Source organism: Sceloporus occidentalis, unplaced genomic scaffold (genome assembly GCF_023333645.1).
Source record: "Sceloporus occidentalis isolate IW3139 unplaced genomic scaffold, rSceOcc1.0.p SCAF_3, whole genome shotgun sequence".
Taxonomy (NCBI): Eukaryota; Metazoa; Chordata; class Lepidosauria; order Squamata; family Phrynosomatidae; genus Sceloporus; species Sceloporus occidentalis.
In genome coordinates, this window is record NW_028316983.1 from 68335654 (window position 1) to 68396601 (window position 60948).

General features: G+C 42.3%; 1 protein-coding gene across 3 annotated transcripts; it reads left to right on the forward strand.

Moving 5' to 3' along the window:
* The first annotated feature begins 31583 nt into the window (after positions 1 to 31583).
* On the forward strand, positions 31584 to 60661 carry CSF1 (colony stimulating factor 1). 3 transcript variants are annotated; one of them, XM_089514866.1, is made up of 9 exons: positions 31584 to 31659; positions 38505 to 38636; positions 45789 to 45851; positions 47577 to 47741; positions 50283 to 50451; positions 52126 to 53252; positions 55370 to 55431; positions 55729 to 55784; positions 57402 to 60661. In XM_089514866.1, the coding sequence occupies exons 2-8, from the start codon at positions 38511 to 38513 to the stop codon at positions 55781 to 55783; spliced, it is 1767 nt and encodes a 588-aa protein (XP_089370992.1). In that variant the 5' UTR covers positions 31584 to 31659; positions 38505 to 38510; the 3' UTR covers position 55784; positions 57402 to 60661. The 3 variants fall into 3 exon arrangements, with proteins under 3 accessions (XP_089370992.1, XP_089370993.1, XP_089370994.1); XM_089514867.1 differs by lacking the exon at positions 55729 to 55784; XM_089514868.1 differs by lacking the exon at positions 47577 to 47741.
* The last annotated feature ends 287 nt before the right edge of the window (positions 60662 to 60948 follow it).

Sequence of the window (60948 nt, forward strand, 5' to 3'; positions counted from 1 at the left end):
TTTAGAAATATTTGCTGGAGAGCTTTAGTGATATAGTTTTGAGAACTGTCTAGCAGAGAATTCCAATTACTGCACCAAACCACTAATCCCAGGATTCCATAGGATGGAGCCACGGCAGCTCCACAGCATCAAACGGCTATAATTGTGCATTGACCTACACTTTATCTTTCCATCATAGTTACACATAACAAAGCTGGTTTGAGAAGCAACTCGCTGTAACAGGAGCAAGGGGAACTCTTCTGGTCTTACTCATTACCCCAGGACATCCTGAAGGGCTGCCCTAAAACTTCTGCTTTTTGCAGGATGTGCATAGGTCATTTAGCATGACCTAATGAGACTACTACCAGGGATTCTCTTAGAAGACAGGGAAGTTTCCTGGAGAGCACACAACTGTTTCCATTTGCACTGTCCTGACAGTCTTCTTCTGACACATAGTCATGTTCCTCCTTTTATACATTTTCCACACTCTGTGTGACCTTTTCACCTTACCCATATTAATAATAGGGCTAAAGGCTAATAGAGTAAATATGAAATACAGTATACATTAATACTTGCTATTTCTAAAATTTAATTATTTATATGCATTATTATTTAGTAAATAATACTGTTAGAATACCAAGACTAAACACTATATAACAGTCGTGGTGAACCTATGGCACGAGTGCCAGAGGTGGCACTCAGAACCCTCTCTGTGGGCACACACGCCATCACCTCACCACAGAGTTTGCCAGAGTTTGTTACTAGAAAGTCAGAGGGACATGGCACTTTGCGATAAATAAGTGGGTTTTGGGTTGCAGTTTGGGCACTCAGTCTCTAAAATGTTTGCCATCACTGCTATATAATAGTCTTTAGTATACTAAATAACAGTTCTTGGCTGATTAAGCCACTAAATAAGGCAGTTGAAAAGATTAATAAATCAGTTAAAAATAAACAGTAATTTAAAATAATAATAATAATAATAATAATAATAATAATAATAATAATAATAAAATTTTATAAGGTCTACAGGCAGCGGATGATATCTTAGAAGAAACAGTATTTTTCTTTCTCTTATCAGTCTTACAATAGCCTGCCCCAGTCTGGTGCTCTTCATATGTGTCAGAGTATAATCCCTCTCACCCCAAAGCCAGTTTCTGTGATTGGTAGCCTTTAAAAATCTGACCCAAATCTCACTCTCTCTTATCTCCCATCAGGTTCCATTGCCTTGCAGAGTGCAACCAGTCATACATATTTACTAGGGTGGAAAAGAATTTCCTTAGATGTAATAGTCTCAATGAAAGTAGTATTACTCTATTTCTTAAGATTTGTTCTGAAAAGAGGTACCCCTTGTATCAAGAATTTGCATATTTGTGAGGCTTGCAGCATATCTTCCAACATTTCACTTGCGAAAATGAGAACATGTTGAGCCAAGGAATATCAAGAGTGTAGTCTAGATGGCAAAGGTTATTCATGTGAGGGAAAAGACAAGCTAGGCACTTTGAACTCAGTTTGGAGTAACAGAAGTAAACTGAGGACAACAGGGGGAATGGGAGGAGGAGAGAGAAACATAGGGCCCATACAGACAGGCCAAAACAAAGCTGCTTCGGGTCACTTTGGAGGTATGCTGTTTAAATGATGCATGCGTCCTAAGAGTCCGAAAGCCACGCCAAAGCCATGCTCCAGTCCTTAGGACTGCAGTGTGGCTTTGGCAGCACTTCTGGACTCTTAGGATGCATGCATCATTTAAACAGCATACCTCCAAAGTGACCTGAAGCAGCTTTATTTTGGCCTGTCTGTATGGGGCCCAACATTTTTAAAGCATCAGAAAACGTTGGACAGCAGAGGACTAATCAGGATTGTCAAGACTGTCCCTGTCAGTCTAATCAGGATTGTCCCTGTCAAACTGGTACAGTTGAGCTTATGTTAGAGGGTGACTAGAGAGATAAAGCTTGAACAAAACAATAGGTACTTTGTAAAATGCTAATGGAAAAATGCATCAAATTGGAAAAGTATACAGAAACATGCTTTAGTCAATGTGAGAAACTGTTTATCTTAAACAAATGCAAAAATAAATATGCACTTTATAAAAATGCATTAAAGTCATGCACAGATTTCCATGTCAAAAATCTCTCCAAGGAGTTTTTCGCATAGCTAAAAAATCCAATTTACTTTTCCCGGATTGAATCCTCTTCCAGGATGCAGCTGGATATTATCGCTTGCATTTTGCCACCAGTGCTACCTCCCACCTAAAACCCAGCTAAATTCCAAACTCAGCTGTCCAATTTGCAAAGTCGGGAAGCTGAGCGTGGCTTCTGTCCGAGTTCTAGCCAGGTTTTAGGCAAGAGGCGGCATTGGTGGCAAAATGCAAGCATTAATATCCAGCTGCATCCCAGAAGAGGATTCAAACCAGGCATTTTTTAGCTGTGTGAAAAACTCCCAAGTCTCACAGCCTGACACAAAAGAACAGGAAGACAATACAGGTGGGGCTTGGAGAAACACAACATAACTGAAACTGAAAGACATGCCTGCTTTTGATTCTCATCATATATGCTTTCTATTGGTCTTCAGCTCCAGCTGCCTTCCCTCCTATGTCACAAGGACATAACTAGAAGAGGCCCGCTAAATGTCCCATTTACTATTGCTGCCAGACAGTGCTTCCACAAAGTCCACAAGATACCCATACAGGGAAAATGAGAGGTCTGGACAGGAAGGATTCCCATTCATGTGATGTTTATCCATGTGAACAAGAAGCCTAATATTCCAAAATTCCTGAATGTGTGGAGAGCCTGCATGTGAATAGGAACCCCTCCTCTTTAAAACTTGTGAGATATGCAATGACAGAAGGGACTAGGCACTTTTCTAGTCATCTGTTGCAGAAAAAGAGGTTAGTAACACCTGAACACAGTACTTCTACCTCAGCAATGCTGTTAGGTCAGCAGTGACATGCTTCTAAAGAAATTGAATCCTGAGTTAAACTCTTGGAGCTCTGAAGTTTCTCGGCCCTTATAAGGGGTACTGGCACACAAAAAATGCTGAATTCTGGACTCCTGCCTGTGTCTGAGATCTGTTTTGTTTGTTTTATTGCCTATGCTTGTCTCTTCCTTTTCGTGTGTCTGTCCTGTACTTGCTTTGTTGACTGGGATAGAAGAAGAATAGAGATAGAGGAGTGTGTTTGGTTGTGAGGGTGTTAATGTGCAACAGCAGCCATATCGCTAAGATTGCTACCAAGTTAATGGCCGTTTATACTTGATCTTTTATGTTTGCAGGGCATGTATGTTGTGTTTGTTCATACATCTCTTATGGGAATGGGCTGGGAAGAACACAAAGCAGTACTTCAGTCAAATGTGGAGGAGGAGGAAAAGAAGAGGAAAAGGAAGGAGATGCAGAAGGAGGGCAGAAGCAACAACAGGTGACTCATTCTTTATTAAAGATGTTTGTATCCCCTACAAAATACTTATGGGATCTCCTCCTCTGCTTCCTACTCTTTTTCTTATTCCATTTGATCCATATGACATTTTAACTAGTGTTTGGCTATCCTAATTCATAATATGAATGAACTCCATGGTATGAATGGAGAACATAGTATGAATACACATTGCCTTCTCTTCTACTTTTTGCTCCTCATGAACTATGCTCACATCCATGTCCATGGAACATAATGCCCTAACTATGTCTGGGGTAAAGAACTTGTGACCCTCCAGATGCTTCTGACTGCAACTCTCAACCAGCATAGCCATTAGAAAGGGATGACCGAAGTTGGAGGGCAACACATTCTCCATCTCTGTTGTAAGAGTGCCAGAAACATGTTTTTATGAAAAATATGGCAATTAAATTGAATTTTTAAAATGCACATATGTGTAACCTCCTGCTGTGGAAATGTATATTCTGGGTTGGAGAGAAACATTACTGTTATTATTGGCTGGACTTCTCACCAGATCTATTTCTATATCTCACCAATGCCATTATTCATTTTCTTAATACAATATAAGGACAGTGTGCCTTTCTTACTGTTTAAAGATGGAGGCTGTGTTCTATACTCTGGGGTATGACATTTAAGCTCATTCCCCCTTCCCCACTTCATCAAAGCTCTTGACCTTTACAAATGTCTTCTCTGCCTACTGGTCTTACATTTAACCAGTTTTCAATGTATTGAGTCAGTTGCAATTGCTGGCCTTGGTGGCATCTTGTGGCAGTGGGTTCCACAAGAAATCTTAGAACAAACAGGTTCACATTCCTTCATGCATTATTTAACTGAAAAGCCTCTTTGTTTGTGACTCAAAATTGGCAGTGAGTAGGATGGCCTATTTCATTAATGGCTTCATTCCCCTCCTCCCCCCATCATCTGTTTCTTTGCTGGATTAATGTGGAACTGATCATGACTAAGCATTGAACTATTTTTGGAATGGAACATACATCCTCCCAAAGCATGAGTGAAAGCCACTGGGCCTTCTCTATTCAGAAATAGCTCACTCTTCTCCCTGTTGGTTAAGAATAATGAGATCTCAATGCTGTCATTGTTTTGCATCAGTTGAGTGTTTGCTTGCCAGCATGCCTGAGTCAGTTTTACAGGATGATGTATAATTTTTTTACTATCGACATTTATGAATTTACATGAAGCAGCAGCTTTTAGATAATTTTCTGGAAGGCAACAACATATGCCAGGCATAAGTGAAAGAAAAACATCTATTGTGAGGTGATCAAATATTGATTTCTGTTTCTCATTTCTCTTTTCTAGAACTGCACACAGTTTTTGTGCACAACTTACAGGAGCTGAGGGAGGAACAGCCATAAAATCGAGGATGGATTCAGCACTCCTATGGCAACAAATCCCCTGGCATATCTGGGTGAAATACTCTCCAAAAGATACCCCCAAATCTTCATATCAATCTGCTTCCAGTCTCCAACTTCTCTAGGCACAGACTCCTTACCATTCTTTTCTTCCATTACATTGTGATTCTAGCCAGCTAATAAAAACATGACATCACAATGCCAAATTGCTAATTATTTGTGGCCTTGTAACTACATTAAGGACAAATATAGCCAATTCAAAGTGAGGCTAATGTTTCCTACCACATTGTTCTAACTCAGGACAGAGAGAACTTAAGCAGTATATTGGATATCAGGCAAGGGAAAGGACTTGCTACTACTATAGGCACTACTACATGGGTGAGTTGAACAAAACTAGAGTGAAGAGGTCTAGACCAGAGGATTCATGACTTTCTAAGCCTTGCTGGGATTTTTTAAATGTTGGCAGTCATTTTGAATTCTCCTAAATTCCAAATGGACTTTAGACCAAAACAAACAAAATGGGTAAAACAAAATAGCAGGCATTCAGAGTCTCTTGTCCACAAATTTTCTCTTCTGGACCCCAAACTTAGCTGAGACAATTAATCAGTTTTGGGTGGAACTGCTGAGAATTTATTCTTGTCACTCTTGTCACTAGTCTTAGTGCATGATGAAGCAACCTGCTGAAGGTCAGCAGGTCTGAGTTTGGACAATACTGGGATACAAGGCAGTGTGGGAACCCTATGTGTCCTTCCTTGAGTTCCATATTTGAAGGGAGGTGGAATGTAAATGAATTAGATTTACAAGCTAGTAAAATGTGTAATAGACAATGCTACAGTTAGGTGGATTTGTATCTGGATGACTGACCAAACCATACCAGAAGACTATAGGATGAAACAGACAGTCAAAATAAGCAGGTTTCCAACTGGCTTTGAAGCAGGGCATTTAGGCAATGCATGCCTTGAAGCCTGCAAGATAGCACACCCAAGCTGCACTACTGGAAGAAAAGTTGAACTAGAAAGGAGCTGGATTTTTCCACTTCTTCCCAGGAAGTGTGCACCTTCGCATATATGTATAAAGGCACCAACACCAGGGCACTCTTTCCAAATCCTAACCCTAATTGTACATGTAAACACCTCACCGCAGGAGCGCATTTAAAAGGGATGGAGCTGCCATACCCAAGTGGTGAAGGTGGCAATGCCCAAACGAGAAACTGTGACACCTCTCATGGATATGAGTACAATATACACAAAACAGACAGTCAAAGAGGGGGCATGGGGTGAAAGGAGGGTGAAGAGGGGGCATGATTGTACCTTGCCAGCATCTGCATAGGCACACCTCTGGGCCGATGCCCTGCTTCACAGGGATGGCCATCCAATCAGATGGCAGTTGCTTTTTGTTTGCTCCTGCGAAGGTGCACAGGGATGGTGGTGGTGGGGGGGGGGGGGGGAACAGTAAAAGTACCCAGTGGCATGGCTTAAAGCTGCGATGTATGATCATGACATGCATACTCCAGCTGCATTGGGAGTGGGCAGTGAGGTTGGTGGAGTTTCAATGCAGCTTCAGAAAAGGCAGCTTCAAGCACTTTTTCCTGCCTGTCTGTTTCACCCCTATCTTGATCTTCTGTGCAAAATGTTTTTCTGTGTCATCTACATTGCCCTTTCAGATTTGTGGTTGTCCATAAGAATTTATTTTAAAAAGGAAGTATATGAAGGAGCAAAGTAATTACCATCACCTCTCTCCCTTGATAAACTGCCCTAGTGTTACAACCATCTTCAGACCCCTCAGAAGTTGGAAATCTTACCTTCTGGAGGCTATGGCTCACAGAATTTTCCAGCTAGCATGATAAGTGACCATGCTGGAGGGATTCAGAATGTTACTATCTTCCATGTGCCAAAAGTCATCTCTATCCACTGCATTCAGTTAAAACAAACAAACAAAAAGTTCACAAGGAAACTGGATAAGAATAATAGACTACACTACAGGGTTGTCACACACTATTATAGTTCCCTCCAGAAAGATGGATAACAACACTGGCCTACTTTGCAGGGCTGATGTAACAGATGGGCTCCGAGTCACAGTCCGATATTTTGCAGTAAGGGTATAAAAATGATGAATTTTATCTACAAAAATGTAACTTTGAACATCTTTATGTATTTGTGTAGGGGGGGAAATGATAATTTGAAATAAAACTTTTGAGTTTATTACATGAATGAATTATTTGTTACTGATTATTACCTGGTTATTGCCAGGATAAGTCCTCTTTAATTGCAACACTGTGTAAAAATTTCAGTGTGATCACATGGCTTACATGGGATAATGACAGTTTAAACCCCAGCTTTTCCCCATATGATAAATTCCTTTGGCTTTAAAGATAGTTAACTCTTGTCTTTGCTGCTATCTTTTGATTTGGAGCAGACCTACTACTACTTAATCTAATTCATGATTTCTATTTTTTTAAAAAAAAAAAGGGGGGGGGATCATTTCCTAACAGGGAAACCACTGCAATGTACCAAGAAGTTCCTTTCCCAGACATTGGATATATCAGCATCTCTATGTCTTTATTCACTGGTTAAAAACACAGAGGGGACGGAACATCTTAATTGTGGTACAAAACAAACAGCCAGAATCTTGGTCATACATTTTGCCTCATATGTTAGCTTCTACAAAGGTTAGAGCAGGAGTCAAGAAAGTGGAGCCCAAGGTCAATATGGGGACCTCAACACTCTATGGCAGCCCCTATGCCCCTGACCCTGCACAAAGCCCAAACTCTCTCATTTGAATTTTCGTTGGGAGGGAAGCTTTAAAAAACAGCAGTAGCTTATCCTGGGGGCCATCCACACAGGCCTAATGGCCTGACTTCCTGCCAGCCTTGCATCATCTAGTTTAGATGATGTAGGCCAAAACACCCATAGTAGGATCAGGCTCAATCCTGTCTGTGCAGACATAGATCTAGAAGATCTGCTCTGAGCCCTGGGTAAAGAGCTTTTAAAAAGGTAAAGGTAGTCCTTGACATGAATGTCTAGTTGTAATCGACTTTAGGGGGTGGTGCTCATCTCCATTTCTAAGCTGAAGAGCCAGCATTGTCCAAGGACTGCTCTGGTAGTCATGTGGCCAGCATGACTCCACCGAACACTGTTACCTTCCCACTGAGAAGTGGTACCTATCTTTGCACTTGCATTTGCATGCTTTCAAACTGCTAGGTTGGCACAAGCTGGGACTAGTGACTGGAGCTCACCCCATCACGCAGCACTTGGGCCTCGAACTGCCAGCATTCCGATCTTCTGATAATCAGAACTGGCATCCTAACCCTGGGGTAAAATAACCCTAGTTTTGCATGGAGTTTCTAAGAAACTCCATGGCATAACCACGCTGTTCAGACACACACCTTGCAGAGACATGACTGTCTTCTTGCCTCTGACACAAGCTCACACAGCACAGTGACAGAAGAAAGTACATCCTCTTCCATTATGTCACCACCAGACACCTATTGCAGAAATAATGACTGTTTCAGGAGGCTGTTTGTGCTACTGGCTCGTCAAATGCTTCTTTCTAAATAACAGGGGAAGAAGCAATTGTAGAAAACCAGGAATGTCAAAATAATCATGGGCAGACCAAGAGAATGGCAGTCTTGGGAGGCAATGGGCTGGTGAGGCAATTCCCTCATGAGAGAATGTGTTCTCAGTTTTGCCTGGTGGCTTTTCACACTGCCAAACAAATATATATCTTATGGAGAGTACACAGGTCACTGAGGCAAATCCCTGAGAGATTCAGCATTTACATGGTGGACTTCACTCCATGAGCAAGACGCACATTGTGGGTTAGAAGATTTGGACTAAAGGTATGCTGACAAACCCATAATCAAGGCTTCACTTTTCTCATTTCCATCTAGGAGAGTTGCCAAGCCAATAAACACAACCCACTAGCAGAAGCAGTTCATTTGTACAGTAAATTCTCCTGTGGTTGGGTGGCCATCACAAGCATGACTCTGGAAACAAGCACCCATACAGACAATATAGCCAATAGAGGTCTTTAAGCAGAGGCTGGGTGGCCATCTGTTGGAGATACTTTGATTGTGAGTTCCTGCTTGGCAGGGGTTGGACTGCATGGCCCTTGTGGCCTCTTCCAACTCTAGGGTGTGTGCGTGGCGTGTATAGGAGATGAATGAGTGGGTGGGTTTAAAGGTGTTGGGACTCAGGTTTGTCCAGTACATACTCTCTTAAACTTTATTTTTTAACAATCATTTTAGAAGTCATAATCTAAATCAATGATCCCCAAACTGGACTACCCCCCCCCTTTTGTACTTCAGTGATACCTTTAGTGTCCCTAATGCATTTTTGATTTATAGTGACTTTAAGGCCACATCATAGGGTTTTCCTGGCTTGATTTGTTCAGAGGAAGTTTGTCTTTGCCTTCCTCTGAAGCTGAGAGAATATGGCCTACCCAAGGTCACCCAGTAAGTTTTCTCTTTCCAGTTTTGAAAAACAAATCTTCATATTTGGGTTAGACAGAATGTGAAGCTTTAAAAAAGCTTTTTGAAAAGCCCCATGCAGGAGAAACTGAAATTATCAGATTTCCCTACTCTTATCTTAGGCCCATAAATTTAGATAACTATTGAACCGAGCTCAAGTGTGAAAACCGTTGCATAATAATCAGGAAGACAAACATGATGAGAGTCAGCATGGGGTAGTAGTTTGAACATTGGTTTATGACTCTTGCATTGCTTTCTGGCAGAGAATTTATGAATATCTCATAAAACTACAAATCTCAGGATTCCATAGGAAGGAACCATGGCAATTAAAGTAGCATCAAATTACTTTAATTGTATAGTGTAAAAAAACCTGATAATATATCAGTCTACAACTTGATACTGGGTTGATCAACAGAAGCAGAAAGCAAAATATGCTATATACAGTCTTCCCTTATTTTCGCGGAGGATCTGTTCTGGACCACCACCACCACCACCCCTGGAAAAATGGAAATTCACAAATATTCAAGCCCCATTGGCTTGAATGGCTGTGTGCTCCCGCACGTGGCTCTACATGTGCGCTATGGGTGTGCAAATCATTTTAAACCTCCACACTTGCTGGTCTGCGAAGGACCGCGACTATGGACTTGAAGTCCATGAAAATAGAGGGACAACTGTAAAACAATCATACCACAGAACACTGCAATAAAATAGATCAAAGGAATACAAAGGAGATCAAGCTAAGCTCAAGGCTGTTTCAGGGGCAGATACATAGGTTTCACCTGGCAAATAGAGTACCTGAAGGCTCCCACATCAATGGAGTGATGAATCTGCTCTGGGGTGTAGTCTGAACTTTACATAAACAAACCAAAGTGTTGAACCCTATCCCCAAATTAGGTTCAACATCTTCGACAAGTCTTTTAAAGTTCAGAGCAGATTCACTGACCTGTAGGCATCAGAACTCCAAACCACCAAAATTGTCAATGAAATGGTTAAAGGAGTGGTGCTAATTGAGCTCCAGGGTAGAAAGATGGGGGCACCACCACAAAGAAGGACTTCTGCTTCTCCTGGCTAAGATACCTGTGGTGATCTTAAGATCAGGGCAGGTTGATACAAAGAACAGACTCTCAAGCCATTTAGAGCTTTAAGCAATGATACCTTTAGCTGTGCTCACAGTCAGCCAGTTTAACTCTTTTGCAGTCAGTGTACTAGAACTCCATCTCATCAAAGCTGATAAAACCCTGACAGCTGTATTCCACAATAATTGAAATTTACACATTGTCTTCCAGAGGAGCCCAATGAATACTATATTACAATAACCCAGCCAGGAGCTCACCAGAACATGTATTCCTATAGTCAGATTATATTTGTACTGAAACAGCAATAGCCAGTGAACCAGCTATAAACTAAAGGAACCCCATACCAATGAGACCACTCAAACCTTGAATGATAGCATTGGATCCAAAGCCACAATCAAGCTACATACTTGCACATTCATAGACAGTTCCATTCCATCTAGAAAATGTTGCTGTTGATAACTGCCATCAAGTCGACTTTGACCCATGGCAACCCTTTGAATATGAGACCTCCAAGTCATCTTATAATCAGGTTGTACAGACTCATGGCTGTAGCTTCCCATAGTCTATCCATCTGGAATATGGTCTTCCTCTTTTCCTTGTGGCCTCCACCTTTCCAAGCATTGTCTTTTCTAGTGAGTCATGTCTTCTTGTGATATGGCCAAAGCACAACAGTCTCACTTTAGTCATTTTGGTTTCTAGGGATAGTTCAGGTCTTATTTGCTCCAGAATCCATTTATTTGACTTTTTAGAAGCCCGTTATATCCATATAACTCTTCTCCAACACCACATTTCAAATGAATTGATTTTCCTCCTATCATCTTTCTTCACTGTCCAGCTTTCACAACTATACATACAAATGGGAAATACAATGGCTTGGATATTCCTGATTTTAGTATTCAATTAAATATCTTTGCACTTTATGATTTTATCTAATTCCTTCATTGCTGCCCTTCGTAGTCATCTACTGATTTCTTGGCGCAGTCTCAATTCTGATTAATGATTAAGCCAAGAGATCTGGACCAAGCAATGAAGAAAGTCAAAGAAGAAAGTGCAAAAACAGGTTTACAGTTGAACATTGAGGAAAATAAAAAAAAATGAGCACAGATATAGAAAAGGACATATCCCTAATTCCCAGGCATGTGAACCACCTACCTCCAGTCTCATCACAATTCAGCTCAAGTGTACCATCCTTCATCCAACCTTGCCACTTAGTTTCTTTTCATTCTTTGTTTCAAGTCATACGGTACCTACTTTACAGTGTTTTCAAAGACCAATTAGCAATTCCATGCACTCATCCAGCACCTACATAGCCTGACCTGACTCAGATGATACAGAGCATCCTGTAGGAGCTTGTAGCATCTGTGGCATAACTGATGGCACTTTGCACCAGTCTCCCTAATAATCTCCCCCAGTGGTTTCATACTGAAGTTGAAAGGTATGATGAACAGGATGTAATCTTGTAAGACCTTGTAGCATAAATGCTATGGTCCTGAACATGTTACTTTCTTAAACTGATCCTGAAAATAGAAGCAAAACCATAATATGAACCTATCTCTTATTTTCATCCTACACAATCATTTCAAGAAGATATTATGGCATCAATATTTATTCAGAGGTCATCTGTCATTGCTTTCCTCTAAAGCTGAGAGATTGTGATTTGCCCAAAGTTCTCATGGTAGAGCAAGGATTCAGACACTGGTCTTTCAGAGTCTCAATCCAACACTTAGGCGGGTTACAGACCGCCTATTTGGGGTGGGCTGTACCCGCCCCTTCCCCCGGTGTATCGGGGCCTCAGCTGCCAGAATGGCAGCCGCTGAGGCCCCGATCCGCCACTTTTCAGGCTGCGGGGAAGCAGCAAAACGCCGCTTCCCCGCAGCCTGAAAAGGGGTGTCCTTGGGGCTTGAAGCCCCAAGGACACCCCGCGGCGGCGGGGAGAAGGAGAAAGGGGCCACTTGGCCCCTTTCTCCCTTGCTTCACTGGGCACAGCCGTCTGAAGGCTGCGCCCAGAGAGGCAAAGTGGCGCCGCAAACCAGGAAGGAGCTCCAAAACGGAGCTCCTTCCTGGTCCGTGGAAAGGGCGCACTAAGCGCCCTGGCATGGACCGACGACGTCATGTCCGTGCCGCACCGTATAGAGGCGGCGCGGTCGTGACGTCGTCATGGCGGCCCCCTTGTGGAAGGGGAGCCGCCATTTTGTATGGACTCAGTCCGTACTACGGTTAGGGGGGTGCGGAAGCACCGCACCTTCCTAACCCTAGTACAGACTGACTCTGTACTTTAATGGCGGTGTGTAACCCGCCTAAAATCACTATACTATATTGACTCTCCTGGGGGCCTTTACCACACATTTCATTTGAAAGGATGCAACTATCATTTTCAAAATGTGTGTTAAGTTTTTCAAATTTGAGTTTGTATCTAAATTGTATCTCCTGACTTGTACAAATAACTGGGAAATTACCTAATTCAGATATTCATTTTTAGGCAATCTAGGAATCAATTTACATAAAGCTTCCTTTGGGATAAACTAACTGTTAAATTCTGTTTATTTAAGAAAAAAAGGACAGTGCCCTATGATTTCTGCTGCCAAGGTGGCTTTGCATACAATACCTTGTCAATTACAATTTATTCTAAGATAACACTTTGATACAATCTTAATTTGAAGATTGTAATACAATTTTTTAAATAAAAGAAATTGGCTAATTATGGAATTTCTATTTTGGTTAAATTACAGTCATTGATTTTGACCAAGAATTTTTGCCCTTTTCAATACTGCATTCTACTTAACATGAGTACTTTATGGCAATATTTATGGCTTTTTGGTGTGTGTATATGGACCAGCCACTTTTGTTTTATTGGAACAGTTAATTACATCCTCAGAGAAACCAAAACCAAGAAGCATAATTTATAAATGCTTGTTTGAAAGCACTACATTTGACGTTAATGTTATTAAGAGTGGAGTGGAATAAAGAGTGAAATTTGTCCTATCCAAATTAACCAATGTAAAACTGCCCTTACTTCAGTATTAAAATTCTTTTAAAACCAAAACTATATCTGACTAGTCAAAGTTATTGTTTCAACTGTGCTGGTAATGTTATGGGGACCATCCTTCCTTGTGGCATATGATATGGGAATGTTCAGATACTGCTTCTCTTTGGATGTAATAGAATGCATTAATTTATCATCAGAAAAATCTCATGACATTTGTACATGCACAATTTTTTAAAAATACATTCTTGTGATGTGGAATTTAACTGAGGATCAATGTTGTTGGATCTTGCATGCTTTTATTGTTAAAGAAGTATACTCCAAGCTTGGAAGGAGAAACGTTCACCATCCACTGATCAATGTCTAGAAGATCTTACTACTTTAGTAATGCATGAATGTATATTTTATAAAAGTCAAATTCAAGAAAATATATTTTTGAAAATATGCCTAGCTCTTTTTCATTTCCTATGTATTTTCCTCTATCCATCCATCCATCCATCCATCCATCCATCTATCTTTTTCTTTACAAGATCCCTTTGCATACTGATTTTCCAGACTAACACAGCTATGTCTCTGAATTCTTATTCTTTTCGGTTTCTTTTCTTTCTAACCATACTTTAAAACCCAAACATAACTAATGACTGTTTTTAAAGAAAGTGTTGTGCATGCATTTCAATTCTTCTCAAAATGTTCCCAGGTGGAAACCAGGAAAAAAAATGTCCTGCATATGATTTTAAAATTCAGGAAATTTTGTATATCTAGCTTCTAATGCTATGATGAGCAACATGATTCATTACTTAGTAATGTTGTAAAGATGGTGTTCTAACCAGCAGCCAACAATATTTCCTGGAGCTGTGGATTGCACAAATTCATGGGGTATAGATGTTTCTAATAGGCACAGTCTTTAGCATGAAACTGGTTATCCTGGGAGTACTAAGAATTTTAATTCCTATAAAACAAAAATCACATGGTTTATAGCTATTAATGTCTCATGTCCTCTGGCTCATTTGCTGCTTCCACCTTTTCACATAGGCTTCAATCATAACTCAGGGAATTTCTCTGATTGTCCCTCCAAAACCACAGCATGCCCTCCAGCCTGTTCCTGCAGAGCCTGAAAATTGCTGTGGCTGCTATGAGTGGGTATGTTGAATGGTCTTTAGGGACAGGGCATAAGTGTACTTCCCGACTGATACTGCTTGGCTGGCAAACAATACAGTAAATGCCAGTAATCTTGCTTGCAGAAAGATTTAGCTCAAAGTCTTGCTTAGTCTTGTCCGTAAATTCTGACTGGAATACAATTTAAATGGATAATGAATTTATTCCTAGTTATGTTTAGGGTTATGCCTTGGGAGAAGAATTCAAAAACAAAAGTAGCACAAGCCCAAATTACTCTTATCATTTTAATTGTAAAAAATGCCCACATTAGGAACAAAGGGTTTTAAGCTTTCAGAAATTTCCAAGGGGCTAGTCACGTAACAATTGAGTCTTCTGTTACCTTCAAGACAGTCTGGGGAGGGGAACCAGTTTAACCCTCCCACCCCCCCTGGTTTCTCGATCCTCAGGGAGAACCTGCTGACCACTCTACCAGCTCCTACAATGGCCTGACAGTGGATGTCAGAGAAGAGACCACCAAAACTGAGCATTTGGAGCTACAAGGCATGTCATGACCTTATTTCTTTCTGTTCTGTCCCCAACATATGCACACAAATGCATAGATGTGCAGCTATCAATCCCCTCCCTCATCACACCCAGCCACCAGCCTATTGGACCACCCATATGACCAGCTACTCATTTGCACAATCGATCATTTATCCATACACTGCATCGGTGTGCCCAGTGACAAAGGACAATCATGGAGGGGGCCAAGAACCAGCCAATTTGTTAATGTTTTTATTAAATCCATTGTAGTGTTGGTATTGTTTTGTCATCATTTGCTTCAAGGGTTGTGTAATGGGTTGATGGGGACCACTCTGATAGGCATTGATCTACACCTTTTTAATATATCTAAATTATAAATATATAATTTAGGCCCCGAGGGACGCTGTGCTGTTGCTGCTGCTGGGCTGCTCCTTGGGCATTGTAGGACCTGCACAGCTGTGCATCTGCCCAAGGCTTTGGAGCCAACGGACTCTGTTTGCCAGTGCCGCACCGAGGGAGACCAGGAACACCTGAAGGAAAGGCAGGGAGGGGCGTGTCTGTGAGAGGGGCACACAATAAAGCCAGCCTCCTGGCCTACCTCCTTGTCCTGCCCCCTCCAAGGCCCCAAGGGACGCTGTGCTGTTGCTGCTGCCAGGCTGCTCCTTGGGCATTGTAGGACCTGCACAGCTGTGCATCTGCCCAAGGCTTTGGAGCCAACGGACTCTGTTTGCCAGTGCCGCACCGAGGGAGACCAGGAACACCTGAAGGGAAGGCAGGGAGGGGCGTGTCTGTGAGAGGGGCACACCATAAAGCCAGCCTCCTGGCCTACCTCCTTGTCCTGCCCCCTCCAAGGCCCCAAGGGACGCTGTGCTGTTGCTGCTGCCAGGCTGCTCCTTGGGCATTGTAGGACCTGCACAGCTGTGCATCTGCCCAAGGCTTTGGAGCCAACGGACTCTGTTTGCCAGCGCCGCATCTGCACATCTGCGCATCTGTATATCATCGCAGGAGGCCTGGGGCAGGATCTGAGTGGCTGTGTGCGCAGCAGGGGAATGACGTGTCGAGTTGTCTTCCTCTGCTGCAGCCTTTTTGTTTTGCTGTGTGGGGGTTTTTGGGTCATGGATGGTATTCAGCGTGGTGAGGGGATGGGTGACTGTCCTGCTGTTTCCGGAGTTCCTATTAGAGTAGTGTGGGGCAGGGGGAGATATAGCGGTAGGAGAGTGGAGTCGTATCGGAAGGGAAGGCATGATCGATGTGTAATATCTATCTCTCCTTCCATCCACTCTCCTAACCAAAGAGATCTGTGGGTCAATCCAACCGTACCACAAACCCTGTCTCTGCTCCTTTGCAATGCCAGGTCTATAAGGAATAAGACCCACATAATGTATGATCTACTGGAGGAGAAGTGTTGTGACCTGGCATGCATTACTGAGACCTGGCTTGGGCCTGAAAGTGATGTGGTGTGGGCTCAGGCCCTTCCAGCTGGGTACTCAGTTAAGGACCAGTGCAGGTTAGGTGGGCGGGGGGGGGGTGTTGCCTTGATCTATAAGAACACTCTTTCCTTGACCAGGAGCCATTTGCGTCAGATTGACTACATTGAGTGTATTTACCTGACCCTGAAGTCCAGGGACAGTTTGGGGATTCTGTTGGTCTACCGGCCACCTTGTGCGCTAACAGACTCCCTGGCCAAGCTGACGCAGCTGGTCTCGGAGCTGGTGTTGGAGTCCCCCAGGCTTCTTGTCCTGGGGGACCTCAACATCCCCTTCGAGGCCAGCCATGGTCCAACAGGTGCAGCTCGGGAGTTCATGGCTACCGTGACAGCCATGGGCCTGTCCCAATTAGTCTCAGGGCCCACGCATTCGGCTGGTAATACACTCGACGTTCTTTTCTGTACGGATATGGACACTCCGTGGGCAGAGGTTACTAATGTCTCTCCCTTGTCATGGACGGACCATTTCCTGGTCGAGGCTAGTATCAAGGCTTCTACCCGGATCCCTCCCGGGGGTGGCGGACCTATTCGGATGGTCCACCCTCGAAAGCTGATGGAACCCAAAAGGTTCCAAGAAGCCTTAGAGGGGTTTATGGTTGGATCTGACGGCGATTCTGTTGATGCCCTGACTAACATCTGGGATACTGATCTCTCCAGGGCTATACACAGTATCGCTCCCAAGCATCCTCTCAGACCTGCTTCCAAAAAACGGCCCTGGTATATGGAAGATCTTCGAGCTAGGAAGTGGGTTTTGCGATGACTAGAGCACAAATGGCGGAGACATCAGCACTTAGCCGACAAGGCACTCCTAGATTCTCTTTTGGAGATAATTGCAGCGAAGAATTCGTTCTTTTCTGCGCATATCACATCCGCGGAGTCGTGTCCGGCAGAGCTGTTCAGGGTAGTGAGGGAGCTTACTCAACTCCCTCCTCCCCTGAACCCTATTTTATAACCATCTAAAGCCTGCTGCAACGACTATAACAACTTCTTCGCGGATAAAACCTCTCGGATAAGGGCTGATCTCGACGCCAGTGTTAGTTCAGAATCTAGAGTAGAGGCATCCGGAGCTTCCGTGGACTTGGTTAAACTGGATCACTTTGAGTCTGTCCGTACCGAGGATGTGGACAAGATTCTTCGATGCGTTAGGAAGACGACTTGCTCTTTCGATCCCTGTCCTTCGTGGTGGACAGCTCAAGGGGGATCGGTTGTAACAAACTTGTTACACCGTATTATTAATTCATCCTTCAGGGATGGGCAGTTTCCATCTACTTTGAAGACGGCCATTGTAAAACCTTTGTTGAAAAAGCCCTCCCTTGACCCCCTAATTGGGAATAATTATCAGCCTGTCTCGCTGCTGCCATTTTTAGGGAAGGTGATCGAGAGGGCAGTTGCCTTTCAGCTTCAGGGGATCTTGGATGAGACAGATTCTCTGGATCCATTTCAAACTGGCTTCTGGGTGGGCTATGGAGTTGAGACTGCTATGGTCGCCCTAGTTGATGATCTCCGTCTGGGCATGGACAGGGGGAGCGTGTCCCTGTTAGTGCTCTTGGACATCTCAGCGGCCTTCGATACCATCGACCATGGTATGCTTCTGGAACGCCTGGGGGAGTTGGGTATCGGAGGCTCTGCTCTGCAGTGGTTCCGTTCCTACCTCTCGGGTAGCTTCTAGATGGTGGAGCTGGGGGACTGTCGCTCCGATAAGAGGGCCCTTACATCTGGAGTCCCTCAGGGAGCGATTTTGTCCCCTATGCTATTTAACATTTACATGAAGCCGCTGGGAGAGATCATCTGGAGACACGGGGCGCGGTGTTATCAATATGCCGATGACACCCAAATAGTCTTCTCTGTGTCTCCAACTGATGCAGTGACTAGGGATGGCATCTCTCCTCTAAATGCCTGCTTGGAGTCAGTAATGGGCTGGATGAGGGAAAACAGACTCAGCTTGAATCCAGAGAAAACGGAAGTACTGGTGATAGGCTCCCCTGGCCCGGGTAAAGAAATTTTTCCACCTGTCCTGAATGGGGTCACGCTCCTCGTGAAGGACTCTGCTTGCAGTCTGGGGGTGCTTCTGGACTTGTCGCTCCACCTAACATCTCAGGTGGATGCGGCGGTCAGGAGCACTTGTTATCAGCTTCGACTGATACGCCAGCTGCATCCCTTCCTGGGCCGGGGGGACCTTGAAACCGTGGTACATGCTCTGGTAACCTCTCGGTTGGATTTCTGTAATGCGCTTTACATGGGGCAACCCTTGTACCAAACTCGGAAGCTTCAGTTAGTGCAGAATATGGCTGCTAGGCTGGTTACTGGATGTTCCAGGGCCAGCCATATAATACCAGTATTGAAAGATCTCCATTGGCTGCCTATTCGCTTCCGGGCTGAATACAAGGTGTTGGTTATTACCTATAAAGCCCTAAATGGCTTGGGCCCAGGGTACTTGGAGGACCGCCTCTCCCCATATAGTCCGCCCCGCACTCTCAGGTCGGGTGGGAAACATCTTTTGAGAGTTCCAGATGCTCGATTTAGTTCATCTCGGAGGGCATTTTCAGTTTTGGCCCCTCAGCTCTGGAACTCTCTCCCCCATGAGCTCCATACAGTCACCCTTGATGGTTTTAAGAAGAACCTGAAGACCTTTTTATTTCGCCAGGCTTTTCCCCCATGAGCCTGTTGTCATCTTTTCTCCCCTGGCAATGTAATTGGCAGATTTCATCTATCCAGCCATTTGTATGGGGTTGTTTTGTAGGGTTTTAATTGTTTTTAATTGTTAATTGTTGTATTTTTATGATATGATGTATGTTTTACTTGCTGTTTTACACCGCTGTGATCCCTGGAATAGCGGTATAGAAATAAATTAAATTATTATTATTATTATTATAATCTCTGGCCTGCATCTTGATATCAAAAGTGCATCTTGACCTGAGCAGCTATATGGCCCTAGCATGTGATCTCCCACTGAAACAAAGGAAAACCATGGGGTTTGAGATGTAAACGAATTTCCTTTCCCAGCCCTGGAAATGGATGAGATCATGCAAGGAGCTGCTAAGTGCTTTCAGGAAAGATGCCATCATGTGTCTCAAGGAAGTGTCTCTCTTTGTGATTGAGGGGGAGCCAGGTGAATCAAAAGAATGACATTTGCATAGCCATTTGGGTCCCTGCTCTGTCGGAAACTTGGGGAGATGAAATATTTGGGGGAAGATGTGAAATACACATCAAACAGTCTCCTTTGATTACCCTTTGTCTGGAGATCCAGTTAAACCCTTAAAGGGTCTCCCAAATTTGGGGAGGGGCGGCCAGCCATTCACTGCTGGTAGCCACTCGCTGCTGCTAGCCTCCCTCTGCTGCTGGCAGCCAACAGCTATGTCAGTTTAAAGTCAGTCTCTCTCTCTGACTTGTCTGCTAAACCAGACCTGCAAACCCACACATAATTTGGACACACCAAGATAGAACTTCTACGTTAGGTGAGTATTTCCATTAGAAAGCCTAATATCTATCCCACATTTACTACGTTATTTCCTGAGTCTTGTATGAATGTATGAGCGTATGTGCCTGTATGTTTGAATTCTTGTTTCCAATAAAAGAGACATTGATTGTACTTAGAGCTTCTGCCTCATTTCTGGATTTCTAGTTCCTGGTATACAAATCGAAGGGGCGATCCCATCTGAGGTGTGGTAACAGGCCTCCTCTCGTGACCTTGAGCTAATTAAATTCCCCATTGATAATTTGGTCACTGTTCACTGTTACAACTTGCATGCTTGTTCAATCGATTTGTGGGCAGGTGACAAAAAAAATTATGGCCAGCTGTGACACCCCGCACCTCAACCAACCTAGGTCTCCTGCTCTACACTTCTTCTGCCAGTCACCTGCTGTAAGTTGGCAATGATTTGAAGGCATGCAACAACTACAATAGTATGTTCTAATTACAAGTTTTAGCAGCTTTGCCTCTTTATACAGTTATATATATAGCCCGTATTATATTTTGCCATTGTGTATTCATTTGTCCTTTGTTGGCAGAAAAATTTGCACTTCATAGGGATACTCCAGAAAGCACAAAACTCAGTGTAAACTGCAGGGATTTATTCTGTAGATCACAAGTCATTTGCACTTGCAGGGATTTATATACATGGTGTGTGTGTGGGGGGGGGGGGGGGTGAGGCCATTACCACACAAATAAGCATTCTCCTACCCCCAATGAAATCTTCCTTCAGTCCCCAAATTTCTAGCATTGCAGTAATTTAAAATTTTAGACAACCAGTTATAAATACAGTTTAAGCAACCAAAGAAAAGAGGCAGGCAAAATTACAAAGGGAATGCAAAAACAGCAAATATAACAGATGTGAATAATCTTCAACATCTCTCTCTGTGCAATGCAAGAAACCTGAAGAATTAAGGAAAATTTTGTGGAGTGGGCAAAATTCTTGGGAGGCAATGTCCTCATTCTCTTGCCTGTGAAAAAAAATCTTCCAGAAACTCCATAATACTGGACAATTATTGTGCAGTCTCCAGTATCCTTTTCTTGGGCAAGATTCTAGAACATGTGGTGGCCTCCAAGCTCCAGAGGCTCCTGGATGAATTTTAGTCTGGCTTCAGGCCTGGCTACAGAATAGGGACTACTTTTGTTGCCTTGGTAGACTGGCCTATGCCCAGGGGTGTCATTCAAAATAATTAATAAGGTGTTCTTTTCTTTTCTTTCCTTCTTTTTGTCATACATGATAATCAAAAACATTAACTGTAAGCCATGTAAATTCACTGGGTGACTTTATGCAAGTCATACTCCTGCTAACCTCAGAGGATAGCAATTTCAAACTTGCCAAGAAAACTACTTGATAAGTTGGCCTTAGAATTACCATAAGTCAAAAATGACTTGAAGGCACACATCAACAACAATAACATCAACAGGGATTTGTCATTGGAGAAATGTGTGTGGATGTCCACTTGACTGCAGCAGAAGGGAGGGGAGTGATCAGGACTGGCCTTCTCTGGGTGTCTCTTTCCCCCTTGCTTTCCCTTCTTTCCTTTTTCCTGCCTGCTTTTTTCCCCTAACAGAAGCTGCCTGCAAGGTGACAAGGAATAGCCTTCACTAGTGTTGCACACTGCTGTGACAGAACCGGGGATGGGCAGGAAAGCTTTTGGCTTGCTACCGCTGCTGCCAGAGAAGGCAGTAGGGAATGGCTAAAATGTGTGCCAACTGGAGTGGGAGGGTGCAGTAAAACTCATTTGCTCTCCCCACAACTAGTGGTTCAGTGAACCTGACAAATTTTAGGTGAACTAATGTGAACTGGTTGAATGATACCACTGTCTATGAAGGAAAACTGTTGGATTTTTCTGTGGATTTCTTTACTACCTACCATGGTATCTTTCTAGGCCACCTCTCTGGGCTGGGACTCTGCAGTAGTCCTGGTCCTTCCTGGAGGGGCAGACTCAGAAAGTGGTGATGGGGGAACACCTGTTTGATACCCTGGCCTCAGGGCTTGAATCTGTCTCCTAATGCTATCTAATATCTCCATAAAACCACTGGGAAAGATTATTCAATGTTTTGGAGTTCCTATGCAGCAAGCAGATGACACCTACGTAACTCCACAGAAGCTGACTATGTTCTAAACCAGTTTCTACAGTCGTTAATTCACTGGATGAGGGTGAACAAACAGACTCAATCCAGACAAGATAGAGGTGCTCCTGGTCAGTCAAAAGGCAGATTAGGGGATAAGGATTCAGACTATTCAGCTTGATGAAGTTACTTTCCCTGAAATCTCCTGCACTCAGGTTTGAAACTGAAACCCCAGGTTTCAGTGGTGGCTAAGGGGCCATTCCCAATTACCATTTAAATCGATTGGTAATTCACTTTCACTTTGAATCGTTCACTTGAGGCATCATCCCCACTATGAAGGCGGATCTTTTCATTAGCCCCATGTAATCGCTTCTTTTTTGGCAAGGTTGTCATCCCCATTAGTTGTGTTGCATCAAAATGCATGCCAATCATCTTTGCGTCATCTGTGATGTTAGTGGCAGCCCAGGCAGCCTGGCATGGCTACTTTGGGGGTTGTTTTAGAGGAGCAAGATTTCTCAGAGAGCTTTGCCCTTCTCTTCCTCTGAGGCTGAGAGAGTGTGACCTGCCCATGCTCACCCAGTGGATTTCCATGGCCCAGCTGGGGTTTTGGACCCCTGTCTCCCAGAGTGTCCTGGACTGGGTCCCCCCAGGCCACCCAAACCTTACTCCTATCCCCTTGGGCATCCCTCGGCTTCCACCTCCCTTTCCCCCAGCCAAACCAGAGGGACAGCAACACGCCTCCCTTTCTCCTTGGCAGAAGAAAGGGCCAGCTGGGAAGGGTGGGGAGAAAGGGACCCAGGTTGTTGGGGTTTTTTTGTTTGTTTTTTGCATTTGCGGGGTTTTTGCATTTATCCTGCTTGAATGCAACTGCAGTCGATCACACCAGGATCAAACCAGTTTCAAATGGGAATGAGGGTCATATAATTTGATCGGCAATTTACTGTATTTTGTAGTGGGAATGAGCTTTAAGAGTGTCTTTGCACAATTAAAACTAGTGCACCAGCTGTGCCCATTCCTTGAGAAATCAGATCTGCCTATGGTGACACATGCCTTGATTACATCTCATTTGGATTAGTATAGCACACCCTATGCGAGTCTGTTTATGAAAACTGTTTGGAAACTTCAGCAGGTCCAGACACTATGGCCAGGCTGCTGATCTTGGTTATGGATATCTTGGCCACTGTTCTGTTTCAGGGAAGATTTCAAAGTGTAGGTTATGACCTTTAAACTCCTACATATTTGGATCTAGACTGCCTAAAATACCATATCTCCCTATATGCACGGGACCAAGTTTTAAAATCTTCAGCAGAGGGCTTTCTCTCAGTCCCACCACCACTTCAACACTGTCTGGTGAGGACATCAGAGAAAACCTTCTCCCAGACTGTGGTACTGCCTGCCATTAGATGTTGGATTAGCCCTCTTTTTGCTCTCTTTCTGCCAGCAGGCAAGACTTCCTTATTTTGACAAGTCTTTTACTTTTAATCATATTATGGTGTTGAAAAATGTTGTGCTCTGGGGAGTTTTCTTTGATCTTTTAAATTATGTTTTAAATGTATTTTAAACTATTTGGCTATTTCCCTTTAATAGAGTTGTTATTTAATTGCTTCCCCCCCCCCCCACTTTTGTAAAAGAATCTTTTCCAGCTAAACTTTTTTTCTTAACATTTTGTGAGCTGCCTTGAGTCCCATCCCAGGGAAAAGGCATAAATAAATAAATACCCATTTTGCAGTAACGTCTGTCCCTGATATTATGCTTAGTCAGAGTTCCCAAGATACATGAATTATTTTATTAGTTCATCTTTCCCCACATCTTCATTTCTCTCCTCCCACCTTTTATTCCCCTTTCCTGCTATCACATCATCAACTCAGCTGACTATGAGACTCAACAATTCATAGCAAATGAACATCTCCCTTCTCCCCAGTAACCAGGACACCCTTGTTTGGGTTCTTCGGACCAGAAGGCCCCCGCCCCCACAATGGAAATGAAAGCCACAACATCCAGCTTTTTCCTATTACCATTTATGTACCACTTCAGAAAACAAACTTCTGGAAGGGAAATGGGCTTGGGGATTTCCCATCAACCTGTTTCCTTGTGTCTTGCATCCAACCATAACAAAACTTTCAAAATATGATGGGTTTTCTATTCGTGGAAGATTATTGAAATAGGAGCTGGGGGGAGTCCTAGAAGATCTGTATATTGTTATATATAAATAATAAAGTGAAGAAAGAAAAAAATGCAGCAAGAATTATCAATCTTGAACAATTGTCCAGATGCAGGAAACTGTACTCCTATTAATATTTTTACAAAGAGGAGCTGCACTTCCCCTAATTTGACCGATGTCCTATGCACTATTTTTTGCAGGTTGGTTCATCACCGACTCCTGTGAGCCTGCAGGTTGGACCTGCCTATATTATACAAAAGCAAGCTCACTCACACACATGTACATTATATAGCATTCCCACCTTTAACTGCAGCAGGTGAGGGATCAGAGCATACACACACAAATTAATCTCATAGTATAGGGACAGGCAATTGCAGCAGGGGCAGGCAACAATTTCCTTCCCCCAGACCTTCCAAGGCCTGCACAAATTGGCAAAGTTCCACCCAGTCCAAACAGAAGTACAGTAGATGGAAGTTCACCTTTGGATATGGAAAAAAAAGCCTCTTTTAAAAGATGTTGAGGTTTACCAGGAGGATTTGCAAACTGTTTGACAGGTGAGTTGTCACTGGAGGCTTCCAGGAAAGGCAGTTAATTCTCTTTCTCTTGTGGCCTGAAACTCCGAAGGAGTGCATGTCAGCAAAAACAGCTTTAGAGACTACATATGGCCCTAAGGCCATACTCACCCCACCAAATCCCAGTGGATCATTGCCCACCAACTGAAATCCTCCTACACTGACATATGGGTTGACATTCAGCATGCAAAGGGATCTTGTAGCACCTTTTAGTTGAAAGAAGTTGTAGGATAAGCTTTTGTACACTTGGTGTACTTCATGCATCTGAGGAAGTAGACCAAGTCTATGAAAGCATATGCTACAATGTCTTTTTGCTCAGTTAGTCTAAAAGGTGCTACAAGGTCCCGTTGAATATTGATATGGATTGGCTGGCAGGATTAACATTTGGGTTATTATGAACTTGAGTTCCATGTAGCCAAACATACCACTGTTGGTTCCATTTATCTTCTCCTGTGTTCAGCAGAGGCACACTACTCCTATACTTAAGGGGCAACAATGAAAAGATTAGGCAGTGTTACAAAAATGGATTGCTGCTCCCTCACCCCATTTTTTCAATGCCTAGTGTGCTGCTGACACCTTAACTCTTTTAGCATTGTTGTTATAGTGTGTCTTTCTGATTTATGGCAGTCCTAAAGTGAACCTACCACAGATTTTTCTCAACAAGATTTGTTCAGAGAAGGTGATTTGCCATCAGCAAGCACTAACACTTTACATTTCTATACCACTTCACAGTGAACTAAGCATTCTCTAAGAAGCATTTGGTGGAGTGGAAGCCAGGTACAGACATATATATGTGCCATTGGTATGTGAGAATGTTAATACAAAAGCTCATGCTCCCAATTTCTTTCAGTTAGTCTCAGAGGTGCTACAAGATCTCCCTATGTACAGATTCTACAGAGTAACATGGCTATATCTTTGAATTCTACTCTCTAAGAAGTTTACAATGAGTAAGTCTTCCTCTGAGGTGGAAAGTGTGTCACTTGCCCAAGGTTACCCAATGTTTAGCCACTACATCATGATAGTTCTCAACTGCTTCATCATAGCAGTTAGTTATAAATATAAAGAGATTTTTTTCCTATCTTGAGCATCAGCAAAATTCCTAGGTTAAATTGCACTGATGCATGATAGTGTACCATAGAATAATAGAGCTGGAAGAAACCACAAGGGCCATCTAGTACAACCCCTTGCTATGCAGGAACTCTCAGTCAAAGCACCCCTGACAGATGGCCATTCAGCCTCTGTTTAAAGGCCTCCAAAGGAGGAGACTTCAGCACACTCTGAGGCAGTGTATTTAAGCAATTAATGTGCCACACACAAGTGGTAATGACATGACTGGATAATATTGCTAGGCTTAGGTGGATGGGATATTTATTTCACAGACACAAGGCTATCAGTGGTTGCCAGTTATGATGGCCATGTCATTACCACTGTAGGAAGCAGACGCCACTGGGTCATCTTGAGTTAATGACACATTCAGACCCAGAAAATCCCATGATAAGTTAGCCTTACATTTCTTGGAATTAACTGCTAGGGAACATGGGTGAGAACATGCTATTGCACACCTATCCTGTTAGTAACCTTCTGAGAAAAATCTGACTGGTCACTATTTTAACAGAATGCAGGTCCTCTCATGTCAGTGTCTTTTTGGGATTGTGTTTGCAATCATGCAATTAATTTACTGAATTGTACTACTGAATTTACTACATTGTACTACAGGGAGGGAACGATACATGGAAGCATCATCCATTTAGACCTGCAAAAATGCTAGACAAAATAAAAGCATACACACAATAGGAAATGAATTAATAATTATTACTTCTGCAACAATTATTAAAACTTGATTAAAAGAAGTTTCTGGACATTCCCAGAATATAGACACTTGGCTATAAGGTAGATCATAAAATAATAAGTCAGATGTGAAACAATTCAGAATCTTAGCTATAATAGCTATGCAGTTGTTGTTTTAAAAACAAAACTAAAAAATAAATTCTGCTGAGTTCAATGGATCTTATTCCTAAGGAAATTAATACAGAACAGCAGCTTCACAATGTCTGCACACAATAAGATTGGATTGGCAGGACACTCACAATATTATGTTTAAATCACTCATTATTTTTTCCAGGGTTGAACTGCAGAAAAACCAGTTCTCCCTCTTTCCAGAATCTCCAGCTCAACTGCATAGTACTGATTGGCTTAAACTGTGATGTTATAACCAAATCTCTGGAGCAGTTTCTTAGTTTTTCTTTTAATCAATTATGTTTTGCCAAAACTGGATTTAAATAAATATTTACATGATTAAAACATTTAGTAAAATGCTTTAATCTAAACATGAATAATTTCAATTGGAGACATTTAAAAGTACAATTTAAAATTATTTAAATGAGGAAGCAGTTTATGATCATTAAAATAACAAGTAAAACTTTCAGAAATTACTTCCCATTCATCGCCAATGAATGGACTGGAAATGAAGGATAGTTTCTCTGAAATATATAATTTTAAGGGATATAATGGAATTTACTGAGATTATGTCAATACTCTCCTATATACTTCTCTACACCTCTCCTTCCCCCTATTTTGGGACTAGGCATTTCATCAATCAAACTACTCAGTAGCCAACACATATTCCAAATTGCTTTACAATCTAGCCTCTGCTTTCTTCCATCTTAAAGGGGCGGTCCTCTTAATCTCATATTTTTGAAGCAACACTGTCCTTTAACAAGATTCTCCAAATGTATAAACAGAGCCATTGACCAAAGACATGATGATGATCAGGATCAGGTGAGGAGCCAGGTGATGGTTGTGAAGATGGTGATGATGATGATCATCATCATCTTCACAACCACCACCTGGCTCCTCACCTGACCACTATCTACCAAGGGAATACTATACGGCAAGGGAGATTCTACACCTCTGCAGAAAAAGATAAAGGCCTGTTACAGACTGCCAAAATAAAGCTGCTTCGGGTCTCTTTGGAGGTATGTTATTTAAATGATGCATGGGTCCTAAGAGTCCGGAGGTCGTGCCAAAGCCACACTCCCTTCCTAAGCACTGAAGTGCAGCTTTGGTGCAGTTTCCGGATTCTTAGGATGCATGCATCATTTAAACAGCATACCTCCAAAGAGACCCGAAGCAGCTTTATTTTGGCAGTCTGTAACAGACCAAAAAATACTCCCAGCTGTCCCTTGGTGACTATTACTGTGCATTCACTTATGATTCTTTGAGCTCTGTCTGTCAAATTGTCTATTTCTTCATGTCACCTACCCACTTAATATTCATCTGTTTCCAGGGTGCTTGTTGTGGTAACCTGTTGCTGCAAATACTTTATTGTTTTGTGGTAGTATCTCATGAAAACTAAATTAAGTTTTATTAGGTATATCCTTTCCTCAAGTGCTGCCCACTCTATCAAATATAGGGAGTGTTGCCTCAACTGGCATGTACAGTATTTGTACATGCTGTATATGTGAGTGGCTATGTAGGTGTGTGAGGGAAACGTACAGAAACTTAAACGCAAAATATGCAAGCATGAATAACAATGTAAATGGTAATCATTATCAAACAATTGTCAGAGGTCTAAAACACACTGCAGAAATAATCCAGTTTGAAACTGCTTTAACTGTCTCAGCTCAATGCTAGGGAATTCTGAGAACTGTAGTTTTTGTGAGACATTTGGCTTTCTCTGTCAGAGAGCTCTGGTACCACAATAAACTTCATTTCCTAGGATTCCCTAGCCCTGAGCCAGGGCAGTCAAAGTGGTCTCAAACTGGATTATTTCTGTAGTGTGTTTTAGACCCTAGTTGCCTCTGGCAAGTGAATCATACCTTTAGGGCAAGCAGGCTTTCTTCTGCTTGCCCTTCCCTTCTAGATCTTGTATTGTATCTCTGCTCTCAGAAAGAATTCAGTGTAGGGCCAGCATACACCACATATCCTGAATACAACCAATTTCATCTTATTTCAGAAGCTAAGAATGAAAGGCTAGCAGAGAATATCAGGAATCTCCAAGGATGGCCAGGAAAGAATTTGGCCTGAAATCCTACAGAAAAGCTGCCTGTCAGGGGTCAAATTGACCAATAGTCTATGTGTTCCTTTACGTTTTCACAAGGATGACTCCAGGCTGGTCCATTCACTGCCTTTTGGTATGGAGTGTTTGCATTTCACAACGGATGACACTATAATTTGATGTTATAATTTATCAACTGGAAACACAACTCCTGTGGCTTATCTGAATGGGATTTAAAAGAACCTGGGGTGAGTGAACAACATGGAGTACCAGGCTTTTAATAAAGGGGTACTCCCCAAAATCATATCTGTGTGAGTGATTCATTTTTAAAAAATATTTTGAGTTTTTAAAATTACTTTGTGTGAGTGATATACTTTCTGTATATATGATAAACTGCAGAGCTAAAAGCAACCATGGATATGCATGTTACACAAGCACACCTGCTTTGAATCCCATTGTGGGAGAAAGGCAGGATATAAGTCTATGAAATAAATAAAATAAAACAATATATAGGTGATATTCTATCTTATTTTGTCAATAATTCAATTGAAAAAAAGAGGTGAACCCAAATTATCGAATTGTCCTTTTAATCCCAAGCAGTTTAACATGCTTAGTCCAGCATTTTTGTAAGTTAAGTTCTTAACCCATCCTTGAATTTTATCATGAGGGTTTGCCCACATAACACCCCATGTGGAGTAGGGCTCTATTATTCTTATTTGACAGATGGACACATGCTTTTTCGACTGCTTGACAACTTGGAGGTTAATGTCCAAGTAGGCACAGGATTCGTCATTCTAAGAAAAAGCAGCTTGATCAGAAGTGTTCCTATGCAGAAGTGAATCTTGACTTCACTGGGATTAGGGTTGCAACCCTGCACTGACTTAGGCCTTACTCTGGAGTAAGTACAGTTTGAAAAAGATACTTTTTGGAATGCAACTCCCAGAATCCCTAGCCATGGAGGCCAACAGACGCAAAAAACTGAGAAGTTCTAGGACTTGTAGTCCAAAAATTAGAAACTTTCAAAAGCTATGGATATACATCAGAGGGGCACTGGTGATTTCACAGAACCAAATCCACCTCTGTAGTGTGTCTGTATGTGTGTGTGTATATGGAGAGAGATACAGAGTGTGTAAGTGTGTATATACAGTATAAGTCTAGAAATTTAGGTCAAAAAATTGACCCCAAAAAACCTGAGTTGATCATATCCTTGGTGAAAAGCAAGAGTATAATCTGTCCTGGAAGCACGGCCCCCTCTGCTCTCTCATCAATCCAGTGTTAAGAGGAAGCACAAAGACTTATGTCCACTGGAATTTTGTAAATTCTTTGACATAGGCACTGGACAGATGGGCGCTATAGGGCACCCTCATCACATGCAAAGGGCAACGCTTCCAGACGCCTCTCGCCCCTCACACGTGATGAGGGCACCCTGTACAGATGGGCACCGCCATTTTGACGTGACAGATGCTTAACGTCTGCATGTCATGGCGCCATAATGACACCATGAATGCGCCATTGGCGCACTGCAGCATCATTATGGCGTCGCAAAAAGAACCCGCTTTTTGCGGGTTCTTTTTGCAGTGCGAGAAAGCTGTACGGTTTGTCCGCTGCAGCTTCCTCGTGCAGCAAAACAAGGCGTGGGCAGACCGCCCTTTTTGTGCACTCTGTATCCTGCCATAGTTTTGCTTTGCTTCATCCAAATCCTTTGCTACATTCCCCTATGTTTTACCCTCAACTTATCCACAGATCATATCAAAATTCATAATTTTGCCCCCTAAACCTGCCTTTGATTTATACATGAGGTTGATTTATAATTGAGTATGTATGGTGTGTGTGTGTGTGTGTATATATATATATACAGTAAATGTATACAGTGTGTGTGTATACAGTGTGTGTGTGTATATATATATATATATATATACACAATATATATATATATAGTGTGTATACTTTATATATAATGTATGCACACAGTGTCTGTACATATGTCTGTACATATATAGTACAGTGTCTGTACATATATAGTACACACACACACAGTTGTGGGTATGCATAGTGTGTATATATGTGTGTGTGTATATATACATATACTGTGTGTGTATATACTGTATATATACTGTATGCACACAGTGTCTGTACATATATAGTTCATACACACACAGTTGTATGCATAGTGTGTATATATATATATATATATATATACACAGAGAGAGAGAGACACTGTGTATATATAGTGTAGATACAGGATATTTACAATATATATTTATATATATTGTGTGTGTATGTATATACATATAGTATATACATATACTGTGTGTGTGTGTACTATTACAGTGTGTGTGAGTGCATACATACATACATACTTAGGGAGACCTGATTCATTTCATAAGGTTTTCTTCAACAAGGAATACTCAAACCTGGTCTTGCCAGTTCCTTCTTCTGAAATACAGCCTATAGCACCTGATGTTCCTTGGGGGTCTCCCATCCAAGTACTAACCGGGGCTGACCCTGCTTAGCTTCCAAAGTGAGGCAGACCAATCTGGCATAATGCCGCATTTACACAATGTACCTATCCAGGAAGGTTAGCCCTGTGAAAAAGCTTTGGTTTGGTGCCACAAGCGATGCCCAGAATCCCGAAAGCTTTGGACAGTTAAAGTGGGATGAAAGCGGATTTTTCCTCCAGTGCGGATGAGGCAAAGCCACTCCCAGGTGAGCCATCCTGCAAAGGGGGCCGGCAAGGACCATTGGGGAGGAGAGGAAAGGGACTCCAACCAGAGAGAGAGAGAAGGGAGAGCAAGAGACCTGGCTGGGCTCCAAGGTGGTTTCCCAGAAAGCACATGCTCCGAGGAGCTCTTTATAAGGCCAGGGGGAGGCCCAGAGCTCTCAGCGCAACGGCAAAGAAGCGAGAGAGAGGCTGTGCTTGGCTGCCAGAGGGATCATTGCGGAGAGGCTAGCGCTGCCCTGCTTCCAAGGTAAGACTCCTGGGGTCAGAAGACAGGGACGAGGAGGAGAACCCCTTGGCTGGCTGGCTGGCTGCCTGCCTTCTCTGGCTGCATCCACACTGGAGAAATAACCCGGTTTGGCACCACTTTAACTGTCCCGGCTCAAGGCTGTGGAATTCTGGGAGTTGGAGTTTGTTGTGGGCCAAAAGCCCAAAATATTAACAGAAATGTATGCCAATGCATGTTCCTTAGTCCCGCTGCAAACAGAGGATTTATTTTTTGCAATTCCTCCTGGGCAGAATTAGGGGATGGAGGACAAGTCCTGGGAAAGGAGGACAGGTCTGGTCAGCTTGTATAGGATGCGACCAAGAAAAGCTCCAAAAGAGTAATAGAAATGTATGTCAATGCATGCTCCTTAGTCCTGTTCCAAATGGAGGGCTTTTTTGCAATTCCTCTTGGGCAGAAGGAGGGGGTGGAGGACATGTCCTGGGAAAGGAGGACCACTGAGCAGCCTGTCTAGGGCACGACCAAAGAAAAGCCCAAAATACTAACAGAAATGTATGTCAATGCATGCTCCTTAGCCCTGCTCCAAATGGAGGACATTTTGGAATTCCTCCTGGACAGAAGGTGGCAATTCAAAGACCAAGGTTAGTCTGGAAAATCAGATCTTGTAGCACCTTTGAGGCGAACTGAAAGGAAGAAGTTGACAGCATGAGTTTTTCGAATGCTCATGGCACCGACTTCTTTCTTTAACTAAGTCTCAAAGGTGCTACAAGAGCCCTTGACATAGAAGGTGGAAATGTAGGACATGTCCGGGAAAAGGAGGGCGTCCGGGCACCCTGCTCCTGCAGCCCCTCTTTTCCTTCCACTGCTTCAGAGGAGTCAAGCTTTAAGCCCAAACTCTCTCCCTCCAAAGTCACCTTCTCTCCGCAGAAGTTCCAGGCATCCTCTTTGCTTGCTAGAATCTCAGAGTTGGAAGAGTCCCCAAGACTCTTTGCTTGCTATGGAGAGAGATCTTGTAGCACCTCTGAGACAAAGATATATCTGAGGAAGTAGACTGAAGTCTACGAAAGCTGATGCTGTCAACTTCTTTCTTTCGTTGAGTCTCAAAGGTGCTACAAGATCTCTCTATGTACTGATTCTACAGACAAACATAGCTATATCTTTAAATGTTTTGCTTGCTAAAATCACAAGAGTTGGGAAAGACCATCCAGTCCAGTCATGCAAGTAGGAGGTGCATTGATCAGGATTGCTTCTTTAAGAATTATTAAAGCTTGATTCAAAGAAGTCTCTGGACTTTCTCTAAATGTAGATGCTTGGCTGTAAAGCCGATAAATCAGATATAAGAGGTTCAGAATCTCAGCTAGAATAGGCTAAATAAACTTCAGACCAATCCTATGCAGATTTAGAATAGGCTAAATAAACTTCAGACCAATCCTATACAAGTTCAGAACAGGATAAATAAACCTCAGCCCAATCCTATGCAGGGTTTTTTTTAAATTAAAATAAATTTTGCTGAGTTCAGTCTACCTTATTCCTAAGAAAATTGATATCAGACAGCAGCTTCCCAATGTATACATGCAATAATCCAGTCTCTGTTTAAAAACCTCCAAAGAAGGAAACTTTTGAGGGAGTGTGTTCCACTATCAAACATCTCTTAATAGTCTGGAGGTTCTTCATGTTGTGGTGGAATCTCTTTTCCTGTAGCATAAAACCACTGCTATGGGTCCTGTTCTCGGGAACTGCAGAAAACAAGCTTGATCCATCCTCAGTATGGCATCCATTCAAAAATTTAAACATGTCACCTCTTATCCTTCTCTTCTCCCTGCTAAACAGACCCAGCTCCTTCAGTCGCTCCTGACAGGGCTGGTTTCCAGACCTTTCACCATTTTGTAAGCCAGCTGCATTAGGCTGGAGCTGTGGCTGCTGTTGTGTGCTCTGTAATGTGTGCAGCCACACAGCTGCCTTCTCCTCAGACATGTTGACTGATGTGGCGTATTTACACTGCCCTTGTCAACACTTACCCCTGAGTAAACATGCTCGGAGTGCCCTTGGCAGTTGTAGAAACTTCAGACCCTGGCAGCTCCAGTGTGCTCAGGGAAGGATGGGAGCATGGCCGCGGCACACACCCATTTGAGCTTCAGCTTGGTCGGCCAGCCTCCCTCCCTTCCCACCCAGCCCCCTTTGGGCACATTTCCAGCCCTGCTTTGGGCACCTTTTTGTCTTTTCATAGGCAAGCAAGTAAGTACTTCGCCTTACAGGCTCTGCCTTTTTGCACAGGCATAGCAAGTCTATGGAAATGCATCCACGCTGCAGAAATAATCCAGTTTGAAACTACTTTAACTGCCATAGCTCAAGGCTGTGGAATTGTGGGAATGGTACTTTGTGGTGGCACCAGAGCAAACTACCATTCCCAGAATTCCATAGTCGTGAGCCATGGCAGTTAAAGCAGTGTCAAATTGGATTATTTCTATAGCTGATGGCACTACTTAGTTTTGAAGTCAGCCAGCTGCAAATGTAAACTTTGGTTTATTATTGTGACCAAGCCTGCAGCCAATTGAGATGGTGTAATATTAGCAGAGTAAACATAAGCTAGCGTGAAGCCTCTTGTCGGATTTAACTTTTTGCTGCTGGTGACAGTATGCAACTTTGGAAACTGCAGAACAGTCCTTTTTCTTCATTACAAACAGAAAGGTGTTGTAGGAAAGTAAGGGATTGTTTCTGGAAACGTGGGCTTGAAGACAGAGTGATAACCTTCTGGTAAAATCTCTACGCACCTGCTCTTTCTCACTACACCCTTTTAGCACTATGGTTCTACAACTGCCATGACAATATGCTAGGGATTTGGATATTAAGGTGGGGAATAATCAATTTCCAGCCAAGGAGCCCATGTGCCTCACTAAAGTAGAAATCGTACAATTCCAGAGGATGCAGCCATGGCAGTTAAAGTGGAGTCAACCAGCTACAATGGTGCAGTGTGAAAAGGACCCTGGGGTCATTCTGAACTGGACTCAGTCTAAGGAGATAAAAATAGGAGTGCTTTTAAACCAGGAGTGGGCTGTTGCTGCAGCTGCCAACCTCTCCAAAATTCCCAAATTACATTCTTCAGGGCAAAAAAAAAGTGCAACTGGTTTTTCTGGCAGTTTCAAGTAGCAACAATTTACCTGTTAAATAAGTCACAGTTCCCCCAGCACTAAAATTCTGATTACCTTTTAATTTTGCTATTCTTTCTTTCTTGCAGTCTGCATACTCCTAGAGGATTCTAGGGCAGAAAACCCACTCCTGGATCTTCTGTAGTTGTCCATCTCTGCTTTAATCATATGCAGAGCATTTTTCTTTGCTACCAGTTCACCACACTAAACACTGTCTGCACATCACATTTAAATACCTTAGAGATAGTATACAGTGTATGACTTGATCAAACTAATACAGTAAGTCTTGGAAAGGCTTGGATTTCACCATCAGAGAATGGTGTCTCTTCTTCACCTTCTTATTTTTGTAATGCAAAGGTCTATTGCAACTCTGCACTACTTAGCCAATGGGACTTGCCTCAGTGTAAGCATAGAATTCCTTGAAAATTAGTTAGACTGGGCAAGATAAGGCTTAAGAACTTGACAGGCTTAAGAACTTGCTTTATCTGGGCAAAATAAAGTGCAAGAACTTGCCAACCATTTTTGTTGTCGTTAACTGCCTTGAATCAACCTCAATTCATTGTGACCCTGTGAATGAGATAACCCTAAGACCCTCTATTATTAGCTTCTCTGCTTAGATCCTTCAGGTTTGGGGCTGTGACCTTCCTGATTGAGTCTAGCCATCTGGTGTGCAGTCTTCCTCACTTTCTACTACCTTCTACCTTTCTTAGCATTCTTCTCTTTTCTAATGCGCTGTTCCTTCTCATGATGTGACCAACGTAAGGCAGTGTCAATTTGATCATTTTGGCTTCCAGGGAGATTTCAGGCTTGATCTGTTTTCTAAGACCCATTTGTTTGTAATTTTGGCTGTCCACGGTGTCCTCGACATTCTTCTCCAGCACAACATCTCAAATAAATTAATAATAATAATAATAATAATAATAATAATAAATTTATTTATATCCCATCTTTCCATAAGGATCAAGGCAGGTTACAATGAAATACATAAATAAACTACATAGTACAAACAAAACTAAAAGACCATATCCCCTTATCCCTTATCCTAACACTAAAAATAACAACACTAAAATGTAAGTTAAAATAGGCAAGACTGGAGAGAGACAATCAGGGCAGTTAATAAATTCACTTGTTAAAAAGGGCACTTAGTAGTTGAGCAAGACTTTCATTGGGTAATGTTTAATAAACTATCCAATGCTGGAAGTATCTTTTGGCTCTTCTACTTTCAAATGACTCCCCTTCCCAACTTGGACCATTTCTCTTTCGTTTTGTCTTTTTGCTGTGCCCTGCAGTTGTTAGGTGGAAGACTACCAGTAGGTGCATTTGGGGGGATTTCCTAAGGGTGAAAGGAATGTGTTTTGCTGCTGAGGCTGTAGCACAGAATGAGACTTGTGACTTTGGGAACAAGTGGCTTGTCTGTGAACTGTAGAATAAAAGCTTCCCAGGAAAAGGTGTGTAAACTTGCAAGGGCATGTACACAATAGAAGAGAAGGACTTCCTGCTTGGCATAAGAAGGACAGTTGCTTCAAAGAGTTGCAGGAAGGAAGAATAGGTAAAGAGATGGAAAATGCAGTTGCATTTTAGAGCAGCATGAGTTTCACAGCTGTTGCTAGAACATAAAATATGGTGTGCTGAGTGATGGAGGGCAGTCACAGATCTATTGCTTGTCAACTGTTTATTTTTACTGACCCAGGAGGGAGTGAACTCAAGACGACTGGTTTTGGTCTGTGACAGGCATAATGCCTTCTGTCTGTGCTTCTTGGGATTATTTATATAAGATTCTCACAGATTGGAAACTTTACTCTTTGTACCAGTATGCCCATGGTTTCCTAAGCCAGCATGGACACTGGCTATGCTGGATGGGGAATTCAGATTGTTGTACTCAGAACTTTTTTTTGTGTAACTAAGCTTGAGAACATTAAAAATCTATGCATTCTGGCATGGAAGGCAAACTTCTGGAGAAGGTATTTCACAGGTAGTTGCAGCTGTCCTGGTCCACCACTTTGCCTGCTGCAGATAGCAAGGGGCCTTGGAGCAGGCTTTCAGAGGCTGCTCTCCACTGGTCCAATGGGGTGGTCAAGGCTGTGGTTAGCAGATTGGGGGGGGGGGGGGGTATTTAGTTTAGCAAGGGAGCTCCTGGATATGAATAGTGTGTCAGTGCCAGAAACCCATAATAAAGGGTTCTGAGAACCAGTGGCAAAACCTAAGCTGTTAGACCAAATTTCCCATCTCTGGCAATGAGCAGGGTTGGCTATTTCTTGGGAAGATATAACAAAGCATGTGGGTTGTTATTTTTAACTTCCTTAAGGAGGGTTTGTGGCTGCTTGAACTTAGAGATTCTGTTCTAAGTTCCCCTCTCTTAATATTTCTCAATCAACTGTTCTCTGCCCTCTGTCTGAAACCATTTCATGTCCTGCTGAGAGGGCAGTCCCAGTGGTGGCTTGTGGTCTTGGCTTTCAAAAGTGAATGCTCTAAGAAAAGAGGAAAAGATAAATGTATATCCTTTCCCTCTGTATCCGATTTTGATTGAACTGCTATGGCAAGGAAAGCGGGGGGGGGGGGGGGGATTTCAGATTGGAAGTGATATATAGGAGGTTCCTGTCTTTTGGTGGACTCTGGGATGTATGCTTGGAAAACTTGATGCAGTAGAAGAGCCATGTTCTTATAAAAAGAAATTATTAAGACAGAACTGTGAGTCTGGAAGAAAGTTCAGAATAAGAAATGGAAGATCAATCAGTCATGATATCTTCGATTCCTACGCAATGCAGAAACAAGCTGTTATAAATTCTCTACAAATGGGAAAGACCCATGCTATCACAGACTGGTATCTTCCACTAAACGTGCAATGCAGTTGAGGATTAAGAATTGGGAAATTCCTAGATTGGCTTCTTAACTGACCTCTCCTTTTCCTAATAAGAGCACAAAAGGGGAGGAGGAATGTGAAAGGAATGCTTACAAGTAAAATTTAACTCTTCAGGGTCTGTTAAAAGGGGCTGGTGCACTTTTAAATGTTGCGCATAACAGAAGCACTGAGTTGGGAAATCTGACACCTCTGGGAGGGAACAAGTGCTGCTGCATATCTCTGCCTGTGTAGTAAATGGGGGGAAATGCCATAAATAGATACAAGGCACAAAGATTTCTGCAGGTCATGGATGGCCAGGGGAAGCTGTTGGATACATTCCCAAAGTGTGGTATTTCATATTTCTGGTTCTTGACACAAATTGATTGAGAGCGGAGAATACTCAAAAGAGGGGAGAGTACTAGAGGCACAATTGAAAAATCCTCTTCTAAACTTGAGCAGCAGTCATAGCTACTCTAACATGATTCAAAAGAGCTCCCCCCACTTAACTGCTATTAAAACAGTCTTCATTAGTAAGATGCTATTGCTTAGCAGTGGAAGAAGGGGCAAAATTTTTCTCCAGCATTTGTGGATTGGAAAGTAGATAGATCCATGGGAAACCTAAAAGAGCTGAGTAAATTCTACATCTTATTTTATTTAGAAAGGGCAAAATAAGCACAGTAGTAAGCTAGTTAGAAGGAGGAATGGGAAAGGAATGCATGATTGAGGATTAATTTTTAAACTTTTAGTCAATGAGCAGAACTGGAATGAGATCAAGAAACTTGCAGTGGGCATTCCTGTCTATGAAGGCAGAGGTATGCTTTAAAGGAAGTTATTTCCTCCATATTTAATCATAACATTTTTTTCTTTTTTCATCCATTGTACAGGAAAACATGATTTCCCATATCCAAATGGCCTTCATCTTCCTTGCAGCCTACAGCATCCATGAGACCAAACAGGTTAAAGCTAGTTGCCACCGGCTCATCACTGAATCCCACCTGAGAAACCTGACAGAGTTGGTGAGTTAATTTACAAATAATAACAGCTTGTAAAAGTTGCTTTTTTGAAGTATAGTTTACAGACCTGTCCAGCCATCAGCCTTACAGCCTTAGAAGTGCTTACAGCCCAAAGGCTACATTCTCTTATTCCCAAATAGAGGAGACCCTTTAAATCAATGGGACACAAGTAAGTAAAAAGAGCAGAAAGATGGAAGGAGAAAAGATCCTGAAAGAAAGTGAAAGAGAAGATTTGAGATTAACAGAGCCAGCATTGTGAAGGAAGACTTGTTAATACTTGCTGGATTTACTATACAAATCACTGGGCAGACCCAGCCATAAGGCTGTGTGTCTTGAGTGGAAGGTGCTGGGAACTGTAAATTCATCACTCTGTCTGTCCCAGGATGGCCTCCATGGCTTGTTATGGGCAGCTGTTTGAAGCAGGCAGTTTCAGGAATGCCACCAGCTTTCATCCTGCAGCATAGCTGCAGAGTGCAACTGGCCACCCAGTCCCATGTGTGCACCTAGACAGGAAGGTCCTCATCTCCCTGGCCTTATGAGGACATTGTGGTAGATACATACACCTCACAGGCATCCTAGTGCTTTAGGATAAAGAGGAGGAAGATGCTCCATGCTCTTCTACAGAGAAAGGAGGATGTGATGTCTCCCACATCTGCCAGGAACCATCTTTGCATAGAGGCTGCTATTTATTAAATACTTGGTTCTGGCAGGGTCTTGGAGCTAAGACACTGTGCTGTGCTATTATCCTGGCCATCCCTCCCATAGTCTGTTGGCTCTGAGAAACCCTGAGAACCAAGCATTCAAGGGCCTCTGCTAGGTGCTTGGAGACATGCAGCCACTATTCTTTGTTTGTTCGTTTGTTTTTCTGCCTTCAAGCCATTTTGGACTTACAGAGACCCTAAGGCGAACTTATCGTGGGATTTTCTTGCCACAAATTGTTCAGAGGTGGTTTGCTGTTGCCTTCCCCTGAGGCTGAGAGCATGTGACTTGCCCAAGGTCACCCAATGTGTTTCATGGCCGACCCGGGAATTGAACTTGGGTCTCCAGCATTGTAGTCCCAACATTCAAACCACTACACACACACATGCTTTTTCCCTGTAGCATCATAAGGGCACCATCAGTAATGGTGGCTTATTCTGCTCTTCTCCCTCTTTATCCTGTGGTGTAGCTATCACCATTGTTTTATCCTGTTGGGGTGAGAGTGCCTTCCTCTTTGGCTCATGGAGCAGAGTAGAGCAATGGCTTGTATTTCTGCTGTTAAATGGAAGTAGTGGGAAGAGACACTGCCCTCCCCATGCCTCCTCCCTCTTCATGATGTCTGAGTCCATAAAAAGAGAATCTCCCCCCCCCTTTTTTTTTTAAGGAACAACTGCTGCACAGATGCTTAGGTAGTATACAGTATTCACATTCAAACAGGGAATACTAATGTAGTCATTAACTTGTCAAAGAAATGGAAAGAGCAGGACAGGGTGAACTGAATCCACAACACTTTGAGGATTGGAGGTTGGCGGGGCTCTTTATCACTCAGGATGGGCTGGGAGGTCTCTGCTGCAAGAGACATCCTGGTGATGAACTGGTAAAGATCCTGACTCTGATCTCATTCACAAAGAATCTTGAAGGCTTCGATGGAATTAGCTCTGATTTGGTGTCCAGAGTGGGAGGGAGTCTGCCACAACAAAGGGCAATAGTTAATTAGTTAATCAGAAAAAAGAGCCAAAATGAATGTGATGCTTTGTAATGACAGAATCAGTGGCTAATTTGAAGACCTTGGGAGAGTAGTAATTACCTTCTCAAGTATAAAAAAAAGTGTGTGGAGAGACTCATGGCTATAGAATAGGACTTGGTGGCAGTTTAGCTTGTGGAAGGACAGGGAGGCTTCAGATAAAATACTATGGTATTTGCTCACTGGCATAACTGTTGTGAGAGGGTTGAAAATGCTTGAAATCAGATTTTGTGGCCCTGACTTCTTAGCATCTCTTAGCTCCTGCAACTGGGCCTTGTTCTGCTATCTAGCTTTATATAATAGCTTCCTCATCCCCAACCAAGAGGTGTGCTACCTCACACAGTGAGTGGGTCATTGACAAAACTGTGTTATCCTCATGATGGAGACCAGGGGGGTGTTTGAAGAAACTCCTTTAAATCCTTAGCAACAGGCTTCTTATTTCTGTGTACTGCTTGAAGCCCACTAACACATTAGATACTCAGATGGAAGTCCTAAAAGTTAATCGCTATTTCTGTCTTTGCCTTTCTGGTTTGCCTTGGTCAGTCGTTTATGGGGACTTTCTAGTGTTGCCATATTCCAGGATTCAGCTAATTTCCACATGGGTGGATGATTTGATTCTGATCCAAGTAAACATACGGGCAAGTATTGCTAAGTCACAATGTGATATATTTCGAGAGCACCCAAAAGTATTTTCCAATATGCTTGAAATTTTTAAAAAGTTACTTAATTTCTTTCCTGTTACACAAAACTGAATAATTATTTTACTTTGTAAAAAATGGAATGTTACAAGCTGCTGGCCTGTTGTACAAAACAGAGCGTCCTCCCATTCTCACCTCATAGTCAACCAAAACATGAGACAGCAGCTTGAACAATTGTTTGTTGTTTCTTCCACCATTTATTGTTAAATTATTTATTACATGAATTATACTTTTGCCTTCCTCTGAGGCTGAGAGAATGTGAATTGCCCAATATCATCAGTGGGTTTCCATGGCTGAGTTGAAAACTCAGTCTCCAGAATCATAGTTCAGCACTTAAACCACTACACCACACTGGCTTCTAATTAACAGATTTAAAGGGTTTAAATTGTTGCAACTATTTAAAACCATGTATACATGCATTTTGGAATAAATCAGTTTAGCCCCAAAGGCATTAATAAAAAACATATATTTCCTTGGTGCTGGAATGAAGCCAGTGTAGACATTAAATGGGACTTCAAGGGAATGGCATTCTACAAATGGGGTGCCACAGCCGAGAAACCACATCCCAAGTTATAAAAGGAGTCAGAGGTTCAACTGCAAAAGGAGCAAAGTCCTTTTTAAATTGTAATGCTTTCATTACTGTAAAAATAATGCATTATAAGTAATTAGTTGCCTGTAGTTTTCTCTCAAGTTCTAAGGGCAATAATATATTGTACCTTTGGTTAACACAAGTTGCATTCTTCTTGCCATTTTGAAGCAACTTGAGCAGTTACATATAAAATGCAGTGAAAAGTCTTAACTCTGTGTCATAGGCTTCATCTACATTGAAGAAATAATCGTTTGACGCCGTTTTAACTGCCATGACTCAGTTTTATGGAACTCTGGGATTTGTAGTGTTGGGAGATATTTAGCCCTCTCTCTGAGCTCTTGTGCCACAACAAACTACAAATGCCAGGATTCCATAGCATTGAGACATAGCAGTTAAAGCAGTGTCAAACTGCATTATTTATGCAGTGGGGATGCAGCCATAGTGAGGAACTGGAGCCCAGAGTGACTGTAGGTGTGATTTTTGGAGTTGCTGTTCTCACCTCTGAAGTCTTAGAAAGTTATGTTATTAAAGCTTGAACACTACCTAAATTATAATGAAAAGCCAAGACCTCTGCACAAGCCCTTGTTTTGAGAGTCACAACACTCCATCCAACTTGTTAACAAATAAACCTTTTCCAGTCTTCTCTTAGCCAAGTATAATGAGTCAGTTTTTGCTAACAATAACTTTCCCCAAATACCGCATGGTCACTCTTAGATGGAGGTTCTGTTATTAGACTAAAATTTAGGAATAATTAACTTGGCAGCCACAGCTATGTTTTAACATTAGTATTGCCTCTTAGAAACCAACTATTTATGACTTCTGGTTTAAAAATAACTGTGAAATCACAGTGCATCTCATATAGAGGGTGTGTGGATGCATGCTTTGGCTACACCCACCACTACTAATACACACACCTACTTGGAATGCAGACTCAAGAAGAGGCATTCACCTGTTTCCATTTAAAATGCTGTGGGGTGGGGCTCAGTGAGAGGAGAAATTAGAGTTCCCAGGGTTGGTTTTTTTTAATTACAATTTTTTACTCTTAACATTTTCGTTAAAAACATCACATTTTATCAAATTTTCACTTTAACCACATGAAACTATGCATATGTAAATACATTTAGGCTGTGTGTGTGACATTGTAATATAAATATATAATTTTAATTTTGCTAGTTGTTTATGTCACAACTATTACCATTAGATTTCAGTGATAAATGGGAATTATGATTTATGAGTAACATTAGTAGGAAAATGTACTATTTTAATTTATTATTTTTGTATGTTTTAATTGTATTTTTTTTAATGTTGTAAGCCCCCCTGAGTCACAGTCTTGGGAGAAAGGTGGGATAATAATAATAATAATAATAATAATAATAATAGCAACAACAACAGCTAAGGATTCTGTATGATGTGGTAATGGGAGGAGGTCAATGGGGGGATGACACCAGGAGTTAGCACATGGGGTGACACCAACCCTAGTGACATCACTGAGTATTACTTTCTTTCAAGACTTATCCGACTTACCTATCTACTTAGCAGAGATGATAAAAGTTTGGAAAGGGTAAAGGCATTGACATTTCTTGATAGAGTGACTGGCTGTCACTTTAAGTCCAGAGTCTTGCTGGAGCTTTACTTAATGTTTTAAAAAAACAAACAAGCCTGGTTTTGCAGAGCTGTTCTGCAATAAGTTTTGCTTAGCTGAATGAGAATTAACCTTAATTACCAAACCAGCATGAAGAAGTAATATTTTTGTAGCATTTTAGATGACTTGGAGATAATGTAACAGTATGTTACTGTTCAAAATGAAAAGTGGGTAGAGGATTGCCATCTTAACTCTCAAATTGCACAAAATTATTGTGCAGCTTCCTGTAGAACAGTGGTTCCCAACCTTCCTAATGCCATGACCCCTTAATACAGTTCCTCATGTTGTGGTGACCCAAACCCATGAAATTATTTTCATTGCTACTTCATAACTGTAATTAAATAGGTGTTTTCCAATTGTCTTAGGCAGGGGTAGGCAACCTTTTTGAGCCGGGGGCCGGGTTGCTGTCCCTCAGACAACTGGGGGGCCGAAGCCAAAAAATAAATAATTTAAAAATTTAAAAAAATTAAACAATAAATAAACCGGGACAAATGTAGGACAAAAATTTCAAGTGGAGGACACTTTTTAAATAAAAAATGGAGGACACGCTAAAAATTTGCTGATTTAAAAAAAATGTTAATATAAATGCATGTTTCGGAGGCTTCTATAGACAATTGCCCCCCTTGCCTGCCGCTTGCCCCCCCTTGCCCGCCTCCTCCTGATAGGCCAAAGGCCCCATGCCCTCACGCGAGAGGCCAAAGGCTCCGGCGGCAGGACCAGGCTGGGGCCGGTCCCAAGGCCTTGCCGGGCCACATCCGGCCCGCGGGCCGCAGGTTGCCTACCCCTGGTCTTAGGCAACCCCCATGAAAGGGTCATTCGACCCCCAAAGGGGTCCCGACCCACAGGTTGGGAACCACTGCTGTAGAAGAACCCTGGCTGCAAATGAGAAAGCTGTGTCACTTGCCAAGGTTTAGATTGCTTATGTGGTTATTGTTATGCTGGCATAGGAACTGGTCTGTTTTCATTGCAAGTAGAAACCAAATCATGCCAGAACTGCTAAAACCAAAACTGAAAGTGTACCTTTTCTGCCCTCTTCATCTGTCAGGAATAGTATGTCCAAATTTTGCTTGTGCTGCATTTTGCTTGCCAGGTGTGGCTCAAACCAGCTTGTTGTTTGGGGGAGCATGATTAGCTGTGCCCCATTCACTGGATTCAAGATGCACAGTATCCAGAACCAGTCAAATTATTTTGACACATGGGGCAGAAAATTCCGCATGTACCTATGTCTGTTCCTGCATGCAAAAAGACAATATCAGCAAAGTAAATAACAACTTGCTGCCCTGTACGATACCCTAAACTGCTGCCCATGGCAGCTGCCTCACTTTGTCCATTAGCTGGGCTGGAACTGCTGCTTGGCTCAGCATAGGCTACTCTGTGACTGAGAAAGATTACTAGTAGCTTTTCTCAGTGCATAATGAAGCAGTGTTTCCAACTGAGCATGCTTCCTAGCAGTCCTGTCTCATTGGATAGAGGCTCTGCATTTTCCCATGACCTACAGCACTGTATTAAAATCCTCCCAGTGAAGCCTGATGTTCACAAATGATGAATCAGCATTGTTGATAGGTGAGGTAGAAAGGTTGGTGCATTCTCTGTCTATTCCTTGACAAAAGGAGATAGCTGTTTCCTCTTTGTTCCATTGTGAACTAGCAAGGCTCAGAGGCCATAAGATGGCCATGCCTTTTTCCCAACATGGCTTGCTGAGGTGAGTTTCCCCTTCCTTGTATATGCTGCTGCTAAACAGAACAGAGTATTCTTATATGTGCAAGCTGCCTTGGAAAATCTCCCCCACATTACTATAATACTTCTTCTCTTCTACTGTGCAGTTTTATCTTCTCACAAATGTAGTTCAGTAAATATTAAGGGACAAATTGTAGGTGCTTCATAAATAGTTCCCCTCCACCCTAGTAATTTGTAATTTCAGTGCTCAATTAAAGGTGTGTAGAAAATTTCTTGATGTCTTTACAGGATGGTGAGTTAACTGAGACACTACTTCTCTAAAAAAGATACACAGTTGTCACAGATAACAGTACTGTCTAGATTGCCAGTTCATGCAACATTGCCAGATGCAGAGAGATGCATGCCATGTCAAGATATTGTGTAACTTTTCCTTTTCCTTTTCCTTTCTGGTGACAATGAAGAAGTTGGAAAAAAATGCTGGGAAACTCCAGGAGGGATTCATGTAAAGGGCAAGAGTATCTGGATCCCTCTAAAATTCCATGAACATGGCAGGAGATCAAGTTTTTATTTTAAAGTCCGGACATACCCATTGTGGGTTTTTTTAAAGTTCTGTGGACAAATGTGTTACGAATTTTGGCATCCTGCCACTACTGTTCTTATGGTCAAGAATTGGGAGCACACCTCTAAGCAGTTAACTTAAGTCATTAACCCACAACAGTAGCCAGCAAGTTATCATCCAGAACCCAGCAAGGAGAAATTTCCTGTAGTATGGATTTTATTAGTATGGATGAAATATTGTGCCTGACTCTGTGCTTCTTTGTTACAGATTGACAGCCAGATGAAGACCACCTGCAAACAATCTTTCTACTATGTAGACAAGACAGAACTGGTGAGTTGGGAATATGTGACAAACATATCTTTTGCTGCTGTCTAGAATGGAAGACAATGTGTTACTTACTTTGAAACATACTGTTTAAACTAGTCTAATACAGTGATTGTCAAACTCTGGTCCTCCAGGTGTTTTGGACTTCAGCTCCCAGAAGCCTTAGCCATCTTGGCCAGTGGTCTGGGATTCTGGGAGCTGAATCCAAAACACCAGAAAGGTCAGAGTTTGGGAATCACTGGTCTGATAATATCTGGAGGTCTGCATGATTTCTACCCTTGGTTTAGACCACAAATGGGAAACATGGTCTTCTAGATGGTGGACTATAATTCCCAACATTGGCTATGCTGGCTAGGGCTGATGAGAGATGCCATCCAACTACATCTGAAGAACCACAGACTGCATACCCCTGAATTAGATTTCCAAGTAATGGTTTCAAACAATATGCTTTCGGGGGTTCTTTTTCATTATAAGCAGTTTCCTGAAGATCAGATTTAATTATGGTTTTACCTCCAACTCTTTCTTTGTTTCTGCTTTCTCTTCCTCTGACAGGACTATGAGGAGACTTTTTTTATCCAGGTTTGTGAACTGCAGCTAGTTTTCAACTACAGTTTGTTCAAACAACCCAAATCAAACAAGGCTTATGATCCGTGCTTGTCCACTAATTATGGGCTCAAGCAGATGAGTGGCTTGGAGCAGCCTCTGGCCATTCCAGCTGTAAGTCAGCTCTGATCGGTGTAACTCTGGTGACTGGAAGCCATGGTCCTGAGGCTGGTTGCTACCATGATCTGGAATGGACTGCCAGCAAGAAGCAGTTTTTCCCTTCTCCTTTTGTGGCCATGTTGGGACTGTGTTAGCCAGCCTCAGTGTGGCTTCAAGCTGATCCAGGAGTGTGTGTCCTCTGCACACCATGCCCCTGGATCGACCCAAAGGTGGTGCTTTTTGCCCATCTGTTTTGGTTCTATGTTAAACTAACCAGCATTACTCAACATGAAGGAAAACTCTGTTTTAGAAGGGAAAAGAAATGCTTTCCATCTTTTTTTCATGGCCATGCTAGAGAAAAAGCTCATGACTTGTGCATATAGCACTAAACCTTTGTTTGTTTTGGTATCTGAGTCAATCCATCTAAGAAATAACTGCATCTCTGCTACAAAATCCTAGAGCATTGCAGAGGGTTCTGCATGATAATTATTTAATGAAGGAGACCAACCTGGCTCTGTCCATCTTTGAAAGAAGGAGCAACTGTAAGGAACTTACTTTGCCTTTCTGTGCCAGAGAGGGCCTAATTTGACTTTTACCTTAGGACTGGAATGTGTTTTCTGTTGTCTTCACATTTTGAGATGCCATTGGGCAAAGTGCTGTTGTAAGATGTGGAGATCCCTGTGCTATTGCTGGCCATTCTCTGGCTATGTCCCTCTGGACCCAACCAGTGTGATCACCTGGAAGGAGAAGGAAAAGCAAGCAGAGTCTGCTCTTCTTTTTGCTGATCCTTTCCACTCCTTTCTCCCAGGACAGGACAGGTGAATAGGCAGCAACATGAAGGAGAAGTAGCGGGCTGTGCAGATTATCAGTGAGAGATGCCTGATATAGCTGGAAAAGGGAAAGGCTAGAGCTCCCTGCATCCCCCAACCAAGATGATCACAGCTTTTCTAAGCTCTTCCTAATAATCACAATTTTTGATGTCAGCCTTCAATATTTCCATAATTTGGCATTTTTTCTATCACTTTTTAGGGCAGTATAGAATGCTTTCTCAAAGCAGCATATTCTCCACTGTCAACCATCCTTGGTAAAATTAAATTCAAGAGCAATACACCAAACTTCGAGAAGCTATATAGGATCGACTATCTGCACGTGGAACTTGCATCGTGTCTTAATAATGACTATCCTCAAGACAAGGTAACTTCTAGCACTGATGAGCCTTGCCTTTATCACAAATCTCTAACAAGACCCAGCAAGGCTAAGAGAATAAAGAGTAGCTGCTTCCTGCATTCTGTGTCTGAGGGTGATGAGCAGAGGACTAAAAATGCTTTTGTATCTTTCCTTACATGTCCTTGTCTTCTGAAAGCAGCTCTGTGTTAGCTCCAAACTAGACGTGACCTTATTCATGTTCCTAGCTCTGGTGTATTTTACTTTTAGAACAATAGGTAGCTGGTTTACGAGAAATTTTTATTTTGATGAGGGGGAGGAGGGCAATAATAGCTGTCTCCACTGTGGTTTCTTTCAAAATTGTACATACATGCCTGTATCATACTACAGTTGGCCTTCCACATTTGTGGCTTTGATTTTTGCAGTTTTGATTAATATGTTCTCTCTAGGAATCACTAGGTCCTCCAGTGCAAGTCTGCCAGGGGTTGATGATAGAGTCGGGCTGGGAAACCTAGAGATTACTAGAAAAAAAAACACTTCTCTAGGCATTTGTAGGTCCATAGGCATGATTCTGTGATCAGCTCCTGCCACATGTTGACCACAGAGTTGCAGTGGAGGACCTGGAGATTCATAGAGATGTGTTCTCTTAAATAAAAAAATAGTGGGTTTTTTTTTTCATTTGCAGTTTCTCCAAAGTCACAGGGGTCCTCCACTCCTGACCCCAGCAAATGTAGTTACTGTATATACACATGTATAAGTCTAGTAATTTTAGTCTAAAAATTGATGCAAAAAGATGAGTTGACTTATCCACAGGTCAATGTACTTTAACTCTTATTTTTAAAAAGGAACCACCCCCTGGTGAAAGCCAAGAGTGTAGAAAGCACTGAAACCACCACCACCACCACCCATCCAGCCAGCCTTTTATGTAAGCACAAACTGTTGTGCCTGCTGGAATTTTGTAGGTTCTTTGGCATCATTTTGCCTCAAACTTTGGATCATTTGTTACATGCTGTTGGTTTCATCCTTGACTTATCCATGGGTCATATCAAACCTGCCCTCAACCTATACATGAGGTCGACTTATAGTCGAGTATATATGGTATTTGCAATGGGAGGAATGCTCCCATTGCTATTGTTCCAGTTATATTGAAAGCCTAGTGGTTTGCACACTGAGAACAAAAGAAGAGATCTATTGGATCTGACCATAGAATCATAGAGTTGGAAGAGACCGCAAGGGCCATCCAGTCCAACCCCCTGCTATGCAGGAATTCACAATCAAAGCATCCCCGACAGATGACCATCCAGCCCCTGTTTAAAGACCTCTAAGGCAGGAGAGTCCACTACACTCTGAGAGAGTGTGTTCCACTGTCGAACAGCCCTTACTGTCAGGAAGTTCCTCCTAATGTTGAAGTGGAATCTCTTTTCCTGCCGTTTGCATCCATTGTTCCACATTCTAGTCTTTAAAGCAGCAGAAAACAAGCTAGCTCCCTCCTCAATATGACATCCCTTCAAATATTTAAACAGGGCTATCATATCACCTCTTAACCTTCTCTTCTCCAGGCTAAACATACCTAGCTTACTAAGGCATTCCTCATAGGGCATGGTTTCCAGACCCTTCACCATTTTAGTCGCCCTCCTTTGGACACGCTCCAGTTTCTCAATGTCTTTTTTGAATTTTGGTGCCCAGAACTGGACACAGTATTCCAGGTGAGACCTGACCAAAGCAGAATAGAATGGCACTATTACTTCACTTGATCTAGATACTACTATTGATACAGCCTAAAATTGCATTGGTCTTGTTAGCTACCGCATCGCACTGTTGACTCATATTCAACTTGTGGTCTACTTGGACTCCTAGATCCCTTTCACACGTAGTTTCATTCAGCCAGGTGTCCCCCATCCAAAGTCTATCTAGGCCAGTGTTCTGTTCCTACAGTGACTAATTATTAGTACTCCTTAAGCAACTCAGGAGCACAATAGCCACCTTTTGTTTGTCCTTTCCAGCCACTGGTACTCACAAGCACACTACCTCCAGTACTGGATGGTATAGCCATCCTGACAGGTAGCTATTGGTAGACTTATCCATCATTAATGTACTATTCCCCTTTTCAAATGTGCAAACATGGTATCTTGTGGTAGTGTATTCCATGGTTTAACTATGTGCTATGCTTCATTTAATTTGTCTCCAGTCTCCTATCATTTAGCTTCACTGGATGACTGTGGGTTTGGCTATTAAGAGGGAACAAAACCATCTTATCTCTTTCCTCTCTGTACTTCTACCCTGTCCCCCTGTAAGTTGATTTTTCTCTCTCTCCCTAAGCTATGTGGTACACTCTTGCTTTCTTGGGTGCTCCATCTGGGATTCCTAATTGGGCATCTGAGAACAGTCCTGGTTTGACAGATAAAGACACAGAAACCTACTTTTGAAGGTAGATTATCCTTGATCAGTTATAGTGGTAGATAAACTGTCCTCAGATATTTCAAAATACTAGGCCTTTATTTTCACAGATACAAATGGTGAGTCACTGATATGGTTTCTTTGCTTTTCCCTTCCCCTGTCTCTTCCTTGTAGACCTGCACCAAGAAGTTCCACCTGACTCCAGAGGAGATGCTGCAAACAGTGTATGATTATTTCAGTGAAGCTAAACGTTTCCTGTCCAAATCAAACTTCAGACAGGACTGTACTAGTGTCTTCCAGAAGTGTTCAGACTCTCAGGGAAAGAAGAAGATGGAATCTACAGGTAAATGGCCATAGACCTTTAATACATTTGTTCACCCACAACTCTTGGGGTAGGGTTTGGGGAGTGAGCATTCTAAGCATTCTGTAGCTTCTGTATGTGTGCATTTATGTCTTACGTGTATATTTGTATATTTTATCTCTTACTGATTGCTAAAGGGTTAAAGTCAACAGCAAGGCTTAAAGTCAACAGCCATATTTTCTTCTACATATGCACTATGGAGTTTATCACACTGGGGCTAATTTCAGCATTAAAGAGAGATTTAAAGCATCCCGCAAATAAAGCAAAAATGGCAAGTAATTGCACGAATGATTACCACACACAGTTGCACAAATAAAGTAATAACAGAAATGCATTGCTGCTGAAATCCCATAAGTAAAAAGATATTCATTAATGCTTTGTGATCACTTTAATGGCGGGTTTTGTGCAACATCATGTGAAATCGTTTTGTGTAATTACGTGATTTTTCCAGGATATTTCACAGAATAAACTCCCGATCTCCTTTGTATGATAAACCTTTTAACAGAGGCCGGGAAGCGGATGTTCATGTGATGTATCCTTATAATATACTCAAATTTTAAAAAAGATAGTGTTGCCTGTTGATGGTTAAACCATAGAGGAACTGTGGATCTTCTGATGTTACAAGTATAAAAAATACCTATCAATCCATTCCTGTGGTGGCACTCAAACAGATGATGGTGCTGGGCTGCAGAGATGGGGAATGTTGAGAAGACATTGAATTTTTAAGACAGAAACTTCTTGTGTTCTGTCCGGTGCCTTCTAAAACACACCGACACACACCTTATCTTAAAAAGTGTCCTGAGAGTTCTGTGTAAGCCTTTGGAGTCTTCACTGTATCCATTAATCAGTGGTGGAGATGTCTTTGAATACTGGCACGCAACAAAGATCAAATTCCATCATTCAGGGTGGATTGCTTTCCAGGTTTATACTGCTTATATGACAAGAACTACTTGCAACCATGGAATTAATCACTTCTAGCTTGGTTTCTCTGGGCATCTAATACAAGTGTCTCTGGGCATCTGAGTGGTGCTGTGTAGTGTTGATATGGAGAATGCAGTCACTGTCTGACTTCAGGAGCTGTCTTAGTCCCTCGTCTGTGTTTCTGTGGTAGTCTACGTTCTTATGGTAGCTTGCTGTGTGCAGAGAACCTGTGGTAACTGGAAATAACAATAGGTAGAATCTTGCCAACATTTGGCTCATCTGGTCCAGCCATGAACAAGTTTGACTTCTAAATGTGGAAGCTGACTTCACCTTTGCTTTGACTTGCTAACCAGTTGGGATGTCATCAAATGCTTTGCCTCTAGTGTTGGTGCTATTTTGGCAAGCTTGGGCTGCATGAGCGCTTCTTTGTGGTTGATACCCCTAGCTAATTTTGCTGTGTCCTCTTCATTTGCTGATTGATTTATCCACCCACCCACCCATGCTGTAGAAATCCTTTCTGGACCCTGCTGCTGGCTGCCTCACTCCTGCTTAGTTGTGGTTTAATTGTTGACTTGTTTGTTGCTTTTGGCATCCATCTGCCCACACTGAGGTTCATTCTTGGCCTGGTGGTTTGAGGGCTCAGACTAATCTGAACCCTGAAGCATTCCTTCTGTCCTCCTTGCACCTGAAGAGGCTGGTTACTCTATGGCCATTCTCTCTATCTGGATCTTTCAGGTGTGGTGACTGATGAGGATGATGCACGCCCAGATGCAAGCCCTGTGAATGGGGGAGGCTCAGCTTTTCACCTTCCAGCCTCTGAACCCTCTTCTTCAATTGCAGACCAACTAGACAGCAAGGAGACAGCTGACAGCACTCTCCAGCTATTTATGCTGCCCGACACCACACAGACGCAAGGAGTAGTAGTGGGTGGTACCAGACCCAGGGTGCTTAGGAGCACTCAGAATGGCAAGGGAGCTGCAGAAAGCATGGATTTCCATGTTGGTACTGATGCTGTCATACCTGCAAAAGAATGGGCATTGGCAGCTGTATCCCAGGGACCTGAATCTCTGAACATGAACACTGCACCCCTCTTGGACCCAACTATAACCCAGCACCAGTTAACCAGCCAGCTCATAAACATTCCTCTCTTATCTCCTAGCCAACAGCATACTGAATATTTGGAAACCAAGTCTCCTTTGGCTGGCTCAGGAGCAGCCAGTGGCAAGCCATGGCCCAGTGATTTACTTTCTCAGCATCCTCCTCTCTCTGACTTATCCAAGTCCTCCCTCAATAAGCAGTGGCTTTGGGTAAGAGAAATGAGTGAGACCATTCCAGGACATAAGTCTGATTGGGAGGTGGCTGTCTCCAGCAGCACACCTAGCATATCCCTGGCACCAGTGTATGACTCAGGAGTGTCTTCCAGTGGTAGATGGGTGACACTTCCACCCAGTGACCCAGCTCTCTTCCATGTCCTTGGTTCAAAGGATTCTGTCTCTGCAACACAACATCCTTCTAGATTGGTAGTCACCACAGAGAGTCCATCCTCTCCCAAGCAGATATCTCCAGAAAACTATTCTTGGGGGGAGGAGGGCAGCAGAGGGAGATCTGCAGGAGGACATCAAAGCACACAACTCCGAGAGAGACGCGCAGAAAGAGAAGAGAACAGGGAGGCAGAAGAGAGCATGCCAGGGCCCGGCATTGATCAGAGCTTCATTCTTCTGAACACAGACAAGCATACCAAGAAGCTAGAATCCAGCGATACCCAAGGAATGACTGTGACTTATGTGAGTGTCCTGGTGGCCAGCGTCCTGGGGATTCTGCTGGCAGTGGGAGGCTTGCTGTTCTACTTTCATAAATCCAGGGTAAGGTCCAGTCCTGGCTTAACAAACTGTTCTCCCTTGTATTCCTCTTGTTGTTGCTGTTGTTGTTTCAGTATCTTTGGCCATTTGGTTTGAACATGTGGTGCCTAGAGCTTTCTAAGAAGACTAAGCATGCTAAAAGGGCTCTCTCCCCACAGCCAATCTCCCCTACTGTTTCGTATTCTGAATATTGTTCCATGTAGTCTTGTATTCATTGAGATGTGGAAAAGAACTGGTTGGATGTTAAGGGGCGTTCCTGTTCTGCTGCATGTTTTGCAGTATCCCTTTCTCTCTTGGATTGTCTGAGCCACATTAAATTCTAGCATCTCGTAGAGCCACAAGACAGAGCCATTCCTTAAAGGGTAATAATTCCCAGTACAATACCCCAGGCTTTGAAAGACTTACCTGCAATGAGACTATATAGTGTTGGAAGTTGATAGCATTCTCTTGCTCTGTGGTGTTGGCTAGAGTCTTCTTACTTGTGAAATGTCTCATGCCAGTGACATTTTTTTACACCTTGAATGACTTGAAAGTCACAATGACAATGAGCTGAAGATGAAATCATGAAAATGATGTCTTTCTCATTAGAAATCAAAGGGATGTATAGTTCTGTAATTAGAAACTGAACTTCAATGCCAGATCCCATATAGAAGACAGGTTGCCATGTTGGCTGTAAGAAAACTTCCAGAATATATATTGTGATAGTACCTTTATTACACCAAACATTAAAAAAGTTTGTCTTAGCTTTTGAGATCTTCAGATCTTTTCATCATATAAAATGTTTCAGAAAGCAGATGAAAGAAGAGGGAAACTGCATGAGGAGGGGATATTATCTGAAAGTCATGAAACCTCCCTGTAATGAAGAAATGCCTGTGTGCTCTGAAGTGAGACTTCAGGTGATGTAACAGTGTCAGGTTTGACACAGACCAGCATCTAGATTTGCTCAGACCATGAAAAGTAATACTTTGGTTCATTTTGAAAGATAAATTCATGACAGTCTCCATTCTATATGAAAATTATAGGCTTCTTTGCCAGGGGAACATAGAATAACTAGGCACGGTTTATAGTGACAATTTATTTTATCCTGTTGATGGTTTGTACTTGTTCTATCTGTAGAAAGATTAAATGTTCTGTTAGTGTACTTGATATATATCTACTATAGGAGAAGACCTGTATAGGAAGGTGTGGGATGGGATCCTGATTTGTAAAGCCATCTTGCAATTTGTATACAAATAGATCTATCACACATTGCAAGAGAGAGGGGTTAATATACATTTGTATTGTAAAAGATTTTGGATGCTCCAATCTGAACAACTCTTCAATGAGAGTAACAGCAACTTTATAAAAGCCTTTTCTTAATTCTCATTAATTTCTATTATGAAGGACCTATAATGAAGTTCCCAATCCCTGTGATACAATTAGGAGGAGCTTTTTTTAAAAAGTTTAAGAAGAGTGTGACTAAGTAATGAAAATTATTTATGGAGCAGCCATCCCCTACCATGACCATGCTGGGTATGGGTGCTGAGAGTTATAGTCCAATACATATGGAAATCACCAGCTTGGGGAAGGCTGGCAAAGAGCTTCTAAGGTAGGAGTGTTCAATTGTAGCTGTTCAAGTGCTTTGAACCTACAACTTTCATCAGCTCTAACCAACATAAAGAATGGTGATTGGTCATGGCAACCGGAGTCCAAAAACATTTTATTAGTTAGGTTCCCCTTAGGTTTTTAAGGAAAAACTACTTATCAATGGAAGAATATTAGCAATGGCATGGAGGAAACCAGGAACTAGTGTCATAACTTGAACTGATGCCAGATTTGTGGTCCTTTAAGACACTCATACTGACACTTTTTCCTGTACTAAGAAGGAAACTCACCATTTGTGCTGGCAGACAGGGACAGGTGGTTGTTTTGGTTTTTTTGCCAGAACATAAACCTGAATGGGAGTTTCCTGGTTGATCCAGTTATTGCTGTGTGTTTTCCTGGAGAGCATCTGGAAAGGTTCAGAGGTGTTTCTTCTTAACAGAATCCACTTAAACAATACAAGAAGTAAGAATCCTACACGCTTGCTTACTTTACATCAGATTTCTTCTAGTACTCAATATTCTGCTTCATCCACACAGATCCAAGTATGGAGGCAACCACAGAGGAACAACAATAATGTGGAAAGACCAGAAGAAGGAAGGTAAGAGGCTATATTGTTGTAGAACTCATAGGCAATAAAGCTGGGCTTCTTTTGACCCTTCCATGTTTCTGTATAGCTATGTACCTTTGTAGGTAGCTACTTCCTGATTTTCCATTTCTTGTGGCTACAACACATCTAAAAGTTCTGATCTGAAGACACTTGGCCTGTTCCCACACAATGCCTTTCTTGCAAGCACTGCTGGGAAATGAAAAATCTAGGTAGCATCTACGAACGTAACCCAGTTCTTGTTGATTTCAGCGCTAGACTGACTGTGTCCTTTCTTTCTTTCTTTGGTAGGCCACTGAGTAGAGGGGAGGAACATGTAGAATTGCAGATCCAGGAGGAGCTATGAGGTATGATCCTACTTGATGAGCATAGAGGATGTATTTGGAAGTGTTTGTATCTTTCATGCTGTAGTGAAACTTTCAGGAAAGGCAAAATAAGATTACAGTGCACCCTTGCTATCCATGAGGGATCCGTTTCAGACACACACGCACGCACACCCCCTGTGGGTAGCAAAAAACACAGGACCGTAAATCCCATTCTTTTTGATGGACATGCACTCTCACTCGTGCTACCTCATGTACACGTACCCATTGAAAAATCCAGGGCTCGCCGTCCGTGGAAGCTCAAACCATGCATTGCAAACCCATGTGTGGCACGGTGCACTGTACAGTTAATATATGCATGTACACTTCCTATCCAGGTGGATGGACACTAAATGTCCATTTTGGGAAGAAGCTCTATTGTAAATACCAGCTGCTGGGGACAAATGCAAAGAGCTATTGCTTTCCTGGCTATCATGTGGATTTTATAGATTTCAGTGGTTACTACTGAAAATAGAATATTGGACTAGATGAAATTCAGTCAAGATCTTACAGCATTGCTTATGAATTTAGCAGTTGGCTGTTGTCCTCAACAAGCAGCTCAGTGCCATTAGACACATGGCAACCACCTGCCTCATTTCTTTGTAGGGACATGTTTCCTGCAAATGCAAGTAGGTGTTATGGAATGTAGCTTTTGTCTTCAGGGGGCAGATAGGGATCAATATACACTTCTTCTTTCATGACACTGCATTTTGTGGAGTCACCCAAATCACTGTGAGAGGAGAAGTCACATGTGTCTGGGCCAAAGCATATAATCCCTTTAAAATCACCCTGCTTCAGTTATTAAAACTGCACTGTCCAGGAGGTTCTGCAACTTGTTTACCAAGACTGTTTTAGATTAGGAACAGGTGACTTCTGACAGAGTAGAGTACTGGTATAGGAAGTCTGCACAGTCCATCTCCTTGACAGTTCAGAGCTGCAGAGCTAAGCTGTGTTTTAGCTTGGGGAAAGATGTAGCAGCCTCATGTCTCCCCTACCTCCATCTGATGGGCAAAGAAATTAATTGCATGAATCTATCCTCCTTCCTTTTCAATGAAGGAAAGAACACTGTGCTCTTTGCTGAATGGACTTCCTATGTGTGACCAAGCATAAAAAAAAGATGGCATGAGACAGCCCAAACATTCTTCTGCAGTTGGCTAGTAGATTTAGTTGTGAAATGAGTACCATGCCACGTGGCTTTCAGGTGCCTGGTTGAAGCCTGACTCTCTTTCATAAAGCATTGGGCTAATCTGATTTTTTTTCCTCAAATGTACTGCCACTGTCTACATTTTTCTGCTCTAAAGAGAAAGTATTTCTGATACTGCTGCAAGTGCCTGCAATATTGATGTAATATTTTTGTATCTTGCCTGTGTTGTTTGTAAGACATGATGACTTTATCATTAAGTAGTAAGCATAATGTATAAAAGTTTTTTAAAATGGCCCTTGTAAAAAGTCCCTTACAGGTTGGATGTGTAAGAGGAGGAGGATAAACAATTCTTCTTGTTCTCTGCTTAGATACTATTCCTGTAAGTCAGCCACACACTGTCAATGGCATCATTATTAGACATTGTTTATTTATAATGGTTGTTGTCTTCTTCTTTCCAGCTGGATCTTTCCCTCTGAGAAGAAAACCTACATTGGGCTTGGGTTGTAAGCCTTTCTTTTTAAACCTTTGGTCCTCTTGATACTATTGGGAGGAATTAACAGAGACTGGACTCTAGGGATTGAAGCAGTCGCTCCAGCACTTTCCCATGAAGAGTATTTTTCTCTTTCTTCTTTTATTTTAATGAAGGAAAGGGATTAATGAGGAAATAGACACTTATTTATTTCTGGCACTGAAGGTTGGCTTCCAGAAGAATGTTTTTGACAGACATGCAGCAAGCTGGAACTCATTGGGAAGCTGACCTGGACTTCAGCATCCCCTCTCTGATTGCAGGGGAGGGTGGGGTGTTTCATCTTGGAACCACTGTGCCACCTGCTTTCTGGGATGAAAGGGAGACCTTCCCTCCTAGGCTCCTTTAGCAAGTGGAGTCTGCAGTTCAAAGAGTCAAGTCTCTGGGCACAAATGAAAACTGTTGAGCCAACTCTTCCAGGAGCTTCTGGCTTACCTCTTGAACTGTAGAAGATTTCAGGGGATTCGCTCATCTATATTTTCTTAGACATTACAAATTATATCTATGGATCATGACAACTTTTAGTTGTCTAGGAAGAATGGGCACATTGTCCCTCTGGTATTAGCCCACATGCTCTTCTCTTAAGCTGTGTTTGTTGTGTAGTTCAGGGAAGGAGAACATGCATTTTCATAGCAAGATGTTCTGCACTTACCACTTAAATCCCCAGATAACCTTGCGCCTTAACTGGAAAAAGTTGCTATTTTGCTATTTGTTATCCCAGTCGCCTTCTCTGTGTTCGTTTAACTTTTTACTAGTGTCTTGCTTTTAATCTCAGCTTAAAAAATGGGACCCATACTTTTAACTAGAACTGAGTATCATTTAATAAAACTGATTTTAATTTAAATTTAGGACAAACCTCCCCCCAAAAGACTACTACATACACACAATTTAGGGAATTTCCTGCCACAAGATGTAGTGATAGTGGCTACTAGGTTTCATGGCTTTAAAATGAAGTTAGACAAAACAAGGAGGACAGATCCATTGATACTGAAGGGCTACTTCCATCTCAGATTCTAGAAAAGTTATTTCTTGGGTTATAGCTCTTAGAATTTAGTCCAGTCTTCATGCTCACTGACATTTTGTCTTTGGTATCCTGGGAGTTGTAGTTCATACAGGCTGTCCTTCAAGTACAGTGGTAGGTATGTTTTTAAGTCCCAGCTGCAGGAATAGCATCCAAGAAATGGAGTCATGCAGTCTTCATTCCCTGGGCTATGGGCTTCTTGATAGCCCTCTCAGTAGTTCTAGGATAAACAAACTTTTGGAGGTGTGGAGGGTTTCACAACTTTGTTAGTAATCACATGTATGGCTAGCAGCCTTAACTCAATCTAGCACCTTTCATATATGTTAGACTAAAACATTCCCAGCATCCCTTGGCAGCATGGCCAGTGGGAGGTGCCAGGTTGAGGAAGGCTGTTGTATATAGCATTGGCCCCAATCTCCTTTGTGTTAGATACAGCAGGAAGCAATATTTTAGCAGCACCTTGTTAATCAGGAATAGTCTTGATTTCAGGAATGGTTTTGACTGTCTTGGGGGGGGGGGGTCCATTCACTTTGAGTCATTGTTTACATTCACTCTGGGTCTGGCAGAGCAGTGTGGCTACCACATGGAAGTACTGCAGCATAGATACAAAACCCATGTGTATTAGTCCCATACAAATGCCCAGTGTGGGCTTGCCTGAACTACCAGATTTTAGCCATTTTCTAGCCACTGATTTCTTCCTTCACTGGGTTGAGCAATCATTGAGGAATATCCCAAACTCCCTATCCTCACAAACATGTTTCACAAATTTATTTCAAAGAATGGGGGCAAAACTTCTTCACTTTAGCAAATCTGTGTTTCTGAATCTGTATTTGCTGAAAGAACACAGAGCAAAGGGGCCACTTTCATCGAAGGAACTGGCTTACTGATTTTTATTTTTGCATTGGGGATGTGCTCTGTAGAAGGCAGTTGGTTGCTGTGTCCCAGTCCCGAAGTAAAGCAAAATTATTGCACTGTGTATGCACTGTATTTTTCCTGCCACACTCCCAAGAACATTCCAACCACACACCTAGGAATGAGGCTATAGGGTGTGTATTTGTAGGTGGGAGGCTGTCCAGATTATCAGCCTGGCCCACTCTTGCCATATCATGTCTCATTTCAACCTTATCTCTCTTTTTCTTATCTTCTGCTCTCTGTGGCTTCCCCCTCCTATTTTGTAACAAGACAGGTGATAAACCTGAGCCAGCCTTGGAATGCCTGTGTTGCCTTTTCCTATTGGAGCTTTGAAGTACTGGATAATAAATGTAGGATAAATTGTTTTATTGGTACAATTTGCAAGGCTCTGTGAGGAGCTGTCTCTAAATGGGGGCATGCATGCTGTGTTACTGATGTGAGCAGGTCTCATGTTTGCATAAAGGATCTTGATGACTCTTCTTCAATGTGCCAGTGAATCAGTTTTTACCTTACAGTGTGGGTGCAATGTTCTGAACCATTAAGGCACATAGACCTATATATAGTGTTTCTATTTTGGCATTGAACTAGCTAATTCAGTAATCACTGCAAATGAGGCAGAAGAACTTGCATATTTTTATTTTATCTTGAGTTGCAAGAAGGAACTGTGTTGTCCTTTAGTGACACATCATTTGCTACTATTCTCCCTGCCCCCCATACCTAGCCTTGCTGCTAACTATATCCCATGGAGAGCTTGGCCACACCTTGGAGGCTTAGTGGCAAGTTCCATCTTTGCCTTTGACATCAGGGAGTATGGATGTTCAGATGTTTAGGCACTAGCAGCTTGTACAGATTAAGAAGCCATTGCACAGGATTCACTCTGCTTTGTGTCAAAGAGTAGTCCCTGTTTATCAAGCACCCATTGGCCAAGTTTATGGTGATGTGTAGATGCAGCATGCCCTAGGCATGCTCCATTGTGAGCACTTATTTGCTGGCACAGTAAAGTCTAGGTATTAAGGCCAGATCCTAATAGCCCCCCATCCCTTCTGGGTTATTAAATGTTTTTACATGTATATGAGAAACCAGTTGAGAGAAGTTCCTTTATAAGAGAGTTACAATGCTGGTTTAAACTGTGTTTTTTATATATTTTTTCAAACAATGAAATATTTTATATAAATGACTTTTAAAATGGTTAAATGTTTATTTAAAAATAGAAGATGTTGTATTTAATAATAATAAATAAAACACAGATGTGTAACACTTTTAAAGTATTGTGTACTGTCATGGTTATTGGTGATAACTATGGGAACTATATGAAGATAAAAATGAATTATCAGACTTCTGAAGTGCTTGGAATGGCTGCCAGGTGATTTCTGGCTATCGCAATATGTTATAGATGATGGAGGTAGGTGTGGAATTGTACAGCCTTCCTCACCATTGGCTATGCAAGTTAAGGCTGCTGGTATTGCAGTCTTAACATTATCCCACACAGTTTCCACCCTGGCTATAGGGCCATGCCTGCATAGTTCCAGCAACTTAGCACCTTCTG

Excerpts from the sequence above, each read along its gene's own strand:
- CSF1 (XM_089514866.1), top strand. The coding sequence starts at position 38,511 with ATGATTTCCCATATCCAAATGGCCTTCATCTTCCTTGCAGCCTACAGC. Across the intron at positions 45,852-47,576 it reads ATGTAGACAAGACAGAACTG|GGCAGTATAGAATGCTTTCT; the intron begins GTGAGTTGGGAA and ends ATCACTTTTTAG. Across the intron at positions 47,742-50,282 it reads ATGACTATCCTCAAGACAAG|ACCTGCACCAAGAAGTTCCA; the intron begins GTAACTTCTAGC and ends TCTTCCTTGTAG.